Source organism: Neofelis nebulosa, chromosome 3 (assembly GCF_028018385.1).
Source record: "Neofelis nebulosa isolate mNeoNeb1 chromosome 3, mNeoNeb1.pri, whole genome shotgun sequence".
Classification (NCBI taxonomy): Eukaryota; Metazoa; Chordata; class Mammalia; order Carnivora; family Felidae; genus Neofelis; species Neofelis nebulosa.
The window spans coordinates 619,575-691,663 of record NC_080784.1 but is presented as its reverse complement, the minus strand read 5'-3'; the positions used below and the strand labels follow the sequence as shown (position 1 = coordinate 691,663).

The 72,089-nt window shown below is 42.1% G+C and overlaps 1 long non-coding RNA gene across 2 annotated transcripts; it reads right to left on the bottom strand.

Annotated features, from left to right (window-relative positions):
• Positions 1 to 42,681: 42,681 nt before the first annotated feature.
• Positions 42,682 to 49,039, bottom strand: LOC131506287 (uncharacterized). 2 transcript variants are annotated; one of them, XR_009258832.1, is made up of 4 exons: positions 48,774 to 49,039; positions 44,714 to 44,818; positions 44,122 to 44,260; positions 42,682 to 42,993 (listed from the first exon to the last, which is right to left on the bottom strand). It is a non-coding gene; the product is annotated as an uncharacterized LOC131506287 (long non-coding RNA). The 2 variants fall into 2 exon arrangements; XR_009258831.1 differs by lacking the exon at positions 48,774 to 49,039 and having other exon boundaries at positions 44,714 to 45,023.
• Between the last annotated feature and the right edge of the window lie 23,050 nt (positions 49,040 to 72,089).

Below are 72,089 nucleotides of genomic sequence, written 5' to 3'. Positions count from 1 at the left end.
CATTCCACTATGTGAGGGGTCATATTTATTGATTTGCATTTCTGAAACATCCTTCCTTTACAGGGAAAAAACCCTTCATCATGGTCAATGATCCTTTTAATGTGATGCTGAATTTGGCTTGCCTGTATATTACTGAGAATGATTCATCTATATTCATCACGGGGATACTAGCCTATAGATTTCTTTTTTTTTATTTTATTTTATTTTATTTTATTTTATTTTATTTTTTTTTTTATTTTTTAATATATGAAATTTACTGTCAAATTGGTTTCCATACAACACCCAGTGCTCATCCCAAAAGGTGCCCTCCTCAATACCCATCACCCACCCTGCCCTCCCTCCCACCCCCCATCAGCCCTCAGTTTGTTCTCAGTTTTTAGGAGTCTCTTATGCTTTGGCTCTCTCCCACTCTAACCTCTTTTTTTTTTTTTTTCCTTCCCCTCCCCCATGGGTTTCTGTTACGTTTCTCAGGATCCACATAAGAGTGAAACCATATGGTATCTGTCTTTCTCTGTATGGCTTATTTCACTTAGCATCACACTCTCCAGTTCCATCCACGTTGCTACAAAAGGCCATATTTCATTCTTTCTCATTGCCACGTAGTATTCCATTGTGTATATAAACCACAATTTCTTTATCCATTCATCAGTTGATGGACCTTTAGGCTCTTTCCATAATTTGGCGATTGTTGAGAGTGCTGCTATAAACATTGGGGTACAAGTGCCCCTATGCATCAGTACTCCTGTATCCCTTGGATAAATTCCTAGCAGTGCTATTGCTGGGTCATAGGGTAGGTCTATTTTTAATTTTTTTTTTTTTTTTTTTTTTTGAGGAACCTCCACACTGCTTTCCAGAGCGGCTGCACCAATTTGCATTCCCACCAACAGTGCAAGAGGGTTCCTGTCTCTCCACATCCTCTCCAGCATCTATAGTCTCCTGATGTCTTCATTTTGGCCACTCTGACTGGCGTGAGGTGGTATCTGAGTGTGGTTTTGATTTGTATTTCCCTGATGAGGAGCGACGTTGAACATCTTTTCATGTGCCTGTTGGCCATCCGGATGTCTTCTTTAGAGAAGTGTCTATTCATGTTTTCTGCCCATTTCTTCACTGGGTTATTTGTTTTTCGGGTGTGGAGTTTGATGAGCTCTTTATAGATTTTGGATACTAGCCCTTTGTCCGATGTGTCATTTGCAAATATCTTTTCCCATTCCGTTGGTTGCCTTTTAGTTTTGTTGGTTGTTTCCTTTGCTGTGCAGAAGCTTTTTATCTTCATAAGGTCCCAGTAATTCACTTTTGCTTTTAATTCCCTTGCCTTTGGGGATGTGCCGAGTAAGAGATTGCTACGGCTGAGGTCAGAGAGGTCTTTTCCTGCTTTCTCCTCTAAGGTTTTGATGGTTTCCTGTCTCACATTCAGGTCCTTTATCCATTTTGAGTTTATTTTTGTGAATGGTGTGAGAAAGTGGTCTAGTTTCAACCTTCTGCATGTTGCTGTCCAGTTCTCCCAGCACCATTTGTTAAAGAGACTGTCTTTTTTCCATTGGATGTTCTTTCCTGCTTTGTCAAAAATGAGTTGGCCATACGTTTGTGGGTCTAGTTCTGGGGTTTCTATTCGATTCCATTGGTCTATGTGCCTGTTTTTATGCCAATACCATGCTGTCTTGATGATGACAGCTTTGTAGTAGAGGCTAAAGTCTGGGATTGTGATGCCTCCTGCTTTGGTCTTCTTCTTCAAAATTACTTTGGCTATTCGGGGCCTTTTGTGGTTCCATATGAATTTTAGGATTGCTTGTTCTAGTTTCAAGAAGAATGCTGGTGCAATTTTGATTGGGATTGCATTGAATGTGTAGATAGCTTTGGGTAGTATTGACATTTTGACAATATTTATTCTTCCAATCCATGAGCAGGGAATGTCTTTCCATTTCTTTATATCTTCTTCAATTACCTGCATAAGCTTTCTATAGTTTTCAGCATACAGATCTTTTACATCTTTGGTTAGATTTATTCCTAGGTATTTTATGCTTCTTGGTGCAATTGTGAATGGGATCAGTTTCTTTATTTGTCTTTCTGTTGCTTCATTGTTAGTGTATAAGAATGCAACTGATTTCTGTACATTGATTTTGTATCCGGCAACTTTGCTGAATTCATGTATCAGTTCTAGCAGACTTTTGGTGGAGTCTATCGGATTTTCCATGTATAATATCATGTCATCTGCAAAAAGCGAAAGCTTGACTTCATCTTTGCCAATTTGGATGCCTTTGATTTCCTTTTGTTGTCTGATTGCTGATGCTAGAACTTCCAGCACTATATTAAACAGCAGCGGTGAGAGTGGGCATCCCTGTCGTGTTCCTGATCTCAGGGAAAAAGCTCTCAGTTTTTCCCCATTGAGGATGATATTAGCTGTGGGCTTTTCATAAATGGCTTTTATGATCTTTAAGTATGTTCCTTTTATCCCGACTTTCTCAAGGGTTTTTATTAAGAAAGGGTGCTGGATTTTGTCAAAGGCCTTTTCTGCATCGATTGACAGGATCATATGGTTCTTCTCTTTTTTTTTGTTAATGTGATGTATCACGTTGATCGATTTGCGAATGTTGAACCAGCCCTGCATCCCAGGAATGAATCCCACTTGATCATGGTGAATAATTCTTTTTATATGCTGTTGAATTCGATTTGCTAGTATCTTATTGAGAATTTTTGCATCCATATTCATCAGGGATATTGGCCTGTAGTTCTCTTTTTTTACTGGGTCTCTGTCTGGTTTAGGAATCAAAGTAATACTGGCTTCATAGAATGAGTCTGGAAGTTTTCCTTCCCTCTCTATTTCTTGGAATAGCTTGAGAAGGATAGGTATTATCTCTGCTTTAAACGTCTGGTAGAACTCCCCTGGGAAGCCATCTGGTCCTGGACTCTTATTTGTTGGGAGATTTTTGATAACCGATTCAATTTCTTCGCTGGTTATGGGTCTGTTCAAGCTTTCTATTTCCTCCTGATTGAGTTTTGGAAGAGTGTGGGTGTTTAGGAATTTGTCCATTTCTTCAAGGTTGTCCAATTTGTTGGCATATAATTTTTCATAGTATTCCCTGATAATTGTTTGTATCTCTGAGGGATTGGTTGTAATAATTCCATTTTCATTCATGATTTTATCTATTTGGGTCATCTCCCTTTTCTTTTTGAGAAGCCTGGCTAGAGGTTTGTCAATTTTGTTTATTTTTTCAAAAAACCAACTCTTGGTTTCGTTGATCTGCTCTACAGTTTTTTTAGATTCTATATTGTTTATTTCTGCTCTGATCTTTATGATTTCTCTTCTTCTGCTGGGTTTAGGCTGCCTTTGCTGTTCTGCCTCTATTTCCTTTAGGTGTGCTGTTAGATTTTGTATTTGGGATTTTTCTTGTTTCTTGAGATAGGCCTGGATTGCAATGTATTTTCCTCTCAGGACTGCCTTCGCTGCGTCCCAAAGCGTTTGGATTGTTGTATTTTCATTTTCGTTTGTTTCCATATATTTTTTAATTTCTTCTCTAATTGCCTGGTTGACCCACTCATTCGTTAGTAGGGTGTTCTTTAACCTCCATGCTTTTGGAGGTTTTCCAGACTTTTTCCTGTGGTTGATTTCAAGCTTCATAGCATTGTGGTCTGAAAGTATGCATGGTATAATTTCAATTCTTGTAAACTTATGAAGGGCTGTTTTGTGACCCAGTATATGATCTATCTTGGAGAATGTTCCATGTGCACTCGAGAAGAAAGTATATTCTGTTGCTTTGGGATGCAGAGTTCTAAATATATCTGTCAAGTCCATCTGATCCAATGTTAGATTTCTTTTTAGGTAGTATCCTTTTCTGGCTTCCTACCAGGGTAATTCCAGTCTTACGAAATGAGTTTGGTGGTGTTCATTCCTTTTGAATCAGTGAGAGGACTGCTGTTAGTTTCTTCTACAAATGTTTGGTCATATTCACCCGTGAATCCACCTGGTCCTCTGCTTTTCTTCCCTGAGAGAATTTTGATTACTGATTCCATTTACTTACATTGGTTATCTTCTTGTATTGATGCAGTCTTTCTTTAATGGGTCTGTGCAAATGTTCTATATCTTCCTGATACAGTCTTGTTAGGTTGTGTGTTTCTAAGAACTTATCCATTTCTTCTAGGAAGGAGGTTTGCTGGCATCTAATTTGGCCATAGTCACCTCTTTGTCACTTTTATGTTTCTTTGGTATCAGGTGTAATGTCTACTCTTTTATTTATAATTCTTTTGATGGGTCTTCTCTCTGTCTTAGCATAGTCTATGTAAAATCTTGACAATTTTGTTTCACTCTTCTGAAAACCCACTTTTGGTCTTCTTCATATTTTCTATTGATTTCATGGTCTCAGTTTCATTGGTTTCCACTCTCGTATGTATTACTTTATCTCTTTTGAGAACACTGGATGTAGATTGTTGTTTTTTTCTAGTTCTTTTAAGTTAAAGGTAGGTTGTTCATTTGAGTCCCAACTCTTTCCTCCATGCATGCAAATCTAGTGACTGGTCAGAGAAGCTTCAATAGGTATTTTCTGTCCTATTTCTCATTCTCAGAACTCTGAGAAATAGAACCAGAAAATTTATTTGAAGACACAATAGATGAAAACTTCCCGAATGCGGGGAAGGAAAGAGATCCAGAAGCAGGAGGCACAAAGAACCCCCAATATATTCAACAGAAGCAGATCCACACCAAGTCACATAGTAATTAAAACACAAAATGTCATGATAAAGAAAAATTTTAACAGCAGGAAAACAAAAGATGACAGTTACATACAAGGTAAACCCCATAAGGTTATCACTGGATGTTTTTCAGAAGAAACTGTGAAACCCTAAGTGAGCAGTATGGCATGGCAAAGGTGCTGAATGGAAAATATCTGCAGCCAAAGAGAGTCTATCCAGAACACTATCATTCAGATGGAAGGAGAGATCAAGAGGTTCCCAAATAAATACCTAGCAAGCTCACAACCAATAAACCACCCCTGCAAGAAATGTTAAAGGGGACCCTTTAAGTGGAAAAGAAACACCTAAAGTGACAGTATTAAAGTGCGAACTGCAAAAGCAATAAAAATGAGTATATCTGTAAAACATCAGCCAAAGTATTCACGATATGAAAGGTTTTGAAATATTACATTACATATCTACAACACGGGGAGGAGAGGAGTAAACAACTGGTTCAAACTTAAACAACTATCAACTTAATATAGACTCCTATATGCAGAAGTGGTTAGGTATAAACCTAATAATAACTACAAATCAAACACCACTAATACATATGCAGAGTATAAAGACAACCAACTTCAACTGTGCTACTAAAGAAACTCAGCAAACCATAAAAAAGAAAAAGAGAAGAAAGGATCAGAAAGATTCAGAAATAACCATCATCAAGTAATAAAAGGACAAGTACATGTCTATCGATTACTTTGAAAGGAAACAGACTAAATGCTCAAATCAAAGGCACTGGATGACAGATAGGGGCATATGGATGGCTCAATCATGAGATTTCCACTCTTGATTTCATCTCAGGCTATGATGCCAGGATCACGGAATTGAGCCCCAATCTGCACTGAGCATGGAACTTGTCTAAGATACATACTCATTCTCAAATTCTCTCTTTCTCTCTCTTTCTATCTTCCCCCATTTCCCCCACCTCACCCTCCCGTGCCTGTGCTCTCTCTCCTCATAATAAAAGGCACTGGGTGATAGAATGAATGAAATATATGACCCATCTAGATTCTATCTAAAAGAGAATAATTATAGAACTAAAGTATCAAAAGAAAACTGCAGTAGCCATACCTATATCAGACAAATAGATTTCAAAATAAAACTGTAACAAGAGGCAAAGAAGGACACTATAATAATAAAAGGTATAATCCAACAAAAAGAACAATTGTAAACATATATACGCCCAACCTGAGAGCATCCAATACACAAAACAGTAAAAACCTAAAGTAAAGAATTGATACTCATAGAAACATAGTAGGGCTTTTAACACCCCAATGACATCAATGGAGACATGATTCCATCAGAAAATATACATTTGTATATTTTCTAACAACAGAATGCACATGGGTTTGAGAATCGGTGAAGAAATACTCGAACATGGAATATGGAACATGGAATATCACTATGTCATTTTCAAAGCACGACTGCAGCTGCATGAGAGGATTGCTGAAGCCTACCCAAAGGGTTGTACATACATTTGTCTAGCCTTGGAAGCCAGAGAATAACCCTGACCGGCACCCACCCTTGTGTACTCCACTTAGCCCTTTGGGGAGACAACTGCTCTGCTATGGGGTAACCGCCTGGAGCTTCCTGGGACCTAACCCTAAACCTAACAGTAACCCTAACCAGAACCCTCTCCCTACACGCAACCCTATATATCACACTAACTCTACAACAGATCCACATATGAGCATGTGCCCTCACTTTAGCCTTCCATGCAATTCACAACACTGATGTTGCTTCGACCGTGGCAACATCCCTGGACCGAACCATAAACCTAGCTAAGGCCCTCTCCTCATGGGGACCCAATTTCAAAGTCTGACAACAACAAGCACACGGGTTTGAAAATCAGTGCAGAAATACTCAGCATGGAAGATGGAACATGACCATGTTATTTCCAAAGCTTGACTGCAGCTACAAGAGAGGATTTCTGAGGCCTACCTGAAGAGAGTCCCATACAGTTGTCTGGACTTAGAACCCAAGGACTAATCCTGAATGGCACGAACGCTTATGCACTCCATTCAGCCCTTTGTGACACAACTGCGCTGTTGTGAGTTCAGGTCCTGGAGTCTTATGGGACCTAACCCTAACCCTAACCCTAAACTTATCCCTGTCCATAATCCTCAACATACACATAACCATAACTCGAACCATAACCCTACACTAGACCACGCACCCTCACATGGGCCCTCAATTCAGCCCTTGAGGGAGATCATGAAACTGGAGTCGCTGCGGCCCTGGTGATGTCCCTGGATGGAAGTTGAACCCTAGCTAAGGCTCTGTCACCTTGGGAACCCAATTGCATAGTCTGACAACAGCAGAAACACGGGTTCAAGAATCAGTGCAGAGATACTCGATATGGAACCTGGAATATCACCATGTCATTTCCAAAGCGCGACTGCAGCTGCATGAGAGGACTCCTGAGGCCAGCCCGAAGGGTGGCCCATACATCTGTCTGGCTTTGGAACACAAAGACTAACACTGCCCTGCACCCTCCATGTGTACTCCAATCAGCCCTTCGGGGAGATAATTTCACTGCTGTGGGTTCAGCATCTGGAGCCACCTGGGACCTAACCCTAAAACTAAACCTAACCCTAACCTATAACCCTCACTCTACACCTAACCTACGTATCTCACTAAGTCTACAGCAGACCACAGCCGCGCCTGTGCCCTCACTCCAGCCCGCCATGGAATTCATAACATTGGTTTCACTTCGGCCCAGGTGACATCCCTGGAACGTACCCTAACCCTAGCTATGGCTCTCTATTCATGGGGACCCAATTCCAAAGTCTGACAACAACATGCACACGGGCTCGAGAATAGGTGCAGAGATACTTGGCATGGAACCTGGAACATTCACCATGTCATTTCCAAAATGGAATTCCAGCTGCATGAGAGGATTCCTGAGGCCTACACGAAGGGTGACCCATATATTTGTTTGGCCTTGGAACCCTAGGACTATCCCTGAATGGTACCCACCCTTGTGTACTCCACTCAACCCTTTGGGGAGACAACTGCTCAGCTTTGGGTCAGTGTCTGGAGCCAAGTGGGACCTAGCCCTAACCCTAACCATAACCCTATCTATAACCCTCAACCTACACCTAACCCTATCTATCTCACTAAGTCTACACTAGACCCACAGCCGCCCATATGCTCTCACTTAAGCCCTCCATGTAATTCACAACACTGGTGTGGCTTCAGCCCTGGTGATGTCTTTGGACCAAACCGTTATCCTAGCAAAGGCTCTCTCCCCATGAAGACACAATTTCAAAGTGTGACAAGAGCACGCACATGGGTTTGAGAATAGGTGCAGAAATACTTGGCATGGAACCTGGAACATCACCATGTATTTGCAAAGCACGACTGCAACTGCACTAGAGAATTCCTGAGGCCTAAACGAAGGGTGGCCCATACATTTGTCGGACCTTGGAACCCAAAGACTAATCCTGACCGGCACCCTGCCATGTGTACTCCACTCAGCCATTCAGGGAGACCACTGCTCAGCTGTGGGGTCAGTGCCAGGGGCCTCCTGGGACCTAACCTTAACCCTAGCCATAACCCTAACATATAACCTTCAACCTACACCTAACGCTATTTATCTAAGTCTACACCATACCCACAGCCACGCATGTATCCTCACTTCAGCCCTCCATGAAAGTCACAACACTGCTGTCGCTTCAGCCAAGGCGACGTCCCTGGACAGAAACCCAAACCTAGCTAGGTCTCTCTCCCCATGGGAACCCAATTCCAGAGTGTGACAACAGCACGTACACGGGGTTGAGAATTGGTGCAGAAATAGTCGACATGGAAGCTCGAACATCACCATGTCTTTTCCAAAGTGCGACTGCAGCTGCACGAGAGGACTCCTGAGACCTACTTCAAGGGTGGCCCATACATTTGTCTGGCCATGCAACCCAAAGACTAATCCTCTCCAGCACCCTCCCTTGTGTACTAGAGTGAGCCCTTCACGGAGACAACTGCTCTGCTGTGGGGTCCATGCCTGGAGCCTTGTGGGAATTAACCCTAACCCTATCCATAACCCTCAACGTACACCTAATCCTAACTGGAACCCTAACCCTACACTTGACCTGCCCCCTCTCATGGACCTTCAAATCAGCCCTCGAGGGAGATCATGAAACTGGGTCGCTGTGGCCCTGGCGATGTCCCTGGATGGAACCTTAACCCTAGCTAAGGCTCTTTCCCAAAGGGGACCCAATTCCAAAGTCTGACAACAGCACGCACATGGGTTGGAGAGTCGGTGCAGAGATACCCGGCATGAAACCTGGAACATCACCATGTCATTTCCAAAGCGCGACTGCAGACGCAGAGAGGATACCTGAGGCCTACCCGAAGGGTGGCTCATACATTTGTCTGATCTTTGAACCCAAAGAATACTCCTGAGCAGCACTCTCACTAGTGTACTCCACTCAGCCTTTTGTGGAGACAATTGCTCTGTTTTGGGGTCAGGACCTGGAGCTTCCTGGGAACTAACCCTAACTGTAACCTAACCACAACCTGCAATGTATACTTAACTGTATCTCTAACCCTAACCCTACATTTGACCTTCCCCCTCTCATGGGCCCTCAATTTGGCCCTCGAGGAAGAACATGAAACTGGGTCACTGGGGCCCTGGTGATGTCCCTGGATGGAAGCTTAACCCTAGCTAAGGGTCTCTCACCTTGGGGACCCAATTCCAAAGTCTGACAACAGCATGCACATGGGTTTGAGAATCAGTGCAGAGATAGTTGGCATGGAAGCAGGCACATCACCATGTCATTTCCAAAGCGAAACTGCAGCTGCACAAGTGGATTCCTGAGGCCTATCTGAAGGGTGGCCCATACATTTGTCTGGCCTTGGAACACAAAGACTAATCCTGCCTGGCAAACTCCCTTGTGTACTCCACTCAGGCCTTCGGGGAACAATTGCTCTGCTGTGGCGTCAGGGCCTGAAGCCTCCTGGGACCTAACACTAACCCTAACTGTAACCTTAACCTATAACCCTCAATCTACACCTAACCTATCTATCTCACTAAGTCTACACCAGACCACAGCCGCACATGTGCCCTCCCTACAGCCCTTCATGGAAATCAAAACCCTGGTGTCACTTCGGCCCTGGTGACATCGCTGGAACAAACAATAACCCTAGTTAAGGCTCTCCCCCACGGGGACCCAATTCTAAAGTCTGACAACAGCACACACAAGGGCTGGAGAATTGATGCAGAAATATTCGGCATGGAACTGGAACATCACCATGTCATTTCCAATGGATTGGAATCTGCTGCATGAGAGGATTCCTGAGGGCTACCTGAAGGGTGGCCCACACATTTGTCTGGCCTTGGAACCAAACACTACTCCTGACTGGCACCCTCCCTTGTGTACTCACTCAGCCTTTCGTGGAGACATCTGCTCTACTGTGGGTTCAGTGTGTACAGCCTCCAGGGACCTAACCCTAACCAAAACCCTAACCATAACCTGCAACCTACACCTAATCCTATCTCTAACCCTAACCCTAAACTTGACCTGCAACCTCGCATGGGCCCTCAATTCAGCCCTCAAGAGAAATTATGAAACTGGAGTCGCTTCTGTCCTGGCGACATCCCTGGACCGATCTCTCACCCTAGCTAATGTTCTCTCCCCATGGGGACCCAATTCCAAAGTCTGACAACAGCACACACACAGGTTGGAAAATTGGTGCAGAAATACTTGGCATGGAACCTGGGACGTCACCATGTCATTTGAAAAGTGCGACTGCAGCTGCACAAGAGGATCCCTGAGGTCTACCCCAAGGGTGGCCCATACATTTGCCTGGCCTTGGAACCAAAGACTAATCCTGTTCTCCACCCTCCCTTGTATACTCCACTAAGCTCTTCGGGGAGACCAATGCTCTCCTGTGGGGTCAGTACCTGGAGGCTCCTGGGAATAAACCCTAACCCTAACTGTGACCCTAACCATAACCCGCAACCTACACCTAACCCTATCTATCTCACTAAGTCTACACCAGAAACACAACCGCGCATGTGCCCTCACTTAAGCCCTCCATGGAATTCACAAGAGTGGTGTCGGTTCAGCCCTGGCAAAGTCTTTTTACCAAACCTTTATCCTAGCTAAGCCTCTCTCAGCTTGGGGACCAAATCCAAATTCTGACAACAGCACACACACGGGTTTGAGAATCGGTGCAGAAATACTGGGCATGAACCTGGAACATCACCATGTCATTTCAAAAGCATGACTGCAGCTGCAGGAAAGGATTCCTGATGCCTACTTGAAGGGTGACCCGTATATTTTTCAGGCCTTGGAACCCAAAGACTAATCTTGACCGGCACCCTACATTGTGATCTATACTCAGACCTTTGGGGAGACAACTGCACTGCTGTGTGTTCACGCTTGGAATGTCCTGGGAACAAACACTAAACCTAACCCTAAATTTAACAAGAACCCTCAACAGAAACCTAACCCTATCTCCAACACTAACCCTGAATTTGAACCGCACCTTCACATGGGACCTCACTTCAGCCATCAAGGGAGAACATGAGACTGGAGTTGCTTCAGGCTGGCCAACGTCCTTGGACCGAACCCTAATGCTAGCTAGGAGTCTCTCCTCATAGGGACCCAATACCAAAGTCTGACAACACCACGTGCCTGGGGTCCAGAAGTGGTGCAGGATCACTCAGCATAGAACCTGGAACATCACCATGTCATTTCCAAGGCCTGGCTGCAGTTGTCCAAGAGGATTCCAGAGGCCTAGCTGACCAGTGGCACATACAGTTGTATGGCCTTGGAACCCAAAGACTAATCCTGACCGGCACTCTCCCTTGTGCCCTCAACTCAGTCCTTTGGGGAGACAACTGCACTGCTGTGGGTTCAGTGCCTTGAGCCTAATGGAAACAAACACCGAACCGTACCCCTAACCCTAATCAGAAACCTCAACTGAAACCTAAACCTAACCCGAACCCTAAACCTACACTTGCTCTGCACCGTCGTATTGGCGCTCGCTTCAGACCTCGAGGGAGATAACAAGACTGGATTAGCTTGGAGCTAGTGACGGCCCTGGACCGAACCCTAACACTAGTTAAGGCTCTCTGCCCATTGGACCCAATACCAACGTATGACAACACCACACCCCTGGGGAACAGAAGCAGTGCAGCATCACTCGGGATAGAACCTGGAACATCACTATGTCCTTTCAGAGGTCTGGCTGAAGCTCCTGAGAGGATTCCAGAGGACTACCATACTAGTGGCCCATAGAGTTGTCGGGCCTTGGAACCCAAAGACTAATCCTAACTGGCACTCTCCCTTGTGCCCTCAACTAAGCCCTTCAGGGAGACAATTGCTCTGCTCTGGGTTCAGCGTCTGGTGTCTCCTGGAACATAACCCTAACCCTACCCCTAGGCAGAACCCTCAACCGAATCATAACACTATAATGACCCTAACCCTATACTTGAACCCCACTGTCACATGGGCCCTTACTTCAGCCCTCGAGGGAGATCACGAGACTGGAGTCGCTTCGGCCTTGGTGGAATCCTTGGACCGAACCCTAACCCTAGCTAAGGATCTGTCCCCATGGGGACCCAGTACCAAAGTCTGACAACACCACGCGCCTGGGGTCCAGAAGCAGAGCAAGATCACTCAGCATACAACCTGGAACATCACCATGTCATTTCCAAAGCCTGGCTGCAACTGCCCGAGAGAATTCCTGAAGGCTACAGACCAGTGTCCCAGAGAGTTGTCTGGGTTTGGAATCAAAAGACTAATCCTGACAGGCAACCTCCCATGTGCCCACAACTCAGCCCTTTGGGCAATGCTGTGGGATCCGCCCCTGCAAAGTCCTGGAACCTAATCCTAACTACTAATCCTAAACCTAATCCTAATCCTAACACTAACCCTATCCCTAAATCTTATCACTAACACAAACCAGAGTACTAACCATACACAAACCCTAACCACAATCCCAAACATAATCCTAAACCTAAACCCTACACCATACACTGAACAATAATTCCCAAAACCTAACCCAAACCCTAAACGTAACTCTAAGCCAAAATCTAAATCCTAACACTAAACCCTAACCCCTAAACCATAACCCTTAAACCCTAAGCCTAAACCAAACACTGACCCTGACCCTAACCATAAATATTAACCCCTAAGGCCGAAAGCCTAAACACTAACCCCAAACCCTAAATCTTAAACTCTAAACCCTAGCCCCGATCCCCTGACACTGACACTGACCCCTACCTTCATCCTAACTTGATGCTAACCCTGACCCTAACCCTAACCCCTAACCTAAACCTAACCGTCACCCAAACCCTAACCCCTAAACCCTAACCCTAACATTCACCCTAATCCTAACCCTCTAACTCTAACCATCTAAACCTAAACCTAACCCTAACCCTAATCCCTAACCACTAACCCTAACCCCTAAACCTAACCCTAACCTCATGGACAGTCCTTCATCCCCAGTCATGGGCTATGAACCATCACCCCCCCTCCTCCACCTCCTCCATTTGGTAAGGTAACCTGAACTGGTTGAGGGATTTGTAAAGCATATTCATCTTTTTCGTGAAACACTTTGTGGGAAAAATGTAGAGATGGTGGTTAGGGCTTGGCAATTCAACTGCAAAACTGCCTGAGGACTCTGTAACATATCTCAAGTTTCTCAGGACATGTGTACAATGGACTGTGTCAATTCCCTGTAATGAGGTCAGCTTTAGGTTTCTCTTGTCAAAAAGAAAGAGGATTTTTACACAAAGGCAGATGTATCGGGAGTACTGGTGCATATTTTACAGACACAATGTTTTGAGTTCTGTGAAGGATGAGATGCACCCCTAAGTGTAGGTGCCTCAGATGTCCTGTGTGAAATGGGGCACATGCATTATATGACACAGACCTTGTGGTCACCATAATGGAAGCACCAGTGAAGGAGTGGGGGAAACTTGAATCACACAGGAATAGAAGGGAATTTGAGGACAGTAAGCAGAGTTTGAGGAGGTGCAGAGGGGAGGGTCCTGGGTTCAGTGAGATGCAGTTGCAGGCCATTCCTGACCATAGCCTGAGCAGGGAGCATGAGTTCCACACGGAGCTGCTAAGTGGGATCACTCTCAGTGCACAATGCAGGGTTCCCCTCCAAAATGTCATATTTGTCAAAGTGCACCTAGGTGATCATCTAAAAAAGTTTGTTGACCCCTGTGTTGTCTGAAGATTCTGCATATTTATGGGTGAAAAAATGCCCTGGATGTATAGGAAATTTAACTTGGTCTTAAGGAAATGCTTGTCTGCCTAACTTCACATCCCTCTGTGAGACTAAAAGTGGAGACAGGATCTAGATCAGCTGAGTGCCTGCATTGGCCTTCAGCCTGGGTCAACCTACAATTCAGGGATGCCCAGATGCTACCCCTGCTGGACCCCTGACATCACCCTGACTACAGCTTTGCATCTATCTCCTTAAACTTCTGTCACAATATCCCGAGGATTTACCTGCGTTCCTGCTGTCTCAGCCAGAATACCAATTATCAGAGGGACCTACACAAAGCCTGAGTTGTGTTATCTGTGAAACAGGGGTAATATTTGTTTCTAAGAACATAACGAAAAGAAGACATTGAATACAGAATGCATCTGCAAAATGTCTGGGAAATGTCCACTCACCTTCTCACAGTTTAAATTAAGATATCTCCACACAAATGACCATCAATAAAAGATGGTCACAGAAGTTCATTAAACTAGGACTGTTAACACCTCAGCCCAGGGATTAGGGATCACCACTTTAAACAATAAAACAAAGACACGCTTATTCTCTATTAAGATTCAGGCCCTACCAGACAAAGAAACAAAAGATAATTACGAGAATGTGTATATCAGAGATCTACATGTGAAATCTGAAGACAATCCTATTCCATTACATATAGACTTGCAGATGCATCCACACACTAAAGTGTTCATCTGAGGCCACAGATTAACTACCGAAGAGGGAATGCATGTAGGAAAACATAAGACCATAGGGAAATAACCCCAAATCTCATAAATCTCACTGCCTTATATGACAACTATTTTGAAATTTGAAGAGGACTGTGTGAGGTGACAGAGTATGGTGATTATATATCTTAAAAATGTATCAGATCTGCCTGCATGCTTTCTCTGCCCACCCTGCACTCTCCACTTTGTGTTTCTTAGTATCCCTTAATACTAGTTTCACTGTTCTGTCTCTGTTTCAATGTTTGCTTCTAGGAGGACCTACTCTCACCCCCCCATCGAATGCACACCGTGCGGTTCCTATACACACAGGTAAAAAACTAGCAGAAATTGTGGTGATGGAGGATAGCAGCAAGATCGCCCTTTTTGCAGAGGAGCCTGAGTGAGTTTTCCGGGGGGATTGTAACTTCCTATAACTAGATGCATGGGGTGCTTGTGCTCATTTATTTTAGAAATATTCACAGACTACTGGTGCTTGGGGTCAGGCAGACAGGTACCTGACCCTAGCATATACTGATTTCTAATGGTGAGTAAGGATCAGGGACAAGCGGTCACTGTGGGAGATGAGTGATGAGGCCACACATGGAGTCAGATCCTCCCCCAGAATGCCATGTTTCCACGGACAGCAACCTTGTGCAGGAGGGCTCTGAGGATCACATATTTCTTGATCAATCCTGTGAACTACATAATCCTACTCCAGATTTCTCACTGAGGGATGGACAGGGCAGAGGCCAGCAGCTGGAGGACACCCTGATCATGGCTGGAATGGAACAGTGGGCCTGGGGTATTGAGTCAGAGAAAGGAAAAGGCAGAAGGTAGAGACAAGGATTTTGAGAGATAAAGGGAAGTGTAGAGAAGGTAATGTTTTCTACTGACTTCACCGACACTTTTCTGTGAACAAAAGGAGATTCTTGTCTCGCAGGGAAGAGAAGAGGCCTGGCAAAAAGACAGAGTGACATTCTTAGCTCAAGTGCTCAGGATATCTGCCTTGCTCTTGAATACTTATCACAGGAATCCTGTGCATCCTGTCATAAGTGGAACTGCAGCTCATACCATTTAATGAAATTAAAACGATGATGAAGACCTCATCATTAAAGTAGTGCAACAAAAGTATGTGAACATACAGAGAGATGCAATAGAAGCAAAAGTCAAAAGGTAGACCGACTGCAATATTTATCGGAATATAGACTATCGGAAAAGGAGGTACCCCAATGCAGGCTTTCAGACAGCTGGGCAATATCTGAAAATGTGGAAAAAAAGGTGTCCTTACTTCAAAAGCAACATTAGCATTAGACACAAAGCGATTGTGATGGAAGGTTTAGGGAGAAACCATGTGATTTCATGGTGCTGTACCCATGGTACTATACCCTCAAGTCTCATCAAATTATACCCTTTAACTTGAGGCTGTTATATGTAATTATACCTCATTAGAGAGAGTTTCAAAACATAAAATACTAGAGGCAAATGTGGGAAAGTTCCTTTTTAATTCTGAATTGCATGGGTGATATGAGTCTGTCTGCCCATGTCTCAAAAATCCAAAATAATAAGACATTAAAAAAATTAATAATAGTAGAATAAGAGGACCCTGAGCTCACCTTGCCCCATGTTTTCAACTACATAACATCCACATCCAAGTCCATGAACCAGAGAGCGATCCAAAGACTGGCAGATGAAACTCCACACCTAAATAGAGAGAAGCTGCATCAGAAAGGTTAGGAAGGTCAGAAAGGTGGAGGCTGGCTGCCTACAGAAGGGGCAGAAAAAGTGAGCCCTCACACCAGGGAGCTCACACAGTTAAGACTAATCTCCATAACATTGGGCATTAAAACCTAGAGAGGCTCAAGTCCCTTGTGTTCAGATCCTGGAGGTTTGGAGGTCAGCTGACCCAGCACTGGGTGATCCAGGAGGATGAGAGATAGCCAGGTCCCTGCCTGTGTAGAGAGGCAATCTAAACATGGCATTTTACACAATGCCAAGGCAACAGGAGACAGATGTATTCATGCTGATTCCTGAGTGTGTTGGAGGACTTCTCCAACAATGAGGGCGCTCACAGGCACCATTCTTCTCTCCCAGCCTCCCAGAATAAGCATAGAAGCACCCACCAGAGGGTGAGGCTGCACAGACACTTGCTACCTAACCCATTAGCAGTGTGCCAGTCCAAGGGTTCACTAGGGGACTCACTAAACCAAGACTGCTGGTCTCAGGGCAAACATTCTTAAAACCACAAGGGCACCCTGTGGAACAGGCTGCTTGCATTGCTGCCAAAACACGATGTGCACATCTGCATCTCACCCAGATGTGCATATCCAGGCACCCTCATCTCTCTCACCCAGCCACATGACCCCATGCACAGATATACTCTGTGCATATCCTCAAGCCCCTAGCTTCCACCACTGGTCCACAGCCCCCGGCCACCAAAGGACTTTGGGAAATCTGGCATAGGACTAGCTGCCCTGTGTTATTTTGCTAACACTCTGGCCCTGCTCCCAAGTTACCCAGAGGGCATACCACCCACAGCTGGCCTGCCTGGGTCCCACTAACACCAATGAGAGCAAGCACAGCCCACAACAGGCATGCAATCAGTGCAGACACCTGAACTAAAAGGAAAAGTAACCCAGACACAACATCAGGCCGTGAGCAATACCCATACGATATCCTCCTGAAGTTCCAGGTCCTATAAATGGAGACGTGCACTACGGAGGTCTCCAGGACCTCTTCTTCATAATGTCATTAGTTTCAAGAGCAGAAGCCACAGCTGACTTTCTTAACACAGAGAAATAGAGCCAGAGAGACAGACAAAATGGACACACAGAGATGTTTATCCACAATGAAAGACCTAGTCAAAGCCACAGCCAGAGATCTAAGCCAAAAAGATATAAGTAACATACCTGATACAGAATTGAAAGCAATGATCACAAGGATACTCATTAGAGTTGTGAAATGAGCAGAAGAGTGAGACCCCTTACTAGAGATAAGAAATAATACAGTAGACATTGAGGACACAATAAAGGAGAAACACACTTGCTAGAACGAAGAGAGGGATTGAAGAAGCAGTGGAACAAACTAGTGACCTCAAAGACTGAGTGATGGAAATTAATCACATTGAACCAAAGAGAGAGCACAGAATTCTGCAATGTGAGACAAGACTAATGGAACTCAGTGACTACAGCAAACATAATAATATTCAAATTGTAGGAATCCCAGAAGAAAGAGAAAAGGGGGCAGAAAATTCATTTGTGGAAACAATAGCTGAAAACTTCCCTAATTGGGGGTGGGAAACAAACATCCACATCTGGGAGACTAGAGAATTCACATCAAAATCAACAAAATCAGGCCAACACCCAGACATACTGTAAGCAAACTTGCAAATTACAGTGACAATAAAGAAAAACTCAAAAGCAGCAAGACAAAGAGACCTTCACTTAGAAGGGAAGAACCATAAGGCTAGCTACCAGATTTCTGAACAGAAACTTGGGAAGCCATAAGTGAGTGACATCACATATTCAAAGTACTGAATGGAAATATCAGCAGAAAAGAATACCCTATCCAGCAAGTCTATCATTCAGAATGGAAGGAGACACAGACTTTCCCAAACAAAAACTAAAGGAGTTTGTACCACTAAACCAGTACTGTAAGAAATATTAAGGGGGATTCTTTGAGTGGAAAGGAGAGACCAACAGTGACAGTATAGAGGTAGAAGACACAAATCAAGTAAAACATGAATATTTCTGTAAAAAATCAGTTAAGGAACTCAGAGAAATGGTTTTGAAATATAATAACATCTACCAAAAACCTAGGGAGGAGAAAATAATGGGTTCCAAGGTAAATGACCATCAGCTCAATACAAACTGCTAAATGCAGAAGAGGTTATATAAACACCCAACAGTAACCATATATCAAAAACCAGTCACAAATACGCTAAAAATAAAGATATAGAAATTAAAATACATCACTAAAGAAAATAAGCAAAACATGAAAGATAGACAAGGAAGAATTGAGGAAATCATTTGAAACCACAAGAAAACAGGTAATAAAATGGCAATACATACATACATATCAATCATTTCTTTGAAGGTAAATGCAATTAATGCTCCAATCTAGAGACATAGGGTGTAAGAATGGATGAAAAAACAAAAGCTGGAGTAGCAATACTTGTATCAGAAAAAATACACTTAAAAAAAAGTACAGGGGCACCTGGGTGGCTCAGTCGGTTAAGCGTCCAACTTCGGCTCAGGTCATGATCTTGTGGTCTGTGAGTTCGAGCCCCGCGTCGGGCTCTGTGCTGACAGCTCAGAGCCTGGAGCCTGTTTCAGATTCTGTGTCTCCCTCTCTCTCTGACCCTCCCCCGTTCATGCTCTGTCTCTCTCTGTCTCAAAAATAAATAAATGTTAAAAAAAAAAGTACATAACAAGAGACAGAGGAGGACACTATATAACAGTAAAGGGTACAATCCAAAAAGAAGATCTAACAACTGTAAATATATCCCACAATTAAGTGGGATTTATTCCCAAACTGCAAGTGTGGTTCAGTATTCACAAATCCATCAATGTGATACAATATATCAACAGGAGAAAGGATAAGAACCATATGATCAGGGCACCTGGGTGGCTCAATCCTTTAACAGTCTGACATCAGCTCAGGTCATGACCCCATGATTCGTGAGTTCAAGTCCCACATTGGACTCTGTGCTGAAAGCTCAGAGCCAAGAGCCTCCATCGAATTCTGTGTGTCCCACTCTCTTTCTGCCCCTCCCTTGCTCACGCTCTGTCTCTCTCAAAATTAATAAACGTTAAAAGAACCATGTGGTCATTTCAATACATGAAGAAAAAGCATCTGACATAGCACAACATCCATTCATGATTATAACCCCCTAAAATATGTTTACAGGGAACATACATCAATGTAATAAATGCTTTCTTTGAAAACCCCGCAGCTATAATCAACCTTAATGGAGAAAATCTGAGAGCTTTTCCTATAAGGTCAGGAAGAAGACAAGGATGTTTACTCTTACCACTTTTAATAAACATAGCACTGGAAGTCCAAGTCACAGCCAGTAGATAAATGAAACGAAACGAAATGAAACGAAATGAAACAAAACAAAACAAAGTAAAATAAAATTAAAATAAAATAAAATAAAATAAAATAGAATAAAATAACATAAAATAACATAAAATAAAAACAAATCCAAATCTGGAAGAAGTGAAACCTTCACACTTTGCAGATTACATGACACTATATATAGAAAACCCTAAAGAGTCTACCCAATAACTGCAAGAACTGATAAATGAATTCAGCAATGTCACAGGATACAAAATCATTGTACAGAAATCTGTTGCAATTCTAGACAACAATAATGAAGCAGTAGAAAGAGAAATTAAGAAAGCAGTCCCATTTACAGTTGTACACCAAATAATAAGGTATCTATGAATAAATCTAACCAAGATGCTGAGGGACCTATACTCTGAAAACTATAAAACAGTGATGAAAGAAATACAAGATGACACAAAAAGATGGAAGGACATTCCATACTTATGGACCGGAAGTACATGGGTCCTTAACATAAGCAACTCCATAGGCCCACACCCACCCCACACTGGCTGCCCAAGTTGCTTACACCAACCCCACCTTCCTGTGCTCTGGCAAGACTGGCCTTCTAGGTCATTCAAGCTTGCCTCGGTCCCAATGGAGCTGGCCCCTTCCCCAGAAGACTAGTGGAAGCCCATGACCACACCACCTCTTTTGACCAGACAGTTCTGCAGGGCTTCACTTCTAGTGGCAGTCGTTTCAAGTCTGATTTAACAAGCAGATCAGAGAAGACCTAGATAAGTCTCACTGCATTCTGGCCAAGGACAATATATTGCCCATACAACTGGCCTGAAGGATAGTGCAGCCAGAACACAAAACAATACATGCAACACACCCCACAGACACTCCCTGATGTGCGAGTCCCTGGACACTAGATGACCTCCTCTTCATAAAGCCATTCATCTCACAGGCAGGTAACGTAATGAGCTTTGGTAACACAGAGAAGGCAAATAGCCAAAATGCCAAGACAAGAGGAAGACATCCCAAATGAAAGAACAAGATAAGGTCATGGGCAGAGAAATGGAAGGAACACTTCCAAACTCATTCTATGAGGCCAGCATGGCCTTGAGTCCAAACTGGACAAAGACCCCACTAAAAAGGAAAACTACAGACCAATTTCCCTGATGACCCTGGATGCAAAAATTCTCAACAGAAAGTAGCAAACCGAATCCAAAAATACATAAAAAGAATTATTCAGCACAATGAGGTGGAATTTATTCCTGGGATGCACAACAGATTCAATACCTGAAAATCAACTGATGTGATACCTCACATTGATAAAAGAAAGGATAACAACCACATGATCCTCTCAATAGATGCAGAATAAACGTTTGAACAAAATGCAGCAGCATCCTTTCTTGATGAAAAAACAAAAAACAACCCTCATGAAAGGAGGGATAGAAGGATCATTCCTCAACATGAGAATGTCCAGATACAAAAGTCTCACAGCTAATATCATCTTCAATGGGGAAAAACTGGGAGCTTTCCCCCTAAGGTCAGGAACATGACAGGGATGTCCACTCTCAGCACTGTTATTCACCATTCTGTTGGAAGTCCTAGCCTCAGCAATCAGACAACAAAAAGAAATACAAGGTGTCCAAGTTGACAAGGAGGGGTCAAACTTTCCCTGCTCAAAGACATGATATTCTCCGTGGAAAATCCAAAAGACTCCACAAAAAAAAACTTCTGGGACGGACACAAGAATTCAGGAAAGTCTCAGAATATAAAGTCAATATACAGAAGTTGATTGCATTTCTATACACCAATAATGCATCAACAGAAAGAGAAAGCAAGGAATTGATCTCATTTACAACTACACTGAAAACCATAAAATACCCAGGGATAAGCCTAACCAAAGAGGTAAATGATCAGTACACTTAAAACAATAGAGGGGCGCCTGAGTGGCTTAGTCGGTTAAGTGCCGACTTCGGTTCAGGACATGATCCCGCATTTGTGGGTTTGAGTCCCGCGACGGGCTCTGTGCTGACAGCTTGGAGCCTGGAGCCTGCTTCAGATTCTGTGTTTCCCTCTCTCTCTCTGCCCCTCCCCTGCTCATGCACTCTCGCTCGCTCACTCTCTCAAAAATAAATAAACATTAAAAAAATTAAAAGAACAAACCATACAATGTCTATGAAAGAAGTTGAAGAAGACACAAAGAAATGGAAAAACATCCCATGCTCATGGATTAGAAGAATAAATATTGTTAAAATGTCAATACTACCCAAAGCAATCGAGAAATTCAAGGCAATTCCTATCAAAATAACACCAGCATTTTTCACAGAGCTAGAACAGTCCTAAAATTTGTATGGAACCAGAAAAGACCCCAAAGATCGAAAGTAATGTTGAAAAAGAAAAATCAAACCTGGAGACATTACAATTCTGGACTTTATGGTGCATCAGAAAGCTGCAATCATCAAGACAGTGTGGTATGGGCACAAAAACGGACATATAGATGAAAGGAAGAGAATAGGGAACCCAGAAATGGACCCTCAAACATATGGCTGAATAATCTTTGACAAACCAGGAAAGAATATCCAAAGGAAAAAAAGAGTCTCTTCAGCACATGGTACTGGGAAAAATGGACAGTGCGAAGAATGAACCTGGACTATGTTCTTAAACCTCAATCTCTGTCTCTCTCTCTCTCTGACACACACACACACACACACACACACACACACACACACACCTCTCAAAATGGATGAAAGATCTAAATGTAAGACAGGAGACCATCAAAATCCTAGAAGAGAAAGGAGGCAACCTACCTCTCTGATCCTGACTGCGGCAACATCTTGCTTGTCAAGTCTCCAGAAACAAAGGCAATAAAAACCAAAATGAACTATCGGGACCTCAAGATAAAAAGCTTCTGCACAGGAGAGGACACATCAACAAAACTAAAAGGCTACTGAATGGTATGGAAGAAGATATTTGCAGGTGACATATCAGATAAAGGGTTAGTATCCAAAATCTATAAAGAACTTATCACACTCAACACCTAAAAACCAAATAACCCAGTGAAGAAATGGGCAAAAGACATGAAGAGACACTTTAACAAAGATGACATCCAGATTAGTCACACAGGAAAATTGCTCAACCTCACTCGTCATAAGTGAAATACAAATCAAAACCACGATGAGATATCCCCTCACACTTATTAGAATGGCTAATAATTAACATCTCCAGGAATGATAGATGTTGGCAAGGATGCAGAGAAAGCGAACGCTTTTGCAACACTGGTGGGAATGCAAAGTGGTGTAGCCACTCTGGAAAGTAGTATGGAGATTCGTTACAAAAACCAAAAATAGAACTACACTAGGACCCAGCAATTGCACAACTAGGTATTTATCCAAAGGATAAACTAACGCTGACTCGAAGTGGCACATGCACTCCAATGTTTACAGCGGCATTATCAACAATAGCTAAATTATGCAAAGAGCCCAAGTGACCATTGACAGATGAATGGATAAAGAAGATGTGGTATATTCATACAATGGAATATTACTCGGCCATCAAAGGAATGAAATCTTGCTATTTGCAACAACGTGGATGGAACCAGACTTTATTATGCTAACCAAAATATGTCTGAGAAAGACACACATCATATGATTTCTCTCATCTGTGGAATTTAATACACTGATGTATGTAGTGAAAGGAAAGCAAAAATAAGATACAGAGAGGGAGTCAAATGATAAGAGACTGTCAAATGGAGGGAAGGAGCTCAGGGCTCCTGGAGGGTTGCTGAATAGGGTATGGGCTAAATGGGTGATGGAAGTTGGAGGGGCACTTGGGATGAGTACTGGATATATATATATTTTTTTTAATGTTTTTTATTTTTATTTTTGGGACAGAGAGAGACAGAGCATGAACGGGGGAGGGGCAGAGAGAGAGGGAGACACAGAATCGGAAACAGGCTCCAGGCTCCGAGCCATCAGCCCAGAGCCTGACGCGGGGCTCGAACTCACGGACCGCGAGATCGTGACCTGGCTGAAGTCGGACACTTAACCGACTGCGCCACCCAGGCGCCCCAAGGATATATTTTGTAATTGATGGATCACTAAATTTTAATCCTGAAACTGTATTCCACTATAAGGTAACTATCTTGGGCTTAAATTTTAAAAAAAGAACCAATATAAAAAAGAAGTAAAGAAATGTACTACAAGTCAAAAGAAAAGAATATTTAAATCAGACTCTATAAGTGGAAATGAAAGACCAAAAGTGTTACAGACAAGAAAGGATCAGAGAACACATGAAGAAACAATGGCAAAACAACTAGTAGAATGGCACTAAATATATACCTATCAATAATTACTCTGAATGTAAATCGACTAAATGCTCCAATCAAAACACAAGGACAGGGTGTCAGAATGGACAAAAAAAAAAAAAAAAAAAAAGAGGATAAGAAACAAAACAAACAACAACAGAAAAAACAAGGCCTATCTAGATGCTGTCTACAAAGACTTATTTGGACTTAAGTCATCTGCAGATTTAAATTGAGGGAATGAGAAAACATTTATCATGCCAATAACGTCAAAAGAAAGCCAGTAGCAATACTTTTATTAGGCAAAATAAACTTTAAAACCGAGAGTGTAGTTCCTCGAGAGGAAGAGAGAGAGAGGGAGAGCGAGAGGGAGTTTGGGACCCTTTGGGTCAATACCTAGTAGTAAAATTGCATGCACCCAATATTTATAGCAGCATTATCAACAGTAGCCAAACTATAGAGAAAACCCAAGTATCTATCAACTGATGAAGGTATAAAGAACTTGTGGGGTGTGTGTGTGTGTGTGTATGTATATGCATATGCCTATGTGTATATGTGTATACTCATATATACATACATATATACATATGTATACACAATGAAATATAACTCAGCTTCAGAAAAGAATGAAATCCTGCCATTTGCAATGATGTGGATGGGCCTAGAATGTATTATGCCAGTGAAATATGTCAATTAGAGAAGACGAATATATGATTTCATTCACATGGAATTTAAGAAACAATACAGATGAAAACATGGGAAGGGGGCAGGAGAAGAGAAGAGTGGTAACAAACCACATGAGTCTCTTAATGATAGAGAAAAAAAGTGAAGCTTGATGGAGGGAGATGGGTCGGCGCTGGGCTAGATGGGGGACGAGTATTAAAGAGAGCACTTGTTGTGATGAGCACTGGGTGTTGTATGTAAGGGATGAATCACTGAATTCTACTCCCGAATCCGAGAATGCACTGTATGTCAACTAAGACTTAAATTAAAAAAAAATAAAGCTTGGGGCACCTGGGTGGCGCAGTCGGTTAAGCGTCCGACTTCAGCCAGGTCACGATCTCGCGGTCCGTGAGTTCGAGCCCCGCGTCAGGCTCTGGGCTGATGGCTCAGAGCCTGGAGCCTGTTTCCGATTCTGTGTCTCCCTCTCTCTCTGCCCCTCCCCCGTTCATGCTCTGTCTCTCTCTGTCCCAAAAAAAATAAAATAAAAAAAAATGGGCAGAAGACACGAATAGACATTTTCCCAAGGAAGACATACACATGGCCAAGAGACACATGAAAAGATGCTCAACAATACTGATCTTCAGGAAAATACAATTCAAAAGTACAATGAGATAACACATCACATCTGTCAGAATGACTAAAATCAATGAAGGCTGAAACAGCAGGTGTTGCCAAGGATGTGGGGAAAGAGAAAGACTCTTGCACTGTGGGTAGGAATGCAAACTGGTGCAGCCACTCTGGAAAACATCATGGAGATTTGTCAAAAGAAAAAAAAACTGGAAATAGAACTACGTTTTGATCCAGAAATTTCACTACGAGGTATTTAAAGAAAGAATACAAAAATAATTCTTCAAAGGGATACATGCACTGTGATGTTTAAAGCAGCATTTTATACAACAGCCAAATTACAGAACCTGCCCAAGCATCCATCAAATGATGAATACATTGAGATGTAGTAAATGGAATGTAATATTATTTACCTGTAAAAACATGAAATCTTGTCATTTGTGACGAAGTGGATGGGGCGAGAGAATGTTATGCTGGGTGAAATAAGCCTGTCAAAGAAAGAAAAATACCAGATGATTTCACTAACACATGGCAATAAAACAAAACAAATGGGGGGGAGGACACAGTGACAAACAAAGAGACTGTTTACTAGGAAAAAAACTGAGGGGTTCCACAGTGAGGTGGGGAATGGGTGAAACAGCTGCTGGGGATTAAGAAGTGCAGCTGGGATGAGCACCGGGTAACGTGTGGAAGTGTTGCTCTATATTGGACACCTGAAACTAATATTACACTGTGTCTTTACCCCACTGGAATTTAAATTAATAGATAACATAAGGTTAATGATACCTACCTACCAGGTTTTCTGTAGCATTCAATCACTTCACTAGGTTGGAAAAATAACCATTAAATATTTTAAAGCATGTATGATTTGGGGGACAGTTTATGACCTTACCTCAGACTCTGGTTCCAGCAGGACTCGGAAAGTGGGTCCTAGCTCATTCTTCTAGGACGTCGTTAGATGAGCATTTCATGTATTCACGTCCTAACAGAATGCAGCTCCCGTTCTTCTGAATTTCTGTCAGGATTTCTTCCCAGAAACAAGCCTGAATCTGGAACAAACCATCCACTGCATCTATGAGGTGATGTCATGGGACCCCGCAATCCACGAGTCCTTTAGTAAAATACGTCTTGTTCAAAAACTGTCCGGGAAGGGGAAGAATGAAACACGGGAACAGCCCAGAAAATGCAAGTGCCTGTGCAGCTTAGCAACCAGCTTTCCCAGGGAAGCCACCCTGCGCCCCCTCCTCAGCACTCCGTACAAGACAACTTCTCTCTGGCGACTCAGGAGAAGCCAAGTTGCTGCAAAACTCCCAAGGTCTCCCCTGGGGTGGGTGGCAGAAAGCACTGTAAATGCTGCTCTTCTCTCCCACCTGAGGCAGCAGCACAGGCCCTGCCTCCTCTGGGAGCAACAGAAGCCCTTCCTGCTCTGAGGTGCCCTGGAGAGAAAAGCGGATGGTGCGTCCTCTGCTGGCCACCATGGGAATTCCTGCAATGTTGAAGACCCTGGTCGCTCAGCTGAGGGACCAAATGTGCTCTGGGCAACTAAGCCTGTTTTCTACTTTGGGAAGGGTCTTAGTGACAGGGCCTAGGACACAAAGAATTCTTTTCCTTCTCCTTTCTTGTGAGTGAAGCATGAAACCTGGCCCTGCAGGTAATCAATGATTCTCTCCCTTCATGACTGCAGTTCCTCGTACATTTTCGAGTACACGTGATGCTTCTGAAAATTTAGAGTATTTCCACTAGGGGACAACTGGAGAAATTCTCTATCGCACATTTACCAACACAGAAGGATCAATAATGAATTCTGAAATTTATGTAAGAACACTCAGCACTGCACAAAGCACACAACATAATGTTGGAAAGAGTTTTCATCTTTTCCAGTCACGAGGCTCATCGCAGATTCCGAACAAGTTCATCACCTACACTGAAATAGGAAAAAATGAAAGTAATAATCATAATCCCCTGTAAAGTAGGTGAGGAAGGAGTCAGACGCTCCAGAAGACATGAGGGTATGGTGAAGTGTCATCCTCCTCAAATTATTGCCACAAAGTGAGAGCCACGTGGTCCCCAGCCTCCACACACTTGTGGCTTCCAGAGCCACTAGCTAACATGATCATCTTAAACTGGAAAGCCTGGAGGCTTGTGAGGACGTAAATAAACAGTAAAGATACCAGAGGACATAGAGAACCAGACAAGTCCAGATAAAAGTTCCCAGAAAGCATTGCAACTGAAATAGGCAACAGAATTTACCTTGTCTTTCTCTGCATCCGTAGTAGAGACACAACTGATATTCCCCATGGGAGTTGCACCACGTCCTAGGTCTCATAAAAGATGGAGGGGGATGGAAGTTGATTCTGATTTGCATAGACTGTGTCGAAGAAAAACAAACCATCCGACACTTGTTTCATTTTATTAAACTCTTTCACACTCTCACATCCCATAACAGGGGCAGAGGGTTTTTCAGGTGTCTCAGGTGACCCTTGACGACAAGAGGGCGATGTGATCCTGTCCTTTGAGGAAGGTCCACATGGCCCTGGTTCAGGTGTTTTTATAACTAATCAAGCAGCTGTGAACAATTCAGGTCTCAACTAGCTAGAAATAAAGCCAGGGGTGTGTCTCTTACCTCAGAGAGCCCAGCACATGGTCTCTGTACAAGCTAGATCTTAGGGAGTGCTGTGTCTGTCAGCCTGTATAAGGCATCTTTCCTTCTCTATCAGAGACACGTGTTGCCCAGCTCACTACGTGGAAATGACTGCCCATTTTGTGCATGTCCTGAGAAACTTGAAGCATGTTACAACGTCCTCACTGAGGCTGACCTGGAAGCCCTGTGGGGCCATCACTGCATCTTCTCCAAACACTCAACAAGTAAAAAGAAAAAACGTGTTTTATAAGTCAACCCATACTGTTTCAATCATCTTTCCAGATGGTGGAGGTGGAGGGTGAGGTCCCAGAGGTCACCAGGTTGGAGAAGTTGGGGGTGGCCCAAAGCCCATGGATGGTGATAAAGGGGTAAAGCCCATGGGCTATGACATGGAGGGCACTTCTGGGAAAGGATGAAATGTTCTGGAAGCCACTTTGACCTGCAGGACAGAAATTAAACTTTTGAGATTTGGTAGGGTAAAAGGTGAAAAATCCAATACCAACACCAACACTAACATACCTGAACCCCAATGAAGCTGGAATGGTACCTGTCTCCTTCCCCTCCACCTGGTTTCAACAGGGCAGCATCAGTGCCACTAAACTTCACCCTTCCCACTGGGTCTCACCTAGAACTTCTAGGAGGAGACAAAGCAGTGCATTGCTGGCAGCATGCAGGGTACTAACTGTGCCTGAAAATGTAGGGAAGAAAGTGGCTAGTCTTAAAGGATCAGAGGGATAATTCCAAACTACTAAAGAAAGTCTGTTTCACACACACAGGCTTCTATTTCCAGGACTACTCCCCATCCAGTCCTTCACCACCTCAACAGCTCCATCTTGGCATAATAAGAGCTGAAATGATGAGGAAGAATTTTGTGTCTGTACCATTCATTTACATCGTTAATCCATTTCAAGTTAATAATTCTTGGAGTGGTATAACATAAGGTGCTAAGCTTTAATCTTATACTTTGGAATATCCAATTTTCCCATCACCAGTTATTCAAGAGACTACCTTTCTCCACTGTGTATTCTTGACTCCCTTGTCAAATAGTTGACTGTGCATGCGTGGCTTTAGTTTGGGCTCTCAATTTCTGGTCCATTGTTTTGTGTGTGTGCTTATGCCAGTGACATAACTGATTTCTCTGTGTTACAGTGCAGCTTGAAATCAAGATGTGTGATGCCTCCTGTTTTGTTCTTTCTTGCATTGGCTACTTGGGGTCTTTTTGTGGTTCCAAATACATTTTAGGATATGTGTTTCTAATTGTATAAAAATTACATCAGAGCCTTGATACAGATTGCACTGAATCTCTAGAGGACTTTGAGTAGTATGGACATTGTATCTATATTAATTCCTCTGAAAGATGGACATGGGGTGGCTTTTCACTGACTTGTGTGTTCTCCTGTTTCTTTCATCCAAATTGAATTTCTTCCATTTCTGCACAGAGGTATTATAATTTTCTGTAGAGAGATCTTTCACTTCCTTGGCTAAATTTATTCCTATAAAGTTTATCATTTTTGATGCTATTGTAAGTGGGATTGTTTTCTTTCCTTCTTAGATAATTTGGTTAGTGTATAGAAATGCTATAGAATTTGATATGGTGACTTTCTATTTTGGAACTTTACTGCATTTCTGGATTAGATATTAACAGGTTCTTTTACATTAAACTTTTAATTTCATTCCTTTATCTTATTTTAAAAAAACATGTTATTTGGGAATAGCTGCCACACTATGTTACATTAGTTTCAGATGAACAACATAGTGATTGGACAAGTATATACATTCTGCTATGCTAACACAGGTATAGTATCATCTCTCACCATGCATCACTATTCCAGTACTATTCTCTATGTTCCCTAAGCTATATCTTCTATCTGTGATTTATTCATTGCATAACCAGAGGCCTGCATGACCCAATCCCCTTCACATATCTAGGGCATCCTTGTCTTGTGCCTGATTTTAGTGGAAAATCTTTCACAATTTCACTATTGAGTATGATATTAGCAGTGGGCTTCACATACATGGCCTTTCTTATGTTGAGATATGTTCCTTCTACACTGAATTTTTGAAGAGTTTTTTAGCACAAATGAATACCACATTTACTCAGAACTTCTCTTCTGTGTCTATTGACATCATCACATGAATTTTCTTTTTATTTTTTAAAATGTATTTATTTATTTTAGTTTAAATTTATGTATGTATTTCTTTACTATTTATTTTTTCAAGTTTTTTTTTTTTTTTAAATTTTTTTTTCAACGTTTTTAATTTATTTTTGGGACAGAGAGAGACAGAGCATGAACGGGGGAGGGTCAGAGAGAGAGGGAGACACAGAATCTGAAACAGGCTCCAGGCTCTGAGCTGTCAGCCCAGAGCCCGACGCGGGGCTCGAACTCACGGACAGCGAGATCGTGACCTGGCTGAAGTCGGACGCCCAACCGACTGCGCCACCAGGCGCCCCTATTTTTTCAAGTTTTAATTTAAATTCCAATTGGTTAACATACAGTGTAATGTTAGTTTTAGGTATAGAATGTAGTCATCCATCACTTACATACAACACCCAGTGATCCTCAGTACTAGCGCCCTCCTTAGCCCATCACTCATTTACCCCATCCCCCTGCCCACCTCCCTTCTAGTAACCCTCCCTTTGGCATTTATAGTTAAGAGTCTGGTTTCTGGTTGATTTTTCTTTCATTCAATTATGTGAGGGGTCACATTTATTGATTTGCATTTTTGAAACATCCTTCCTTTACAGGGAAAAAAAAACCCTTCATCATGGTCAATGATCCTTTTAATGTGATGCTGAACTTGGTTGGCCTGTATATTATTGGGAATTATTCATCCATATTCATCACAGGGATACTGGCCTATAGTTTTCTGTTCAGATAGTATCCTTTTCTGGCTTCCTACCAGGGTATTCCAGTCCCATGAAATGAGTTTGGAGGTGTTTATTCAATTTTAATCAGTTAGAGGACTGCTGTTATTTTCTTCTACAACGTTTGTTCAAATTCACCAGTGAATGCACCTGGTCCGGCTTTTCTTCCCTGAGAGAATTACGATTAAGGTTCAATTTACTTGCATTGGTTATCTTCTTGTTTTCATACAATATTCCTTTAAAGGGTCTGTGCAAACCTTCTATTTCTTCCTGATACAGTCTTGGCAGGTTGTGTGTTTCTAAGAACCTATCCATTTCTTCTAGGTAGGTACTTTGCTGGCATCTAATTTGGCCGTAGTAGCCTCCTTGTCTCCTTTATGTTTCTTTGCTATCAGGTGTAATGTCTTCTCTTTTATTTATAGTTATTTTGAATTGGGTCCTCTCTCTGTCTTAGCATAGTCTATGTATAGTCTTGACAATTTTGTTTCACTGTTCAGAAAACCTACTTTAGGTATTCTTTATATTTCCTATTGATTTCATGGTCTCAGTTTCATTGGTTTCCACTCTCATATGTATTACTTTCTCCCTTTTGAGAACATTGGACATAGATTGTTGTTGTTTTCTAGTTCTTTGAAGTTAAAGGTAGGTTGTTCATTTGAGTCCCATGCATCCTCCACGCATGCAAATCCAGTGACTCATCAGAGAACCTTCAACGTTTTTTTTTTTTTTTTTTTTTTTTTATTTATTTTTGGGACAGAGAGAGACAGAGCATGAACGGGGGAGGGGCAGAGAGAGAGGGAGACACAGAATCGGAAACAGGCTCCAGGCTCCGAGCCATCAGCCCAGAGCCTGACGCGGGGCTCGAACTCACGGACCGCGAGATCGTGACCTGGCTGAAGTCGGACGCTTAACCGACTGCGCCACCCAGGCGCCCCTCATCAGAGAACCTTCAATAGGTCCTTCCTGTCGTATTTCTCATTCTCAGAACTCTGAGAAATAGAACCAGAAAATTTATTTGAAAACACAATAGATAAAAACTTCCCTAATGCAGGGAAGGAAACAGATCCAGAGCAGGAGGCACTAAGAACCCCAATATATTCAACAGAAGCAGATCCACAGCATGTCGTACAGTAATTAAAACAAAATGTCGTGATAAAGAAAAAATTTAACAGTAAGGAAACAAAAGATGCCAGTTACCTACAAGAGAAACCCCATAAGTTTATCATTGGATGTTTTTCAGAAGCAACTTTGAAACTGTAAGTGAGCAGCACGGTATGGTAAAGTTGCTGAATGGAAAACATCTGCAGCCAAAGAGAGTCTATCCACAACACTATCATTCAGATGGAAGGAGAGATCAAGAGGTTCCCAAATAAATACTCAGGGAGTTCACAACCAACAAACCACACCTGTAAGAAATGTTAAAGGGGACTCTTTAAGTGGAAAAGAAACACCTAAAGTGACAGTATTAAAGTGTGAAATGCAAAAGAAATAAAAGTGAGTATATCTGTAAAACATCAGCCAAGGTATTCACGATATGAAAGGTTTTGAAATATGACACTACATAGCTACAACACGGGGAGGAGAGGAGTAAAGAACTGGTTCAAACTTCAACAACTATCAACTTAATATAGACTCCTATATGCAGAAGTGGTTAGGTACAAATCTAATAATAATCACAAATCAAACACCACTAGTACATATGCAGAGTATAAAGTCAAGCAATTTCTTTTTTTTTAAATTTTTTAAACATTTTATTTATTTTTGAGACAGGGAGAGACAGAGCATTAACAGGGGAGGGTCAGAGAGAGGGAAACACAGAATCTGAAACAGGCTCCAGGCTCTGAGCTGTCAGCACAGAGCCTGATGCGGGGCTTGAACTCACGGACCGAGAGATCATGACCTGAGCCGAAGTCGGCCACTTAACCGACTGAGCCACCCAGGTGCCCCAAAGACAAGCAATTTCAACTGTGCTACTAAAGAAACCCAGCAAACCATTAAAAAGAGAAAGAGAAGGAAGGATCAGAAAGATTCAGAAACAACCCGCATCAAGTAATAAAAGGACAAGGACATGTCTATCAATTACTTTGAATGGAAACAGACAAAATGCTCAAATCAAAGGGACTAGGGGACAGATAGGGGCACCTGGATGGCTCAGTCGCTTGAGATTTTGACTTTTGATTTCAGCTCAGGGTATGATTCCAGGATCCTGGGATTGAGACCCAACTGGGCTCTGCACTGAGCTTGGAATTTGCTTAAGATACATTCTCACTCTCATTTTTTCTTGCTCTCCTTCTATCTTTCCCCATTCCCCCACCCTGCCATCCCATGCCTGTACTCTCTCTCTTCATAATAAAAGACACTGGGTGATAGAATGAATAAAATACAGGACCCATCTATCTTCTACCTACAAGAGACTAATTATAGAACTAAAGTATCAAAAGAAAACTGCAGTAGCCATACCTATATCAGAAAAAATAGATTTAAAAAGAAAACTGTAACAAGAGACAATGAAGGACACTATAATAATAAAAGGTACAATCCAAAAAAATATAGAACAATTATAAATATATATATGCTCAACCTGAGAGCATCCAAATACACAAAACTGCCCAAAACTAAAGAATTGATAGTCATACAATCATAGTAGGACACTTTAAAACCCCAATGACATCAATGGAGAGATCATTCCATCAGAAAGTCAATAAGGAAGTAGTGACTTTGAATGATAGAGTACACAAGATGGACTTCACCGATATATTTAGGACATTCCATCCTAAAACAGTACAATACACATTCTTTTCACGTGCACATGGAACATTCCCCACACTCGATAAAATATTAGGTCATAAAACAAGCCAAATCAAAATCAAACCGATGAAAGTCATAGCATTGTGTCTTTTCAGACCACCATGCTATGAAAGTAGAAATCTACAACAAGAAAAAACTCTGGAAAAAGCACAAAAACATGGAAGTTTAATAACATGCTCATAGACAATCAGTGGGTCAACCAAGAAATCAAAGACAAAATCCAAAACAACATGGAAACAAATAAAAATGAAAACACAACAATCCAAACTTCTGTAAAGAAAGAAAACTGGTTCTAACAGGGAAGCTTATAGCAATACAGGTCTGCCTCAGGAAAAAAAGAAAAAACAAAAAACCCTGAAGTAAACTCCATAACCTTATAACTGTAAAAGCCAGACAAAGGACAACAAACCCCCAAACAGCAGAATGAAGAAAATAATTAAAAGCAGAGGAGAAATAAATGATTTAGAAATTAAAACTACAGTAGAACAAGGTAAGTGAAATTAGGAGCTGCTTCCATGAAAAGAACATTAAAATTGATAAGCCCTAGCCAGACTAATCAGAAAACAGAAATGACGCATATAAATAACAATGACAGAGAAGAACAACCAACACCACAGAAATACAAACAATTGTAAGAGAATATTATGAGAAACTATATGCCAACAAGCTGGACAAACTGGATTCTATGGATCAATTCCTAGAAACATGGAACCTACCAAAAGTTGATGAAGAAAAGTTGATGCCTATACTTGTCAAACTATTTCAGAAATTAGAACAGGAAGGTTAATATCCAAATTAATTCAGCATTACCCTGATACCAAAACCAGATAAAGACACCACGAAAAAACAAAACTACAGGTCCATATCGTTCAAGCACACAGATGCAAATGTCCTCAACCAAGATTTGGCAAACAGAATCTAACAACGTATTCAAAATATAGTCAACCAGCATAAAGTGGGTGGTGAATGTAAAACTGAGGCAGGTCTACGAATCTCTGAATGAGAAAATGGGCAAAAACAGAAACATAAAAAAAATGGAAATGTATCAGACAGGAGATCTAAGCATCAATTTTCATAAAGACAAACTATCTTCAGGCTTTTTCTTCTAAAATTGATTCACAATGCTTGCTTAGTACAATCTTGCCCACACTGAGAAGTGGCCTTGTTCTTTGACCAGCAGTAGTCTCAGAGGGATGCCATGAATCAGCTTTTAGTAAAAACTGCAATCAATTTAAAAGTATTTCAGTTTTTCACACGTTCATGAGAAATTAGAAAACATGCCAAATCTCAACTGAAAAAGAGATAAGGTAACTAGCATGTTTTTAAGATATTATTGATGAGATTCCTTCCAATGAAGACAAGAAAGGATAACTGTAACAAATTCTGTTGTAGGAATAATACTGAACATTCAAATAATGGGAGGTGCCTGACAAAAGGCATCTGTCAGGTTTTCAGTTGTTTTCAGCGACTACAACATTGTTGGGGAAAAAATACCCACTGAAAATTAATAAAAGTATGTATGATGTGGAGGGCACATTGTGTTTTTACCTCTGGCTCTGGTTCCAGCAGGACTGGGAGAGTGGGTCCCAGCTGATTCTTCTAGAAGGTCCCGAGAGTCAACATTTGGTGTCTTTACTTCCAAACTGAATGCGACTCCTGTTCCTCCGAATTTGTGACAGGATTTCTCCCCCCAAACAATCCTGAACCTGGAACAAAAAAAAACCCTCAGCCTCTCTGACGTGGCATCGCAGGACCTCCTGAATCCACAGATCCTTGAGTGAAATACATCTTGTTCACATACCGGCAGGGGAAATGAGGAACAAACCACGGAACAGCCCTGAAAATGCAAGGGACTGTGCTGCTCACTGACCATCCAGTGTTTCCTGGAAGCTGCCCAGCACCACTCCCCAGTACTCAGCCCCACCACTGAGGAGACACCAAGTGGCTGGGAAACCTCCAGAGTCTCCCCCAGGCCTGGGCGCGGAGCCTGCTGGAAACCCAGCTCTGACTCTTTGCCCACTCAGAGTCACTGGGTCCTCAGGAGCAAGGGAGCATTTCCAGCTCTGAGGCACCCTGGATCAGAAAAGCCTAATGGGTGCCTTCTCTGGCCATCGCTGAGCCTGCAGAGGACCGGCCCCTCCATGGGCATGCTGGTGCGCGCCCTCTGCTGGCCGCCGTGGGAATTCCTGCAATGCTCAAGGCCATGGCCGCTCAGCTGGAGGTACTGAGGGTATAGCTGGTCCAGTTAAGCCTGTCCTTCAGATTGGGAAGGGTCTTAGTGACAGGACCTGGGACACAAAGAAATCTTTTCTTTCTCCTTTTTACTGAATGAAGGATGAAACCGAATTTATTGATATAACGATGTAATTTGTAATGCTTTAAGCAGCATTCCCAGAAATACAGACTGGAAATTGACACATGCTGAATGAACCACAGGCAGTGGTGTTTACCATGAAAATATGTGGGTTGAATAAAAAATTGACACCCTTGAGAAAGAGATACAGGCTTCCAGTTATGGAATGAATACGTCATTGGAATACAAGGTACAGATTATGGAATATACTCAATCCTGTAAGAAAGTGTTGCATGCTTTCCACGATCGCTACGCTTCTCTAGGTATATGGAGAACACATTGTGTACACACGGAATCACTGTGATATACGCCTGAAATTAATACAACATGGTGTGTCTACTATATGTCAATAAAATTTGACAATACTTTAACTTTCTTCTTCACCATTAAAATTTATTTCTAATTGAGAACACATGAAATTACTTTGACACCATATTCTCTAATGTCACCATCTTGATGTTGAGAGCTTATTTTTCATGTTGTCAGTAATGTGTTTGATGACACAAATGTGACAAGGTCAGAATGCATACCTAGAGGGAGCTACACATCTGTTATGAATTTCCTGCCTCTATAGGGGTAATATTTTCTATGAAAAGTGCTTTAGGGTTGAAGATGGATGGAATAATTTCCATCAGACTCATAGGTAGATAATTGTGCCTTCAAATAATAATTGCCATGTCTTCACAATCAGAGGAAGTCTGGGTGAAGACATAGGTTTCTCTTTTCATGTAAGAGAAGGTGGTGGTGTTTTAAATTGCTCACTTACAACCCAGAATCCAGAGATCAGCAGTAGATGTAAGAATAGCAATGCACTATCATGTTGCACATAACTAGTTCTGTTGGGGAAGTGGAGAAAGTACACTAAAGATGGTTGATTGGACTAAAACAAACTCTGGTCTCTAGCTTAGAGACCCCTCCTCTGGGTTTTTCTTCCTTTGTTTGCTGCACATTTGAAAACCACCCCATCCACACTCACAAATATGGAGGCTGATACCTATAAATTACTTTTCCTGCTCACATTCGGGGCTCATATCTTTGGAGAAATACGGTCTCCTCTGAGCCCGTTGGTGTTAAATAAATCTCCAATCCCCCAAATCTCTGAGTGCCACTTGGTTTTTCCACAAGCATTCCAACCTGGTTCTGTAACAAATTTGGTTCCCTGAGCAGGAAACCCAACCACGCTGGCTCATTGTTGCCACCGGTTTGGAAGAACAGTGAGGAGGTGATGGAATGAGGGATCACAAGGTAGAGTGAGCAACCTGCCTAAATATTGGCAGTCTCCTTCTCTGTCCCATTCAGGCAGCACCTCTCCGCCATTCCCACCAGACTCAAGGACACTCGGCAGGTGAGGTACTGGACCCGAGGGTCAGAACCGGTAAGGCTGGGGCCCAATCCAGTCAGGGCCATTCGCAACAGTGGAAGGATGACCTGATCACTCCCCAAGACTTCAGAAGTCTCACAGGTAGGGAATATAGTAACCTCTGGTGTGTATGTGAATGTGAATGTGCGATTCGGTCTAGCTTGCCTGCTGAGTAAGATTCTATGACTCCAAATACAGGTACCCTTGGGGTCCCCAGGGGCCAATGGAGACTGAGTGGGCCTGTCTGAGATTCCATAATGAATGGAGCTTGGTCTGTGGTGATATCAGAATGGTTTCTGATCATGTGTCACAAGGCTGGGACCTGTGGGGCTGAGCTTCACCTGGGTTCCTTCAGGACATAGCCAGGCAGGCATCTGCTGGTCTCCTCTTTGGAGGGGGTGCCCCTGTCCCTCTGTCTTTGTGACTCTGTCTCATGGGTGAATTGTGGAGTCGGGATGGAGCAAGGAGAGCCAGGCAAAAGTTTTACCACTTTATCCAGAGACTCACCCAAGGAACCAAAGAAACGACAGACTGCTCCCCTAATGTTCCCCTCTTCATGACACTTTAGGCCCCCCACTCCCCTGAGCTTGAAACTTCTCCCCTGGCAGGCTGGCTGCTGCCACTGCTGCCACTGCTGCAGCCTCCCCAGCCAGGGAGCTGCCACTGCAGCCGCCTGTTTTCCTCCCCTTCCATGCCAGACAACCCTCCCCCCAAGGTCCTGTGGCCAGATTGTGCCCTCGGCCTGGCGCAGGTGCTTTCCAGATACAGGACCACATCTGCTGATATCAAGAGGGTCTCAGGGAGATCACAACAGGGGGCTTATAAGGCCATAAATATTCCCAGTAGCAAGGGAGGAGGCCGAGAAACTCCTTAGCAAGGGGTCAATGATCCTACTGCAAGGGGAAAGGACATTGGAAAGAATAAGTGTCCCAACCAGGGAAAGTCCCAAAAACCCAGCAGATATCAGGAGAAACCTCCAGAAGAGGACTTTATTGGTCTAGCTGAGATAGACCTGACTAAAAGTGGACACTGACTCTCTCTCCCTGTTCCTCTGCTTAATAGATGTGAGGGATTCTCCCTCATTTCCCAGGTTAACAGCTATAATTGGAGTGTGCCATGGGGCACACTCTGGACGTTACCTGCTAACAAGCTGCACACTCTGCCTCAACCTATTTCTATCCATGACTGATACTGAGACGGCCCTAACACGCCAGGCAAAATGAGGGGCACCCATCTCTCCAAAGGCAATGGCTTGCACAGAGGTTGCCCCAGTGAGGTTGGAGCCTTGCACTCAGGGAACTGTCATGCCCAGGATTCCTACACTTTCTGCCTCCAACACTAAGAGCATCATCACAGAGCCCCTTCTGCATGGCTCATCACCCCCTCCACACACTGTGACCAGCTCCATCCTTTCCTCCTTGTTTCCTCTTTGTCTCTGCTTCTCTCTACTCCTGTCTCCCTCTGTTTCTTCCTCTCACTCTCTCAGACATGCCCAATTCCCCCATCACTGACTCAGTGTCTCTCTCCCTACCTGTCTCTTTCTCTGCCTCTCCCCAGGCCCTTGTCCTTCTGCTCTATGCAGCCCTGTCCATGAAGTGTGGCACCACATGTCCTGTGCCCTCTCTCTTGACATCATTTAGCTCAGGCCCTGATCGCAGTGTATGTGAATCCTGTTCACAGAAGCTGCTCGTGTTGACCTGTACTGCAACATTGCTGTTCCAAGACACTCCTGGAAGCGTCTGGACAGCCAGACCTTGACGCCTTGGTGGCCCAGCCATGACCCCAAAGTTGCTGGAGGGCTGGTTGCCTCCACAACCTGGGAGGAAGGAGGGCCCTGCAGGCATCAGGGGCTCAAGGGTAGAATGCATGGGCTTTGAAGACCTGGACAGAGCCCGATGCTTACAACAAACCCCGCCTTGGTGGTGAGGGAGGAAAGGGTATCATGTCTTCGACCTCTGCCCTGCCCATCCATCACTAAGAAAACAGTGGGAGGAGGGGCACCTGGGTGGCTCAGTCGGGTAAGTGTCTGACTTTGGCTCAGGTTGGGATCTCATGGGTTATGAGTTTGAGCCTCTCATCAGGTTCTGGGCTGACAGCTCAGAGCCTGGAAATTGCTTTGGATTCTGTGTCTCCCTCTCTCTCTCTGCCCCTCTTTCACTTGTGTTCTGTCTCTCTTTCTCTCCTGCTCAATAAATAAACAACCATTGCAAGAAAAATAAAAGAAAAAATAAAGAGAACACTGGGAGGAATATGAGACCTCATAAGTCTCACCCCAAAGACTACTACCATAAGTCTACCTCAGCTCCCACCTGGATTGGTGCTACTGCGAGGTAGCTGGTAGTTGGGAAACGTCCACAACATCTGGATTAATGCAGGGTTTCCTCACTGCAAACATTGCAGTGTTCTACTGCAAATATGTCTTCCCTGAGAATTCATAATATTTTTACTACATGAACAGCTGCAGTGACTCTGCAAAAGCACATTTCCCAGAGATGGGAAAACTGATGAATTATGAAATTTGGAAAAAAATAACCTTTGACTAATGCATTCAAAATTGATAAGCACATCTCAGAAAGTAGGACTTTTCATGTTTTTCAGTTAGTGAGGATCACAACCAAAGTTCTAACCAGGTTAATTACTAACTCTGTACAGAAAAGGAGTAAAATGACAACAATTAAACTGTTTCAGTTTTCAGGAATATTCCCATGAAAGGAGGTCTGGAAGAAGCGAGCCAGGCCAGGAGACGTAAGTGTGGAGTGAGATGTCATCCTCCTCATGTTATTTCCACAAACACACAGTTACTGCCCTGTGATCCTCAGCCTCTAAACAGTAATGGCTTCTGGAGCCACCACCAAAGATGACAAACAAGCTAAGAACAGAGAGGCCTGTAGCCTCCTTGGGAAAGAGTTTTATTCTTTGTAAAATAAATAACACCATAGATATATGTCAGAACACATAACCTAGAGACAACTCCAGGAGAGACTGCTGTATAAAGAGACAAAAGATTCCAGAGAGAGAGTTACAACTGAAAATTGTCACATCATTTCCCTTGATCTTCTCTGTGTCCATAGTAGGAACTGAATTCTTGTTCCTCACCGAAGCTGCTCCAGGTTCTGCATTTGATAGAGGCGAAAGAAGGGATGGAGGTTTATTCCGGGGTTGCATAGACCACATGGAAAAAAACAAACAAAACAAAAGAAAACAAAACCTCTGTGCCTTCCTCCACCATCTTTCACTGCTTCCTACAATCAGGTCCCTTACCAGAAACAGAGCGTTTTCCACATGGCAAAGGTGACCCCTGGGAACTCAGGGGAGCCTTGAGGAAGACACCAGAAGGCTTTGTTTGGATATTTTTAATAAGCCAACTGCGGACAGGTCAGGGCTGAATTTATTGGAAATCAACACTAAAAGAAGGGTTTCCTAATACACATTATGGGAAACGACAATTTATCACACATTAAAAATTAAAATATGAATGGCTTAGTTAGGATAATGTCTGTAAATGTCAGCATGAACAGCACACTGTCCTTTTCTACAAGGCATGGGTGGGATTTTTCAAATGGTGTACTGTATATATCATCTGTCTTATATATCTGACAAGGGATTATGTAAGTATTCATGAAAATAAATGATCTTGAAGAGACTAATACTGTAGTAATAAGGAAGGGAAAGGTTAATGCTATGTGGAATGAGCTGCAAAGTTTCAGAGTTACAAAAATAAAATAACTTTAGAGGAGTGAAATTTCACAAGGATTTACTTTACTAATGGAGTACTATAGTTCACAATACAAAAAAAATTAAAGAATAAAGGGACCTCTAAATAGAGGAAGAAATGTGTGCTTTCTTTATACAAAGCATATTTTCTAGGGGGCATTTATCCAAAAGCCAATTCAAGAAAGCTCATCAGGACATACAGCCTCCAATTCATGCTGTTGTTCACATCATTCATGTGAAACAAAAGAAAAAGCCTTCAACATTGCCTCAAGGTGGAAGGGGCGCTGACTCATGATCGTTCTAGCACCCTCTCTCCAGTGAAGTGTAATCCGGATGTGGCAGCGGGACCCACAGTCAGTGGAGGGGTGTGAGCTTCACCACACACAAGGGAGAGACCCAAAGAGCCCTGCTGGCTGGTGCATCTGAGGGAACTAGTGTCCCATCACCACTGTGAGACAACCTGTGCCCTCTTTAACCACCTGGGACTGTTGGCATGAGACCAAACAATGACACCCACTGGAACAAGATGCTGATTGTGTGGATGTTGCTGTGGAAGTTAAGCTACTGCATTTTACAATGTGCTCCGTACCTCTCCATGGAGGGATCTTCTTGTCAGGTCCTCGTGCCGTTGGTTTGTGCCTCCTGAATTCCTCTGGAAGCCTCTGTCTTCGGATGACTTCCAGTCTTGAAGATCAAGATGAATCAGTTTCACTAAGAGCTACCACAACCAGGCCTCCATTGGACACCAAATGGTTTAGACTTTTTAAAAAACGTCACAGCGCCCTTAAAAGAAATATTTCAAAATCCTGTACTTGCATTTCAAGTAGGCGGCCTCCCTGCTCTGCTCCGCCACTGCCCTCTCCAGATCATGAGCCCTGAGCTCAAGAGAGAAACACATCCAACTTTAGCTGTGGCAGGGTGTGCATAAGAGGAGGAGAGAAGACATTCTCACCCAGTTGTCCTCAAACACGTCCTCATAAAGAGCAATCAGAAACAGTCAGCACATCAATAAAACCCATATGGAGAGATTCAGTGTCCCATTATGATCATCTGTGTTAGGTGCTGAAGCACTCAGGAACTACTAGGCAGAGTGCAGGCTACCTGGTGTCTGAAGGTGAGCTCTGACTGCTGCAGCTGTTCTTGTGTTTCTTCTACTCTTCTCCTGGGCGTGCAATGGCTTTCATCAGATGAAGCACCATGCTGAGGGTGATGTTAATTGCTCCAGGTTCCCATTATAAGAACTGAATTCTCATTCACACGACCCAATCATAGAAGACACATTTCACATGAGGAGGAGAGTACAGAAAGCTCAAAGCCATCACTACATCATCTTGGATTTATTATTTAACGCCTGTGGGGTTCCACGTTGACATGGTCTCCTTAACTGTGGTGACAGTTCTCTAATTCTGCAGTGAGGATCTTTCATTGTAAAGTTCAAACTTTCTTTTCCTTGTATCCTTATAATATTTCTCATGGCTACAAGTGGATCTCTAAAATGGGATCGTCATACTTGTTGATGTGATTTGTCCTCAACCAAACTGCTTCCTGGGGTCTGTAATCATTTCCAGTACCTCCAGAAACATGTTCAGAAACGATTTCCACGTAGTCTGGCCAGGATTGAGGATCAGGAAATCTTTAGTTACTTAACTTGTTTAGATTAATAGTTTTAACTTAACATCTGGAAAATGTTACATCTCTTTTGAAGTCCCTATAGAAACGAATGTCTCCTGATTGTTTGGGTATATTTGTATGCTACTTGACTCTAAACGCTGTACAAAGTTTCAAAGTAATACAATGGCCATCGTGTGAGCTGCTGGTAGGAGCTGAACTCACTTGTAGTTCCAATGTTCTTCTGCAGCTAATTTCCCTTTCCCCTCTGTGGCTGACAGCTGCTTCTCCCCTTCCACTGCTCCCATTCTTTCAGTCCCAGCTTCCTATGAAGGGAAAGAAACATATATTTCCTGGTAACCCATGTAAAATTCTGCCTTTATTCCCCCTCCCTGAAATCTGAAGACAGGACTCAAATGTCCCCTCTGCCCTTCCTCGTAAATGCACAGATCCACAAATACACAGGGGGAAGCAATGACACCCCCCCCCCCAATTAAGGGACTAAAAAACGCAAACTCCAGCATGCTGACAAGTCTTTGGCAACACTGAGCTTCTCCTCACAGCTCTCTATTCATACTCATCAATACATCACATAAATATAAAAAGCCCACATGAGATGCACTAAGAGCCCTCCCAGTCTCAGGCTTTTGTGATTGGGATGGCAAAAGGGTATTTCTTTTCAATGTACAAAACTAAGCCTGGCCAACTAATCACAACTAAACACATAAGGATGATGCAGGGGTTTCTGACTTGACTGATTTCTCCAAAGGGTCTGAACTTTCAATCAAGGTTCGGGCCATGACATTGCCATAGAGACATCTTTCTTGGACATGGTGTCATTGACACTGTACAATTACCTCCTGGATATTTCTACAGTTCACGAGGGAACTCCTACCTCTTGCCTCAAAGACACCAGTTGAGAAGAATGTAAAATACACTGATGAAAAGAAAATGATGTGAATTGCCCACCTTCATAATATTTTCTCCTGGAAAAGGAATGCGGGGAAGGGAAAGGAAGGGAAGGGAAAGAGGGAAAGGAATGAAAACTGAGTTCACAGGTTTCAGTAATGCTGGCACTCCTGATCTCCTACCAGACATAACTCCCATATCATCTGCAGCAAGATACCATCACAGTACACCTGAATTCTCCTCCCAATATTTCCTACCTAATGTCTAGAGTTTAAACAAAAATATATATACATATGGCAGTCATGTCGCTATGATGGGGCTGAAATGTAAAGGACAATGAAAATGAACCCTGAGGTTTCCACAACGTAAAGGAAGGTGCAGATCACAGAAATCAAGGCAGAAGGGAGAAACACAATTCTTTACTGATTACTACGGTAAAAGTATGGTTGGTGTTAAATGTGCTCAACAAAAGAAAATTATCCCCACTGTTTGACACATTCGTTCTCACAACAGTGTTTGTAACAATTAACTCCTGAAAATCTTACTCTTCTGTGAGCTTCTGTCTTTGTCCACACATTCCATCACGAACATCTACATTCTTCTTCAGCGTGTCCCATTTGGCGTCCTTTGCCCCTTTCACACACCTAAGTGCATCACAGTTGTCCCCCAGTTCCCTTTTTCTGCCTGTCAAGCATAAAACAGTTTACTTGAGTGTGCACACCTGTTTCCACGAGTGTGGCCATGGGGTTAGAGGAGAAAGGACAAGATTCCCCAAACAGGAAGCCACTTTTTACCTTCCCAGAGCAAACTCATTCTACCAAGTGCGGTTTTCTCCCCGCCAAAGCAACACCTATTCCAGGTTACATTATTAGATGTCAAGACTCCTTGCATCTAATCCTAGATGCGTGCAGTAGTATCTCCTGACTTTAAGACATATTTCAGAAAGGTGGAATGACTATAGAAGAATGTACAGTTTAGTGAATGTACTTACCAATACTAAAAGGTGCACTTAAAGGTTTATGATGGGAATCTTTCTAATGCATGTATTTTACCACAGTTAAAGAAGAGAAACTTAAAAAGAAAGTAATGATGTTCTGTTCTCTGATTTATATTACATCTGATAGTAAATTATGTTACCTGATTCTTTTGGATCTTAAGCTGAGCATTTTCTTTCTGCAGTGGCTGTTTTTCAGACTTCGATTTCACTTTGCTGGTATCAACTTCATTAAGGGAGTGGTGAACCTGAGCAAAATATTCTCTCTAGTGACTTCTTCCCAAGAAGAAGATCACTCAGTAGATAACATATAAATCGAATATTCTAAGACATGAAGATTTGTTTTTCCTCAAAGCTAAAGTGCACAATGGAAATCCTGCAGGAAATAGAAGGAATTTACTTCTGAAACTTCTAAAGTGTTTACTAAATTAGCACCTTTTAAGTTCTTTGCAGATTTTTCCTTTCCCTGATTTGCAAGTAAGATAGAAACAAAACGTGTACTACACTTTCCAAACATACACCGGACAATGTGTCACGAAGAAGCATTGTCAATAGAACATACCTCACAGTCAGTCTCTGTATCATTAAAATAGTTGATCCAGTTTGGGACAAAGCGAAAATCCAGACACATAAAGAAATGAAGGACAAGGAGAACAGTGGAAGTTGTAAGTGTTTCAGAGCAACTATCTTGGTTTTGAACAATGGAACTGTGATTGGATGACAATGAAAAAGTGAAGAAAGTGTAAAATCTTTCAAGCCAAACAGCTCCAATGAATGACTTTTCTTTACGGAAGAGAAATATTGTCACCAGATTCACTTTCAAAATTCTCTGAATTAAGAGGAACACAACTGTTCAACATGGTGAGAAACCTCTAGTGCTCTCTTCTGGCAGCACTGAATGATATAAAACTTAAGCCTGGGTTATGAAAACAAATTCTGCCTCACTCCTACCTAAAAGAGGTACTGTGGTGTTCCTGCTTGAAACAGCAGTGAACACCATGGAAGGTTGAGGGGCTCAATTCACCCAATGACCAAAAGGGCTCAAACATCAAATTATGGTAGCTCAGGAAGCCCCGATTCCTGACATTCTGATTTCTCTCAGACTGCAACGAAGCGTGCACACTTGGAACGATGTCCTAAAAAATTCATTAGTGCGCTCAAATGTCTCATGGTTCTTCTTCAACAAAACACATAGTCATCAGGAATACTTACTCCTTACTTTTACTTCCATTTGTAAAGGACAAAGAAGGGATTTTAATACTTTTTTAAATTTATTTTTTGAGAGAGAGACAAAGTGAGCGAGCAGGGAAAGGGCAGACAGAGACAGAGGGAGAGAATCCCAAGCAGGCTCCCCACCATCAGCATGGAGCCTGATGCAGGGCTCAAACTCAGGAACCATGAGATCATGACCCAAGCTGAAACCAAGAGTTGGATGTTTAACCAACTGAGCCACCCAGATGCCCCAGGACAAAGAAGGGATTTTTATCTTACATCTATGTGCTTCATAACAGGGAAGATTATTTTGCCACATGGTTTCTTGAGCACATTTCTTTGCTCCATTGATCTACACGAATATGCAATAAAGGATTCAGAATTCAAAGACATTAATTACGCTGACATAAAAACCTATCTCTTGTGGGTAAATCATTACAGAAATAAAGGATGTGGTATTTTACATATGTGATGATTGCTTTGAATTTAGCCTGGTAGAGAATGGGATGAAATGGGACATCAGGATAGAAGAGGAGATGGAAAAATCAGTGAACCATAAGTGAACACATGTTCATAAGTGAACACATGATGAAATCATGAAAATGAAAAAAAAAAACGGGGGGGGGTGGTTATACCTGCTGTTCACAAATGGATATTTTTTTCTGAACGTTTTGCATTTTCCTTCATGTAGTACTTAATCTTCTTAGAAATTTGATCTAAATTAACCAAAAAAGATTAATAAAGCAATTTCTTAAGATTATTACCAAAACCAGTAAAATCAAATTACCCATTGTGTCAACAGAAAGGCACATGATCTGGCACTTTGGTCACACATAATATTTTGGCATTACTGTGGTCCCTGAAGAAACCAAGTTTTAGTTACTGGCATTTTATTTTTCTTTCTCTCTTTCTCTCCTTTCTCTCCTCTCTCTCTCTCTCAGTCTCTGTCTCTCTCTCCTCTTTCTTTTTCCTTCAGAGAGAGAGAGAACACATGAGTGGGAGAAGGGTAGGAAGACAGAGATATTCTAAAGCATATTCCAGACTCAGCGGGAGTCCAAGTCAGGGCTCCATCCAATGACCCTGCGATCATTTCCTGAGCCAAAATCGAAAGTCAGACACAACGACTGAGACACACAGGTGTCCCCTAATATGCCATCATTAAGCAAGATTATTCTTAGAATATATGAACAGTTCAAATTTCCCTGATTTCACTGGAAGAGAAATGGAGAAAGTCAAGTCTCCTACATACTTATATTCTGTATTTCATGATCAAATAAACAAATCAGTTCAATTATTTTAAAAACAAAAGTCAAACAGAAAAAATAACCTACCTAATTTCATCCAGGTTTTCCCCCACTTTCACTCACACTTAAAAAATAAAGAAAGGGACTCCTGGGTGGCTCAGTCAGTTGAGATCCAACTTCAGTACAGGTCATCATCTTACCACTCACCAGTTTCAGCCCATATCAGGCTCGCTGCTGTCAACACATAGCCTGCTTCAGATCTTTTGTCCTCTCCCACTGTCCCTTCCTCACTTGTACCCTCACTCCCTCTCATAAATAAATAAATCTTTTAAATAAATGGATACATAAATAACTATAACAACTATAACTATAACTATAACTATAACAACAAGAGAGTCGGGCTTCTGGGCACGTGATCAGTTGATTTTGGCTCAGCTTATGATCTCACGGTCAGTGAGATTGAGCCCCATGTGAGGCTCTATATGGAAAGTATGGAGGCTGCTTGCAATTCTCTATCTCTCCTTCTCTCTCTGCCCCTCCACCACTCGTGCACACTCTCTTTTTCAAAATAAGTAAATAAACATTTAAACAAATACTGAGAGAGAAGTTATTCTAAATGTCACTTTTTTGGCACTAGAGGCCTCCAATGTCTTTCTGCTGTTCCACAGGGTCCCATCCATGGGACCCAGGGTGGGATGCTCAGGTGCATATGGCCTTGGAATCAAACACACTTGGGTAAAAATCTCAGCTTTACTACTTAGTAGCTAGAACCTTGGATAACTCCTCATCTCCCCAAATCACAAGATGGTGAAAGCCCAAGATGCAAACCTTACCACCTGCATTGTTGGTAAACACCATGCATGCAGGAACCACTCATCTTACACGTGGATAGCACATGGAAAGCACCTAGAACAGGGCCCAGGACTCCAGAATCTTCTGACAGGCATTGAATTCTATTGTTCAGTCCCAAGCTGCAAGCTTACCTTCTATTTGTACAATGTGAGAGCTCTGCTGCCCTGAGGCCACCCTTCTCTATACCAGCAGTGCTGTATTCCCCATAGCAACACTAGCATTTGAGGACCCACTATATGCCGGGTCACTTAATCAGCCCAGTCCGTGAAGCCCATACACAATCCATTAGCCCCATTTTGCATCTTGTTCACTTCCACTCACTCTCCATCCAGGACTCATAACACATGTTTAAACCTCTCTAGTGACACACCCGTGGCCTTGCAATATCTGACTTCTTCTCTAAGCCTTGAGCCTCTTGACAGGCTCAGATAGTACCTTAATTTGTACATTTCCCCCAGTAGGCAGGCCATGTCAAAATAGTCCTGCCACTGTATACTTAAACATTTCTGACCAGAGTTAAATTCATTCAGTTCTCTCTAATTGTCTGATTTTTTCCCTCTACTTGGTCACCTGTCTCAGTTGCTGGCAACTCAATCCGTGTTATCACATAGGGTGCAAACAAGGAAAAGTCACTGTAAAGAGTTAAGGGGCTAACTAGACCTGATAAGTCAATGCCTTTACTTCTAGTTGAATTAGAAACCACAGTGAACAGCTGTATTTAAAAAAGATTAAGGAGCACCTGGGTGGCTTAGTCGGTTGAACATCCAACTCTTGATTGTGTCTCAGGTCATGATCTCACGGTTTGTGAGATCGAAACCTGCACCAGGATTTTGAATCTTTTAAAAAGAGATTTAAAACAAAAGATTACAAGGAAAATAGAAGCCTGAAATCTTACCTTCATATACTCGATTCTACCTAGAAGAGGGATAAAGAAAATTAAATTTGATATAGAAACACTATTTTTGATAAAAGTATACCTCATGACAACAATGTCAAAATCATAATCCAATGTGGTATTATAATAAAGGGTGGTTCAGCAAAATAAATTATTTTTGTAACTGTTGCAATTCTGGTATAGTTAACATACAGTGCTATATTTGATTTGGGCGCATATATCTGGATTCAACAATGCTGTACATTACTCAGGGATCATCCTGGTAAGTGTACCCTTTAATCCCCATCACCTATTTCTCCCATCCCCCCACTCCCCTCCACTTTGGTAACCATCACTTTGTTCTCTGAAGTTAGGAATCTGTGTCTTGGTTCGTCTCTCTCTTTTCTCCCCCTTTGCTCATTTGTTCTGTTTCTTAGATTCCACATATGAGTGAAATCATATGGTAATTTATCTTTTCTTAGCATTATATCCTCTCTTTCAATCTGTGTTGTTGCACATGGCAAGATTTCATTCCTTTTTTGGCTGAGTAATATTCTAGTGTGTGTGAGTGTGTGTGTGTGCGCGTGCGTATGTGTGTGTGTGTGTGTGTGTGTGTGTGTTAATGTATATATCACCTCTTCTTCATCCACTTATCTATGGATGGACACTTGGGCTGCTTCCACAATTTGGCTATTGTAAATAACGCTGCAGTAAACATAGGGGTGTGTCATAGACTCTATGTCTAAAGTTCTCTTTTGGCCAGCAAAAGAGCAGATGCAGGATTCAAACGAGAGATGGCTAATGTCCAGGAAAAGGACAAGAGCCCCGAATAAGGGTCCTTGCCCCATATTTATTCAGATCAGAAGTCTTGCAAACGTGATGGGTGTGTACAAAGACACAAAGAAACTAGGAACATTAACTTGTGGATGTGAGGGGGAAAAGGGGATTTTGAAGATATACAGTGTTTGGGGTTTGGGTCAACATAAAACAAAACCCAGGCACCGGGCAGATGGGTAGATGGTTGTTAACAGCAGACAGGAGGTGCTGTGCCTATTTATCTTTGCCAGCCTAGGGGATGAGACAGATATGGAGAATAACCTCAGGGTTAATAAGCCACCTTTTCTTTTGTTAGCCATTTCCACTCTGGGCTGCTTTGCCTGAATCGCAGTGGTCCAAAGTCCAATTCACCAATATACCTATCCTGGCCCTATTCTCCTATGAAAGCAGCTTTCTGCTATAGTACTAAATTTGGGGTACTTTCACCCAGAATATCTAATCTTGTTATTTCTGTGTATTGGCCATCTTTTCACCATTTCTATTTCAGTCCTTTACCTCTCTCTATATATTTTTGGGGTTCAGCACCCCCTGCCCATTTTGGGTTACTTTTGCACCTCCATATTCCTGGCACCTTTGTTCCTCCTGATTCTCAGGGTGTCTTTGAACCCCTCCCTATTCTTGGAGTGTCAATCTGGTTTACCTAAACTCGGTTGTGAGTATTATATTGACTTTGTGTTGATTTGTGCCCTGTTAACCCATTGGTGTAAGCCCAGGCGATTCTTAAGCTTATCCCACACAGGGTTACTTATATCCTTTAGAAGTAGGGTTTTGTTTTTTTTTTTTTTTTGTATTCTTTGGGTAAATTCCCAGTAGTGCAATTACTGCCTCACAAATTAGTTCCATTGTCAATTATCTGACGAAACTCCATACTGTTTTTCAAAATGGCAACAGCAATTTGCATTCCCAGCAGAAGTGCATGAGTGTTCCTTTTTCTCCACATCCTCACCAATACTAGTTTTTTTCTTGTCTTATTGATTTTAGCCCTTCTGACAGGTGTAAGGTGATATCATGTGGTGGTTTTGACTTGCATTTCCCTGACCAGGAATGATGTTGAGCATCTTTTCATGTGTTTGTTGGCCTTCTGAACATCTTCTTCGTGGAAATGTCTGTTTGTGACTTTGGCCCACTTGTAAATTGTATTATTTGTTTTCTGGCTCTTGAGTTGTCTAATTTATTCATATATTTGGTTACTAACCCTTTATCACCTATGTCATTTGCAAATATCATCTCCCATTTAGTGGGTTGCCTTTCAGTTTTGTTGATTGTTTCTGTACCTGAGCAGGAGCGATTTATTTTGATGTAGCCCCAATAGTTTAATTTTGTTTTTATTTCCTCTGCCTCAGGAAACACTCTAGAAAAGTGTCCCCATGCCCTAGCATACTAAAACTTTAGAAGAAGAATAACCTACAGAAAGAATTTCCTTTTTACTTGCTGATATTTCAACCACCATTTCTATGGAAGAGAATTAAGGTAGATACCTTATATTTGACCAAAAGCTCTGTTTCCATTCTATGAAACAGATATCAAACTAGTAATCTTCAATAATGGAAATTGCAGGCTTATTTTAATTTAATAACCAATGCACCATTTACTTACAATTCTTTTTTGTCAAGTCCAATTGCCATAATAAATTCCAGAACCACAAATATTTCAGAGATTCAGACAAAACAAAAGTAAAGGTAAAATCTTTGGACTAAAAGATGCCTCTGACCCACCAGAAACACTGGAGAAATGTCTGCTGCAGTTGGCTATTTTCTGAACTGACAAACAATTCTGTAAAATCAGGTCCTATGATTTTTCCCACATCACCAACAACAAAGGTTTTCAAATCAGAAAGGAAGTGGGAGATGGCTAGAGAAAACACACAAGCAACAACAAAAATGAAAACAAACGTTTCCAGAAAGTGCAAAAAGTGCTTCCTTGACCAGAGTCATTCCCTGAAGACATTATAAAATTAGAGCAGGTACTTAAGACATTACAGAGAGATCTGAACAAAGTAAACAAAAACATAGGAAGTATGTTCTCAGACCACAAATCACTCAAACTAGACATCAAGAACAAAAAGTTCTTAGTTGGACAATGAAACAAAATGAGATTAAACAACAACCTTCTCAAAAAGACATGGATTCGAGGGGAGTTGGGTGGGGGGATGGGAGAAATAGGTGAAGTAGATCAAGAGTACACTTGGGATGAGCATGAGAAATGCATGAAATCCCTGAATCATATGGAACACCTGAAACTGATATTGAACTGTATGTTAATTATAGTTGAATTAAAAAAAAGTCCATATAGGTCAAAGAAGACATTTCTGCAGAAATTTTAGCGTATTTAGTCTCAATGATAATGAAAATTGAACGTATTAGAGGGAAATTTGTAATATTGAGTGCATATAAAAGGTCCAGCTAGTATAAAATTTTCTGCTTACTTATGATTACAAGTCTATCTATAAGGTACTTTGGTATACACACAGCAAAACAAGTTCACCAGAGGTAAATTAGACAAGCATTAGTTCCCGTGGAGGCATGGGAACTGCTATGTTTCCAGTGAATTTCAAACACATCACAGCCAAGAGAGAAATGTTCAGGCAAAATACGGACAGGGTGAAATAATATTGGAGATGATGAGGAATCTTAAAGACGTTTACAATATATCTGTCATAGATAATCATCCTTATAAACCTACCAGCCTCCAGGAGGTTAATAAGCACACCTCTCAAATGTCTCCTCATGGAAGATCGAGAGGACAGATGGCTTACAAAGAAGCAGCAACGAACTTATGAAGACTGTGTTTGCTATCTTACTGTGGTCATGGTTTCATTGCTGCTTACATTTGTCAAATATCAATGAATTGTATTCTTTAAAAATGTATTGTTATTCTATACAAAGTACAGGACACTGAAGCTGTAGGAAAGATATAATAGGCAACACTGAGAAGTTTTATTTTGCTGACAAACATATTGCAACTGTTTTAATAGTAAGGATGTGTAAGCCAATGTAAAATAGAATAATTAAGAAAATGCAAATTTATAGTAGATAAGAAGTCAATGACTTCTATTGTACATTCAGGAAGTACCTGGATAAAATGCTTTGGAATATCTCTAAACTATGCCCAAAATTCATGGAAGAATGGAAGAAAGTAAAAACACAAAATGTACTAGAGATACAAATGAGATTGTTCTAAAGAAAGATGTTTACAGATATGGATATATCTGAGAGAGATGGGCAACTGCTATTATACTAATATGCGATTATTTTTCCAAGAAGAGGAATTACACATTAACATTCACTTTTTGATGTTTTCTTTCAATGTTCACTTTGATTCTGAATCACAGCTCAAAATGTCAGATTTCTGAGGTACAAAAAGATTTGCATAATCAGGTTGTATAGTTTGATAATATATGTGGTATTTTTTTTTTAATTTTTTTTTTCAACGTTTTTTATTTATTTTGGGGACAGAGAGAGACAGAGCATGAACGGGGGAGGGGCAGAGAGAGAGGGAGACACAGAATCGGAAACAGGCTCCAGGCTCCGGGCCATCAGCCCAGAGCCTGACGCGGGGCTCGAACTCACGGACCGCGAGATCGTGACCTGGCTGAAGTCGGACGCTTAACCGACTGCGCCACCCAGGCGCCCCTATATGTGGTATTTTAACTTACCTGAACACACATCTCCAGATAGCCAGTGAAAGGAATTCATGTTTCTATTTCATGGTATTGTGCCAAAATCAATCACTAGCAACTCTGAAAATTGATCTCTAAAAGAACACAGGGATGCCTGGGTGACTCAGTTGGTTCAGCAACTGACTTTGGCACAGGTCACGATCTCGTAGTCCATGAGTTTGAGCCCCACATGGGGCATTGTGTTGACAGCTCACAGCCTGGAGCCTGCTTCACATTCTGTGTCTCCTTCTCTCTCTGCCCCTCCCCTGCTCACACTCTCTTTCTCTCAAAAATAAATAAACATTAAAAAATATTTAATAAAAAATAAAGAATACAAAATTCCAGGATATGGTTACCAAAACAACAGAACACATATCATTCTACAAAAACTGGACTTAGAAGCACTTTAGGAGCAAAACACTCACAATGCAATTCACACTAATTCACATACCAAGCTTAATTTTGTGCAAATGAACATGTCTAGAAAGTAGCCTCTGAAATCTGTAACATTTTCATCTTCAGCTCTCACAGATGAGGTCACAAAAATGTGTAATGGTGGGCAATATACACTGTCTTTGTCTAGCCACAGTCTGAAAGAAAGCAGTAGCTGTCAGCACAATGGTTGGTCATGGGGCTCAAATGCACCAAAGACACAGGCCATCTTGTCACGAAGGTAAAACATCCTCAGCTGTGGGCACTCTTGGTGCATCTGGCAGCTGTCTGGCTACTGATATTGGGAGTTGACGCTGAACTAGATTAGATCCATTGGGGCCAATAACACTAAGTTCTCACAGTCAATGGCCATGAGTAGGTGGAGGTGGGAAATGCAAGACAAGTTAGTTGGTGGAAGAATTCAGAGATGAGGTAAGGAGAGTTGAACCTATCTGTGAGAGGCAGGTACAGGAGGGAAATTCTAATAAAGACAATCAAGAATTTTCCTCCTTCACAGTCTCAAAAGAAAGAGAATTGATTCTATTTAGATTGGAGGCATTCATGTGGAATGATTCTGCCTCAGTGCTAGGGTTATTCCTGACTACTGGGACTTTTCAGGTCCTGCTGTAAGGATCTGGTACATGCCAATCTAAAGAAATCGACTTATCTCTATGGTGTTCCCTGTCTGTCTGCCTCTCTCACTCTCCTAGGGGTACGAGTTTTGATTAGTCACACTGGGAACCAGATATTTCATTTTGTTTGGACAATCCCAAGGACATTCAAAACCCTTCCTGTTTTGAGTAAATCAACACTCTGCACATACTTAGCTAAAGAAAGGACAACAATTTATCCACTTCCTGATCATGTAGCTCCTAGTGACTTTCCTATTGCAAATGTCCAAGAAGATGCAGTCACTTAGTTTCTGCTGGGCTTATAAGGCTCCCAACAACACAGTTGGACACAGAGTCCCTGGGGGAAGCTTCTAAGACCAGAGGCAAAGGGATGACTTAGAAGTTGCTAAAAGTCAACACAGCAGGACGTACAGAGCCCAAAGTCATTACACTTTTTAACACTCTAGTACTAACCCCAATCCAGTGATCACTGTTCCCAGGCCTACAAAACATCACAAATATGAACAATGTGCTGATAGGAAAATGAACTACATATAAGATGGACCCTAAGCTTACAAAGCTTGAAGCAGGATCTTAACAGGGCTTCCAGGAGCCAGTCCCATACCCATAGTTCCTATTAAATAAGAGTTTTTGACGTTTTTAAAAACAACTCTAATGAAATAATTCACACATCAGAGAAACACCTATTTCAGTCAATCAGCTCTATAGCTTTTAGTATCCATAAGACAGAGATCTTGATAGCAAACCATCTGAATCCCACAGCTATATCCATATGTGTACACATGGCCATAACACTGCAGAGGACACATTCACCTTAGGCACAGAGGATACAGTTACAAACATTCACCCTATTTATTATGGCCATAAGGGAAATTTCAAAGGAGTGAAATGATTTGAGAGGAAGGAAATCACACAAAGCATGGTTTGATATTAGAATGTGCTAGAAATCACTAATAAAGAGGTAACTAGAAATTCCCATATATTTAGAAATTGAGAAATTCCTCTAGAAGTAGAATATGAGTCAAGAAATCCCAAAGAAACAGAGCGATATTTGACCTGAATGATAGAAGCATGATAAAATTGTAATCCAAAATGTCTCCTGGCCTGCAATATCCTGGAATATTGGTGGGAGAAGATTGTCTGGTCCCCAAATCATCTCTAATTGACCTAGACATTTTAACACCACAAACAGTGGTAGATCTGTCACTTATCTGTGTGACTCTCCTACCTATTGGCATGGCTGTACATTATGAACTTATGGGGTGGTGAGGGGGGTCGTCAGAGAAGAAATCCAGCTGACTCAATAGGGATCTCCTGCGATCTCCAGGAATGACAGCATTTTAAGAGAAATAGTTCATCTGTGTCTCTCCTGGGGGACCTGCAACAACACCCAGATTGTTGGCAGCACCAGGTGTGCTGGGCAGGGAGGGCCAAGCAGGTGGGCAGGGTCCAGGAACCCAGGGGACTAGACAAACCTACTGTGTTCATCTCTCCTGGGCTCTGTCCTGACCTGAGCTTCCTAAATAGTTTCTCTACATGATTGACTCAATGATTACCCATCTGAAAATCATTGTTCTAAATCCCTTCACTTTTATTTTTATGCAAATTAGTTGTAACAGGAACCACTTTGGCACTGCTAAAAGAGCAAAGGAAGGTCTCCAACCTAAGTATAAAGAAACCATACAAAACAATGAAAACCAAACCCAAAACAAAACAGGAGTGAAAAACCAATAGTTACATTCCCTTAAGATCCTGCTGCCTGCCTAAAGAGCCCCAGTGTTGGGCTGTCCTGGTTATACAAGGAGAGGTCAGCTCCAGAGGGGGTGGAGTCCGACTGGCCCAAAAGTGAATGGGAGAGAGGCCCTGATTATAAGGGGGCCTAGGGAATTCCAAGAAGGGTGGCCGGGGTCACCCTGATTATAACTGGGGGAGAGACCAGGGAAAGTAGATGCAGTGAACAGAGTTTTGGCAGCCTTGAACAAGTGAGATCATTCATTTCAGTGTCCCCAAAGCCAATGTCAGCCTCCCATCTGGGGAGCCTGTCATTGCCCCTGGCAGCAGAGCCAGGAGCCTAGAGTTTGAGATCCAGTGTGCTGCTTACCAGCTGTGTGAGCCTGGGCTGATTTCCTCCAGTAAAATGGGAGTGTCCATGTCTGTGTCCAGAACTGTTCTGAGGACAAGATGAAACCACGTGCTGAGCACTAGTGGATAGCAGCGGCATCACCTCCCTGGGGCATATGTCTTCCCAGTTTGGTGCCTTAAAAGTTGCACAGCAGTTAAAGGCAACAAAGATGAAAACCACAGTTCCCTCCAGTTGCAGGCCTGTGCCAAACCTTTGCCTTTGCAGACATCAGCGCTCAGGGCCCAGCGGCAGTACCATCTCTAACCCCTTGCACAGATGGAGAACCAGGCTCAGAGCCCTCAAGGGGAGGGCTGGACTCAGGCTGAGAAAAGGCTCACAGCTGACATGGGTCTGGAAGGGCATGTTGGGAGAGTGGGAAGCTGGGGCCTGGGGATTCCAGAAGGAGCAGGGTCCACAAAGATGCTTGGCCCCATAGCCCAGCTTTGTTCCAGGTCAGCCTGTACAGAAGCAGAGGCCAAACCAGAGGGCAAGGTCACATCCCGGCTCCTGCACCTCAGGCTGACGGTCATTCATCTCTGTGGTGAGGATAATGCTATCATATACTAGTCCTGATGATGCCATTAGTGCTATTATTGTTGTGGGAGAGAGCTCAGCCCACTTTGACACACCAAAGGATTCTGGAGAGGCCTGTCTCCCTCACTTGACCTGGCCCCATAAAACACCCCCACTCTAAGTGTACCCTGTCTCTACCCTGTCTCCTGTCCCTGTGTCCACCCTACCCTGGCCACTTTCTCGAATGCAGGACTGGGCACTGTTAGGATGTCCTTGGAACCACAGTAGAGGGGACGGCCATCTTGCCAGCTCAACCCAACGAAAAGCCCCTAGTAGCGTGCCAGAACGAATTGGAGGTCAACCAATCACCGAGCGACAGCACGACCTGATGCGAAAAAGGCCCACTTGGACCTAAACCCGGAACCGCTGCAGCTTAAAAACCCCACACCACCACACCTGGGCGTGACTTCCCTGACTCCTCTCTCTCTCTTCCTGAGTCACGGAATCTCGCCTGAGACCTTAGTTCCCAAATAAAGCCTTTGATTGCTAAAATTTTTTAGCCTCTGACTCCTATCTTTACCCTGCATTATGCCTGATCCTAACAGGCACAACCCTCCATAAAACACTGACATGTGGCAGATGCCCAGCCCAGAGATGGAACCAGGAAAACACCCCCTTCCATGACAACTTCAATGGGACAGGTCATGCCAGAGTCTGTTTCCCCCTTCTTGTAATGGCCTGTACTGCAGTGCCAGACCTGTCCTGGAGAAAGAGACAGAAACAGAGAGAGAGAGAGAGAGAGAGAGAGTGTGTGTGTGTGTAATCTGCATTACGCATCTGTGAGGCTGAGTTCTGAGTCTGTGGGTATATTGACTGTGGACATGAATTTCCTGTTATTTGGTTGTTTTCATGTTTTCTGATGAGGGTTTGGGTGACAGTGGGGTTCAAAGTGTCTGGAGCTGACGGCCAAGAAAGAATTCTTGAAGTCATCTTTGTTGCAAAAAGGTGATTTCATTAAAGATCTGGGACAGGACTCGGCCAAAGAGCTGGCCAGGCACCAGGAGGAGAGACTAGTTATACATGGAGCTGGGGGGTGGTCAAGTCTAGGGAAGTTTCCAATGAGTCTTTCATATGCTAAAGAGATTCCCAGGATACTGGAGGCCTATATATTGTCAAACTAGGGTTGTTTGCCCTCTAGTAAAGCATTAGCATCAAGACAAAGGGAGTTCCTAGAGAAATGTTTTAGTCTGCATACCTCAAGTATCTGTCAATGGGCTTCAGGGTATAAGGAAATTTCATTCTTTCTGCCATTTCCTTCTGCCTTTGTTTCCTACAACACTATGGAGGGATGATGTTGGAGTTCTAGGAAACCAAGTCCATAGATTTCTGGAGATTGGTCTATTAATAAGATTGTGTTTTTCTTGTGATTTATTAAGTTATTTGTAAATAGATGGAGACAGGCCCTGCAGGACTATGATCTCTATCAGTTAACCATTCATTTTTTTCTTTTCCTTTGTTCTTGGGCAGCCAGCAGTGCCCAGGGGATATCACACATATCCCACCTGGGGGTGGGGGTGGGGGTTTGAGGCCCTGCAGCTTGCCTTATGATCCCTTGAAAGGAAAGCTTTGAATCCAAATGACAGCCCCGCCTTAGTTTAAAGCTAGGTTCTCTTTTCTGCTTATTATGGATGTTTGATAAGAAATACAATTGCTGAGAAGTTTGTTTTGCTTGCTGTTTGCTATGAGCATTGTGAGACCTTTCCTGATTGTAACCCACTGTAGAATGGGCTGTAAAACTTCCTAAATGTAGTCTGATATGTAATGGAATGAGTGATTGTATACAAACTAACCGGCATTTCTCGCTTCTGTAAACCTGCTTGCTTAGCACATTCCTCACCTACCCCCTTCCCCCTTTCTTCCTCCCGCCACAAGTAAAAACCTCCCCTGTGCTATTTGTCTCTGTCTATAAAAACGCTATACCAACCCTAATCGTGGCCTCTTGTGTCACCGGCGACGAGTGCGCAGAGGACCAAGTTCGAACCTGCAATAAACGACCCTTGCCGCTTGGCTTTGACTTACGACTCTGGTGGTCTTTTGTGGGAGGTTTTGGAACTTCAGGCATTACACCCTCATCATTTTTCTCTGTTTGTCTATATGCATGTGTATCTGTGTCTGTGTCTCTGAATGAGCATATATCCACTGTGTAAATCTCTGTATCTGTTACTGTACTATCTGTCTCTTTTGGGTACATGTGTCCCTGTGGGAGTATCTGTGTGTATCTGTGTTATGTGTCTGTGTGTGTATTGGTTGCACGTGTGAATTTGCTCTCACTTTGAGTGTTTCTGATCAACAACTCTGTGTGTGTGTGTGTGTGTGTGTGTGTGTATTTTCTGTGTGTCCAGTGTGTGTAGGGTGTGTTTCATGGGAGGGCTGCCCATGTCCCTGAATGTGTGTATCTCTGTGTGTGTCTGTATGTGTGTACGTGTGTGTGTGTGTGTGTGTGTGTGTGAGAGAGAGAGAGAGAGAGAGAGAGAGTTCCTCTCAGGGTGTCTATGTCTGCAGTGAGTCTGTGTGTGAGCCTGTCCACGAGCCCCATACCTGAGTCCCCAGGGAAGGCTGTGCATGGTTCCATGCCTGTGTGTCTCTGTGCTTGTGGTGTCTGTTTCTCTGTGCATGTGTACTTTTGTGCACCTCAGAAATGAGCAGCTGCAGAGGGGGGGGACACTTCAAGAGTGACTCTTGGGGTGGGTGAGCACGAGACAATATGTGCTTCCCCCAACCTCAGGCTCAGCTTCCTCTACCCATTTTTCTCTCATCCTCCCATAATCTCATTCCCCAAGGATGTATGGAGTGAAGAGTCAGCTCAGGATCACAGGCCAGCAGCTGGGAGAGCTGCAGATGGCAGGAGGAGGTCATAAGGAGTGTGTGTGTGTGTGTGTGTGTGAGAGAGAGAGAGAGAGAGAGAGAGAGAGAGAGAGTGTTTGTGTGTGTGTGTGGGCGGGTGGGGGAGCTCTGGGCCCCTGGCAAGGCTGAGGGATTCCTGCGCCCTGAGAGGGGTATATGAGTGGGGGCCCCTATGAAGGGCCGAGGAACGGAGCTCCTGGGCACCATGGAAGGAATGTGGGACTGGGAACCCCTGGAAAGAGCTGGAGGAGTCCTGCAGGACTCATGAGTCCCCAAAGGGCAGAACCCTCACTCACCTGTGCTGGTGCAGGCTGGGGGGTGGAAGCAGTAGCAGCATCCAGGGGCAGAAGAGGCAGCAGATCCATGGGATGGTGGATGGAGCAGTGAGCCACTGCAACGATCTTGCAAACAAGTGGAATCACCACTCTGGGTTGCCTTTGGTTCTTTCCCCCTTCCCCATCCACCTCAATAGCTCTGGCCCTGGCTTTACCCTCCATCAGGGCATGGGAAAGCCAGGCAGAGATGGACACGTGGGCCACAGGAGTGTCCCCCCTGACCTCTTTGTCCTAGTTTTTGTACAGGCATAAGGAGTCACCCAGGGACCTTGGAACAAGGAGGGAGAATCTGGCCCCAGAGTCTTCTCCAATGGGGTTAGGAAAAATTATGGAGGGACAGCATTTAGTGCCAGTTCATTCACAGAATAAAAGCACAACACAAGGTCACCTTGGCTGCTGATGTCAGTGTTTTCTTACCCAGGCCACATTTGACCACTTACCCAGGGACTTGGAGGACTTAGATGAAAAAGAACTTAAAATTCAAAACTCTCAATAAATTTGGTATAAAAGGAATTTACTTCAACATAATAAAGGCTATTTATGACAAGCCCACAGCAAATATCACATTCAGTAGTCAAAGCTGCAAGCTTTTGCTATAAGATCAGGAGCAAGATAAGGGTGTCCACTCTCACCACCTCTATTCAACGTAGTATTGGAAGTCCTACCACAACAATCAGGCAAGAAAAAGAAATAAAAAGCTTCCAAATCAGGAAGGAAGAAGTGAAATCACCCATTTGCAAATAACATGATCTTATTATATAGAGAAATCACAAAGGCTCCACCAGGAAAGAAAGAAAGAAAGAAAGAAAGAAAGAAAGAAAGAAAGAAAGAAAGAAAGAAAGAAAGAAACATATACATGCTATTCCTACATTTACCAAGTCACCATATTTTAAGGGCAAATCCTGGCAATATGCCATTCTATCCATTCCAAGGCTCTACAGTAGTTGCACTTAATCTGCTGTATGTACTGCAGTGGCTGACTCGGTCAGTGGAGCATGCAACTCTTGATCTCAGGGTCATGAGTTTGAGTCCCACGCTGGGTGTAGAGATGGCATAGACAAACAAACAAACAAACAAACAAACTTAAAAAAATAGAACTACCATATGATCCAGCAAACCTACTCTGGATGTACAACCAAATCTGTTTGTTTTCTTAGGAAACAAAGTCACTACCTCAAAGAGATATCCTCTCCTACATGTTCACTGTAGTATTACTCAAAATAGCCAAGACATGAATGGATAAAGAAGATGTGATGTGTGTATATGTATGTGTGTGTGTGTGTGTGTGTGTGTGTGTGTGTATACATGTGTGTATGTGATATATATATATACATCATATATATATACAATATATATATGGTATATCATATGGATATATGATCTGTAATATGAGTATCACATATATAATGAAATATTCTTCAGCCATAACAAAGGAAATCCTCCCATATGTGACAACATGGATGGACTGTGAGAACATTATGCTAAGTAAAATAAGTCAGACAGAGAAAGACAAGTCTTGTATAATACCACTTATTTGTGAATCTCAAAAAGTCATATTTACTCATAGAAACCGAGAGCAAATTGGTGATTGCCAAGGGCTAGGGATGGAAAGATGTTGGTCAAAGTGCACAAACCTTCAAGTATAAGATGAGTAAGTTCTGGGGATTGTGCCACATGGAGACAATGGTTAACAATACTGTACTGTGTACATGAGAGTTGCTAATAGAGTTAAGTGCTTTTACCACCCCCAACCCCACATACACAAACAGGTAACGATGTGAGGTGTTGGATGTGTTGACCAACCTTACTATGGTAATATCTGTTTCACAATATATATGTGTACCAAATCATCACATTGTACACCTTGACCCCACATAATGTTATTTGTCAATTATATCTCAATAAAACAAGAAAAAAATGAGGTCAAGCATCTAAGGTCAAAGACTAGCAAGGATGGGGGCAGATAATATAAGATCTCATAAGCCACAGGGTAATGACTTTGGGTTTTACTCCAAGAGAGCTGGAACACAATGTAGAATTGTGAGTAGAAGAGTCACATAATCATACTTCAGTTTTTAAAGGACTATTTTGGCTTCTGGGTTAAAATAATAATGATCAAATTATGAGTCAAAGAGGGATAAAGGAGGATAACAATGAGAAGGCGGTTACAATGCTTTAGAAGAAGAATGATGGTAGCTTGGACCAGGGTGGTCATTTCAGAGAGGATGAAAAGGAGTCTGATTTAGATATATTTTAAAGGTATGGCAAATAGTACCTGATGACAGGCTGGATATGAGGGTAGGGTATAAAACAAACTGGGGAGTCAAAAAAACCTCCAAGATATGAAAACTCAATACATGGGAAAATGGAATTTATATATTATTAAAAATTTTTTTAATGGTCATTTATTTTTGAGAAAGAGACAGAAAGAGAGACAGAGTGTGAATGGGGGAGATAAAGAGAGATGGAGATACTGACTCCAAAGCAGGTTCCAGGCTCTGAGCTATCAGCACAGAGCCCAACGTGGGGCTTAACTCACAACCACGAGATCATGACCTGAGCTGAAGTTCGACGCCTAACTGACTGAGCCACCCCGGTGCCCCAGAATATATATTTACTATGTGTAGAGGACTTTGGAATGAGAAGGTTGTAAGAGGATCATGATTTTTGTTTTCAATATAATGTGATTGAGACGTTTGTTAGACATACAAGCAAGGGCATCAAGTGGAAATAGGAGATGGCAGTTCACGGGGAGGTCTGGGCTGGTGATTTAAATTTGAGGATCATCAGGGGAAAAGGTATTTAGGAGAGTGATAACAGTGAAAAGAAGAGATGTAAGGATTGAGACGGGGAGCCTCAAATATTTAGGGTTTGGGGAGACAACAGAAATGAGCAAAGAAAACACTGAGTTAGAAGAGACTTTATCGATGTGGTATATTGCAAGCTAAGTGATGAAGCTGATTCAAGGAGAGTGTCTTAGTTCTGATTAACATAACAGAATACTACACATGGGTGGCTTTTAAACAATACAAACTTGTTTCTCAAAGTTCTGGCGTCTAGAAGTCCAAGATCAAGGAGCATCTTGTTCAGGTTCTGGTGAGAGCTCTCTTCTGGGGTACAGATTTCTCTTTGTATCCTCATGTGCCAGAAGCAGAGAAAGGAGGCAGGCTCTCTCATGTCTCATTACAAGGGCACTAATCCCATCCCTAAGGACATCATCCTCATGACCGCATCTAATCCTAGTTACTTCCCGAATGTCCCACCTCCTAATACCATCATATTGGCGAGTAGATTTTTAACATATAAATTTAGGGTAGGACATAAACACTCAGGCCCTACCAGTGAACATTTGCATTGATCTAAATATTATTGATAGGTCAAGTAAGATGAAGACTAAGAATAAAGAAAGAAGTCTCATATTGCCCAAGGGACTTAGCAATATGGAGGTCTTTGGTGACGTTGAAAAAAAGAAGCCTTACTTGAGTAGATTCTAGAGGTCATGGATGAGAGAAACTGGAAAAAATGAATGTATCTCTGGTTTAGGCAGAGAAAGGGGAACAGAAAAAGGGAATGGGATTTAAGAATGACCAATGGGATCAGGACAGGAATATTTTTCTTAGGGGAAAAGCAATAACATGTTTATATGCTTTGGGGGATGATGCAGGCAATAGGGGAAACTTGACCATGCCAACGAGCTGAGAGTTGCCAACATCCTAAGGAAGGGGGAAGGAATTGAAGGTCGTGAATTTAATGGGATCTAATATAAGGCTGGAGGGGCTGGCCTTGGGCAGGAGCATGGACAATTCCTCTCTAGGAGCAGCAAGATATACCTACTAATTCTGCTTTTTCAGTGGAATAGAGAACAAAGGAATCAGATGAGATGAATGATCAAGACTGATGTATTAGAGGGGCCCTGGGTGGCTCAGTTGGTTAAGCAACGGACTTTGGCTCAGGTCATGATCTTACGGTCTGTGGGATCAAGTCCTGTGTTGGGCTCTGTGATGAGAGCCCAGAGCATGGAGCCTGCTTCAAATTCTGTGCCTTCCTCTCTCTTTGCCCCTCTTCTGCTTGCTCTCTTTCTCTCTCTCAAAAATAATCAATAAACATTAAAAAAATAAAAAAAGACTGATGTATTAGAGATTGGAGGAGGGAAGGAAGGCTATGGAACAGTCATGTAGGTGAGTGGAACAGAGAAATGCAGTAGGATGGCAGGGCAGCACCACCCCCCATTTAATATTAGCACTTAGGGTTTCAATGAGACCAAGCATCTAGAAAAGACAGGGACAGAGGAGGCATGAGTGAAGAGTTGGAAGGTTTGTTAAACAGTATAAAAACCCTATTAAGGATTTTATCCTCCAACCTACAAGATAAAGGGAAGCTAATCCTGCTTGTCAAGCAGGGCAATGGTATAATTTAATTGGGCTTGCCAGAGAGAAAACTCTGTTGGGTAAGAACATGATGGGCTAAAATATTTTAGTGGAGATATGGGCTTTGTGGTATCTAAAACTCATGCTTATGACCAAAAAATATATATATAGTTTGCTCTTTAAACCTAACCAAGCAGGGGAGGAGCCAAGATGATGGAACAGCATGGAAGTTCTTTTTGTGTCTCACATCCATGAAATACAGCCAGATCAACACTGAACCATCCTGCACACCTAGAAAGCTTATTTGAAGATTAACACAACAATCTGTATAACCTAAACAACAGAACTGAGCAGGTACACAGTGCACATAGATGAATGGGGGAGAGAGAAGCTGCAGAGGGCTGGGAGGTGTTTTAGCTTGCAGAGAACAGAGATGGGGAGAGATTATGGGAAAAGCAGCCCCTTCAAAGCAGCCAGAAAGAAAGTTGAAAAGTGTCAACCGTCGCAGGGACTGAACTATAAAGGCAAAAGGAAGGGGGTTTAAAATCCATTAAGACTCTATAAACAGGGGGGAGTACAGAGTCTGAACCTCCACAGCTCAATACTGGCAGTATTCTGGTGGGAAGGGCAAATACCCAGGAGCAGAGTGGGTTCCGGGAGGTCCTTAGTCCACCCATGGAGAAGCGGTTCCACTGCTGGAAGGACATTTGGTAGAGGCTGTGTGGCCACCTGGTCCCAGCAGTCCCCAGCAAACAACCACATTTGCTGGTGTTGGAACAAAGTCATCGAGGGTGAAGTCTGGTGCCAGATGTGTGTTGTGATTTGCCATAATCCCTGAAATGCCACTGCTGTAGGATCAGGTGAACGTTTTCTGGGGTGGGCTGGCACCCAGCTGCAGATGTGGGCATTGGCAGCAGCATGGGCCTGGGTGCAGATGGAATCCAGCCATTGCTCAGTGATAGCCTCCCCCAGAAGATCTGAGCAGGTCAAACCTACAATGCCTCAGAAGTGAGGGGTGGGGAAACACAGCCGCATCTGAGATAAAACTCAGGAGAGAGGTGCCACCTGGAAACTTGAAGGCTTGTTAATGGACAGTGTTAAAGTGGGGAGTAGAGAGAAACCAGACACAAAGGATGGGTGTGCAACTGCTGGTCGGCGAGAGCACAGAGTTACGATACTAGAGACTGGGTTACTGGGTGATGCCATTTTCACCATTCCATGCATGTGCATACACACCAACAAGCTCCACAACATTCCACCCTTAGCTTCGTAAGCGAAGCAACACCATCTAGTGGAGAACAGAGCTGTTACACTAAGCCCCACCTGACTGGGCCAAACTCACTCTTCAGGAAAAACACAAATCTCTCTGCCTGCTTAGTTGATGGACTACAAAGTTCTTCATCGTTTGACTTCTAGGGGAAAGCAATGTAATTTCAATCGTACTTCAGTCTGTTGGCTGGTCCATCTATTCAAATTTCTTTTTTTAATTTCTTTCCTTTTTCTTGTATACAGAAAGAGTAAAATTTATTTTTATTGTCACTTTTTTATTAAAAATATTTTTCTGTATTTGTTCTGGTATACGTTTTATTTTTTTGTACTTTTTTTCAAATTCTATTTTACATCCCTTATTTCATTTTATTTCATTGTATTCATTTTCTGAAATTTTCAAACGTTTTCCTTTTTCTCCCCATTTTTAATCTAATCTATCAAGCTTCTTTCAATAACCAGACAAAAACAAACCTAGGATCTAGCATCATTTATTTGATTTCTGTGTGTGTGTATGTGTGTATATGTTGTTTTTAATTTTTTAAATTTAATTGATTTCCTTATTAATTCCTTTTCTTCCTTCAAAATGAGGAAAAGGAATTCACCCCAAAAGAAATGGCAGGAACAAATGACAGCCAGGGACGTAATCAACACAGGAACAAGCAAGATGTCTGACCCAGAATTTAGCATCACGATAATAAGAATACTAGCTAGGGTCGAAATGCTATAACTGAGCTGCAATCTCTAATGGATGCCACGATGACAAGGATGGATAAGGCAGAGCAGGAATTCAGTGATAGAGAGGACAAACTTATGGAGAATACTGAAGCAGAGTAAAAGAGGGACACTAAAGCAAAAGAGCACTATTTAACAATTAGAGAAATCAGTGACTCATTAAAAAGGAACAACATCAGAAACATCAGAGTCCCAGAAGATGAAGAGACAGAGAAATAGGGTAGAAGGGTTATGTCAGCAAATCAAAATGGATATTTTTCCTTACCTGGGGAAAGGCACATACATCAAAATCCAGGAAGCACAGAGGACTCCCTTAAGATAAAACAAAACCTGCCATTAAAATACATATCATATTCAAATTCACAAAATACTCAGGCAAGGAAAGAATCAGGAAGGAAGCAAGGGAAAAAAGTCCTTAACCTACAAGGAAAGACAGATTAGTTTTGCAGCACACCTATCCACAGAAACTTGGCAGACCAGAAAGGAGTGGCAAGATATATTCAATGTGCTGAATCAGAAAAATATGCAGCCAAGAATTCCTTATCCAGAAAGGTTGTCATTCAAAATAGAAGGAGAGATTAAAAGTTTCCCAGACAAACAAAACTTAAAGGAGTTCGTGACCACTAAAGGAGCCCTCAAGAAATTTCGGGGGGACTCTCTGAGGGGTGAAAACATGAAAAAAAAAAAACCACCAAGAGCACCAAAGACTGGAAAGCACAAGAAAACACCACCACAAAATCCAACTCTACAAGAAACATAATGGCAATAAGCTCATATCTTTGAGTACTCACTCTGAATTTCAATGGGCTAAATGCTCCAATCAAAAGATACAGGTAACAGGGTGGGAAAAAAAAACAAGATCCATCTATATGCTGTTTACAAGATACCCACATTAGACCTAAAGACACCTTCAGATTGAAAGTAAGGGGGTGAAGAATGATGTATCATGTTAATGGTCGCTAAAGAAAGCCGGAGTAGCCTTATTCATATCAGACAATATAGACTTTAAAATAAAGACTGTAATAAGAGATGAAGAAGGGTGTTGTATCATAATTAAGGAGTCTATCCACCAAGAAGACTTAACAATTGTAAACATTTATGCTCCAAATGTGAGAGCACGCAAAGATATAAATGAATTAATCACAAATATAAAAAAGCTCATTGGTAATAATACCATAATACTATGGGACTCCAACACCACACTTACAGCAATGGAGAGATCATCTAAACAGAAAATCAACAAACAAACAATGGTTTTGAGGGAGACACTGGACCAGATGGACTTAACAGATATATTCAGAACATTTCATCCTAAAGCAGCAGAATATACATTCTTCTCCAGGGCACATGGAATGTTCTGCAGAATAGATCACTTACTGGGACACAGATCAGCCTGCACCAAGTACAAAAATATCGAGATCATACCGTGCATATTTTCAGACCACAACGCTATGAAACTTGAAATCAACCATAAAAAAAAATTTGGAAAGATAACAAATATTTGGAGACAAAAGAACATCCTACTAAAGAATGAATAGTGGAAAGCAAGCTGGTGCAGCCTCTCTGGAAAACAGTGTGGCTGTTCTTCAAAAAACCACAAAGAGATGGGGCGCCTGGGTGGCTCAGTCGGTTAAGTGGCCGACTTCGGCTCAGGTCATGATCTCGCAGTCCGTGAGTTCGAGCCCCGCGTCGGGCTCTGTGCTGACGGCTCAGAGCCTGGAGCCTGTTTCGGATTCTGTGTCTCCCTCTCTCTGACCCTCCCCCGTTCACGCTCTGTCTCTCTCTGTCTCAAAAATAAATAAACATTAAAAAAAAACCCACAAAGAGAACTACCCTACGACCCAGCAATTGCACTCCTAGGCATTTATCTAAGGGATACAGGTATGCTGTTTCGAAGGGACACATGCACCCCCATGTTTATAGCAGCATTATCAACAATAACCAAAGTATGGAAAGGGCCCAAATGACCATCGATGGATGAATGGATAAATAAGATGTGGTATATATATATATATATATATATATATATATATATATATAGAGAGAGAGAGAGAGAGAGAGAGAGAGAGAGTATTACTCGGCAATCAAAAAGAATGAAATCTTGCATTTTGCAGCTGCAAGGATGGAACCTGAGGATATTATGCTAGGTGAAATTAGTCAGTCAGTGCAAGACAAAAATCATATGACTTCACTCATATGAGGACTTTAAGAGACAAAACAGATAAACATAAGGGAAGAGAAACAAACATAATATAAAATCAGGGAGAGGGAAAAAACAGAGTTGACTCATAACTATGTAGAACAGACAGAGGGTTACTGGAGGGGTTGTGGGTAGGGGGATGGGCTAAATGGGTAAGGGGCATTAAGGAATCTACTCCTGAAATCAATGTTGCACTTTATGCTAACTAATTTGGATGTAAAGTGTAAAAAATTAAAAAATAAAATAAAAAAAAGAATGAAAAAGTGAACCAAGAAGTTAAAGAGTAAATTAAAAAGTACATGGAAGCCAATGAAAATGATAACAGCACAGCCCAAAACCTCCTGGATGCAGCAAAGATAGTCATAGGAGGAAGTTTATAGCAATCCAGGCCTTCCTAAAGAGGGAAGAAATGTTTCAGATACACAACCTAACCCTATACATTGAAGAGGTGGAAAAAGAACAACAAATAAAAACCCAAACCAGCAGAAGACAAGAAATGATAAAGATGAGAGCAAAAATCAATGCTGTCGAAACTGAAAACAAAAACAAACAAACAAAAAAACCCACATAAAGCAAACAAACAAACAAAAAGAACAGATCGATGAAACCAGAAGCTGGTTCTTTGAAATAATTAACAAAATTGATAAACTACTAGCCAGTTGGATCAAAAGACAAAGGAAAATACCCAAATAAATAAAATCAAGAATGAAAGAAGAGAGATTAAAACCAACATAGCAGAAATATAAACACTAATAAGAGAATATTATCAGCAAATACATACTAATAAAATGGGCAATCTGGAAGAAATGGACAAATTCCTAGAAATATATAAGCTACCAAAACTGAAACAGGAAGAAATAGAAAATTTGAACAGACACATAACAGTAAAGAAATTGAACTAGTGATCAAAAATCTCCCAAAAAACAAGAGCCCAGGGCCAGATGGGTTTCCAGGGGAATTCTATCAAACATTTAAGGAAGAGTGAACACCTACACTCTCGAAGCTGTCCCAAAAATAGGAATGGAAGGAAAACTTCTAAACTTTTCCTATGAAGCCAGAATTACCTTGCTTCCAAAATCAGACAAAGATCCCACTAAAAAGGAGAAGTATAGACAAATTTTCAGGATGAACATGGATGCAAAAATCTTCCACAAGATATTAGCCAACCAGATCCAACAATATATTTAAACATTATTCACCATGACCAAGTGGGATTTATACCTGGAATGCAAAGCTGGGTCAATATCTGCAAAACAATCGATGTGATTGATCACATCAATAAAAGAAAGAACAATAACCACATGATGCACTCAATAGATGCAGAGACAACATTTGACAAAATACAGCACCCTTTCTTGATAAACACCTTCAAGAAAGTAGGGATAGAAGGATCATACCTCGAGATCATAAAAGCCATACATGAAAGACCCAATGCTAATATCATGATCAATGGGGCAAAACTGAGAGCTTTCCTCCTAAGGTCAGGAACAAGACAAAGATGTCCACTCTCGCCACTGTTACTCAACATGATATTGGAAGTCTTAGGCTCAGCAATCAGACAACACAAAGACATAAAAGGCATCCAAATCAGCCAGAAGGAGCTGAAACTTTCACTCTTAGTACATGGCATGAAATTCTATGTGGAAAACCCAACATAGTCCACCAAAAACCTGCTAGAAATGATCCCTGAATTCAGCAAGTTGCAGGATATAAAATCAATGCACAGAAATAAGTTGCATTCCTATACACCAACAATGAAGCAACAGAAAGAGAAATCACGGAATCGATCCCATTTACAACTGCACCAAAAACCATAAAATACCTAGGAATAAATCTAACCAAAAAGGTGAAAAATCTATATACTGAAAACTATAGTAAGCTTATGAAAGAAATTGTAGATGACAAACACACAAAAAAGAAAAATACTGCATGCTCCTGGATAGGAAGAACAAGTATTGTTAAATGTCAATAGTTCAAAGCAATCTACATATTGAATGCAATACTTACCAAATAACAGCACTATTATTCCAGAGCAACAATAAACAATCCTACAATTTGTATGGAACCATAAAAGACCCCAAATAGCCAAAGCAATCTTGAAAAAGAAAACCAAAGCAGGAGGGATCACAATCCCAGACTTCAAGCTGTATTACAAAGCTGTAATCATCAAGATAGCATGGTACTGGCAGTAGAACAGACACTCAGATCAATGGAACAGAATAGGAACACAGAAATATACCCACAGATGTATCACCAACTAACCTCTGACAAAGAAGGAGAGAATATCCAATGGAATAAAGACAGTCTCCTCAGCACGTGTGCTGGAAAAACTGGACAGGGATATGCAGAAGAATGAGTCTGGACCATTTTCTCACACAAAAATAAACTCAAAATGGATGGAACACTTAAATGTAAGATAGGAAGCCATTAAAATCCTCAAGAAGAAAGCAGGCAAAACCTCTTTGATGTTGGCTTCCACAACTTCTTAGTCAACAGAGGCAAGGGAGACAAAAGCAAAAATGACTATTAGGACCTCATCAAAATAAAAAGTTTCTGCACAGTGAAGTTTCTGCACAGAAGATATTTGCAAACAACATATTAGATAAAGGATTAGTATTCAAAATCTATAAAGAAGTTATCAAACTCAACACCCAAAAAACAAGTAATCCAGTGAAGAAATGGGCAAAGACACGAGAAAACACTTCTCCAAGGAAGACATCCAGATGGCCAACTGACACATGAAAAAATGCTCAACATACTTATCATCAGGGAAATACAAATCAAAACCACAATGAGATACCCCCTCACCCCTGCAAGAATGGGTAATATTAACAACTCAGGCACAGCAGATGTTGGCAAGGATGCAGAGAAAGAGGAATTTTGCACTGCTGGTGGGAGTGAAAACTTGTGCAGCCACTCTTGAAAACAGTAGGTAGGTTCCTAAGAAAATGAAACAGAGGACTACCCTACAACCCAGCAGTTGCACTACTACGTATTTATCCAAGAGATACAGATATGCTATTTCGAAGGGTCACGTGAACCCCAAAGTGTATAGCAGCACTATCAATAATAGCTAAAGTATGGAAAAAGCCCAAATGTCCATCGAAGAATGAATGGATAAAGAAGATATGGTATGTATACACACACACACACACACACACACACACACACACACCATATATATACCCACACATACATGTTTATAAATATATGTGCATATATATATGTATACATATGTGTATATACATATATATACACACATATATATGTGTATGTATATATACCTACACAATGGAGTATTACTAAGCAATCAAATCTTGCCATTTGAAACTATAT